The following is a 59,484-nucleotide window of genomic DNA, read 5'->3' on the forward strand; positions in this document are numbered from 1 at the left end:
AGTGGCGCAATCTGGGCTCACTGCAACCTCTGCTTCCTGGGCTCAAGTGATTCTCCTGCCTCAGCCTCCTGAGTAGCTGGGACTACAGGTGCACGCCACCACGCCCAGCTAATTTTTGTATTTTTAGTAGAGATGGGATTTCACCATGTTGGCCAGGATGGTCTCCGTGATCTGCCCGCCTCGCCCTCCCAAAGTGCTGGGACTACAGGTGTGAGCTACCATCCCCGGCCCCAGTCACACAGTTTTTAAAGGGCATATCTAAAACATAACAGCAAGGTTTAACAGAAGGATAAAAAAAAGATATATCCTACAAATCTAGCTAGCTGGCATAATCTATATAAATAAAATATATATTTTATGTATTTTTTATATTTATGTATATATTTATAGTTATTTATTTATAACAAGACTTCAAATATATAAAAATCTCTAAAACTAAAATTGACAGAATTATAGGGAGAAATTGGTAAGTTCACTAGGATAGAAAATTTCAACACATCTCAGAGTCTGAGAGATCAAGTAGAAGACAAAAGAACAGTAAAATGGAAAAAATTTGAACTACAAAATTAACAACTTTGGTCTAATGGACATCCAACAACTAAAAAACAAGCATATTTTTCAAGCAATCACGAAACATTTACAAAAACCGGTTATAATCTAGGTCATAAAGCAAATCTCAATATTAACAGATCAGTCTTACATGTACTTATTTTCTGTCCACAATTCAAATTCAATTAAAACAGGAATCAGTAAACACAGAATTTAAAAATATACACGCTAGGAAATGGGAAAAAAAGCCTCATACGTATGTTAGTCCAGAAAGAAGTCATAATTAAAAATTAAAAATACATAGAACTTAAAAACAAATCTTTCTATGGTGCTTTAAGATTATAAAACATTATTTCATTTATCATTACAATAATCCTACGAGCTACATAGAACCCATAGTATCTCTGCTCAACAGCATAAACACAGCAGAAATGTTACAAACTGGCTAGGCACAGTGGCTCATGCCTGTAATCCCAGCACTTTGGGAGGCTGAGGTGGGCAGATCTCTTGAGGTCAAGAGTTTGAGACCAGACTGGCCAACATGGTGAAACCGCTTCTCTACTAAAAATACAAAAATTAGCTGGGCATGGTGGTACATGCCTGTAATATCAGCTACTCAGGAGGCTGAGGAACAAGAATTGCTTGAACCCAAGAGGCAAATTTTGCAGTGAGCCGAGATCACGCCACTGCACTCCAGCCTGGGTGACATAGTGAGATACTGTCTCAAAAAAAAAAAAAAAAAAAAAAGGACAGAAATGTTACAAATTATGTAGTTATTAAAATTTTTTTACATATAAATAAAATACATATCAAAAGTGATTTGGCAACTGGGAAACAGAAGCAAAAGTGTTCACCACTAAAAATATCAAAAGGAAGGTAAATAAACCAACTCTTATAGAAGCTATGTTGAATAGTTAAACATGTTACAAGGAAACAATTGAGTATCTTAACGTCTAAAGCTCAAAAAGCCCATCAATTCATTTTGGTTTAGGAAGTCCCTTAGGCATTTATGGAATAATATACAAACTTATAAGGTAAAGTATTTATTATTCACATGAGATGAACACAAACTATCAGAAATCTCTGCTACACAAGTTGGGTAGCCACAGTTAAGAATATATTCCCTTCACACACACAATCTTAATTTCTTGGTTACAGCATCTGTTCAATGATGTGTTGGCAATTAATTGCATTCCAAAAAGTGTCTACAGTACAAAGGGAATTTTCATTTAAGGCTCCCCTCCCTTTTCATGTGTGGGATATTTTTGGAAGTATTTTTTTTTCCATCCACTGAATTAAGAAAATTCCAACATGCCTTGGTGTCAGCAAGTACGCTTTTTAGTCCAGGTACCAGCAAATGATTGATGAGCCTGTCAAGCCTACAGTAGCGGATAGAGAAAGTTGGCAGAAGTTCAGTGTTATTGAAAAAAATCTCAAATACTTATTTCATCTCCTCTATTAACTTTAATCACATTTTCAACATGCAGCCAAGAATGAAGCTTTGACAGTAAGCCATACATTTACACAGGCAGGCATTGTCAATTTTCTGCAGTCGCCACACTGAGATAACACAAGAGAGCTGGGTATTTTCTTTCTTGTGCCTTTCTTTACTAAAGAGCAATAAAAAATATGTGAAAGATTTATCCATACTTCAAATTCGTTTACCATAAATCTCTTGAAATTATTGCATTTACTTTTGCTTGGTTTATGGCAAATAAAAAATCAACTTAGTTCTTCAGTTAGATTTTTTTTTTTTTTTGAGATGGAGTCTCACTCTGTCACCCAAGCTGGAGTGCAGTGGTGCCATCTCAGCTCACCACAACCTCCGCCTCCTGAGTTCAGGTGATTCTCGTGCCTCAGACTCCTGAGTAGCTGGGATTACAAGCGTGCACCACCATGCCGGGCTAATTTTTGTATTTTTAGTAGCGACGGGGTTTCACTATGTTGGCCACGCTAGGCTTGAACTCCTGATCTCAAATGATCCGCCTGCCTCGGCCTCCCAAAATGTTGAGATTACAGGTGTAAGCCTGTACCTGCACCCAGCCTCAAATTAGACTGTTAAATGCAGGTTTTTAAAGATCACAGTGATGACAGAACTTGTACATGTTTCATCATAATATACCTGCTTATGAGAACAGACATTAACACTAAAAAGGATTTACATTTAACATGGACCATTTGCTATGTGGGCAAACACTTCTGGTTCATTCAAAGCCAGGAACTTTATATGGTTCCAGAGGGACTCCCTGGCAGATTTTGTTGATTACTCATTAAACAGTCGAAACATGTATAGACATTATTTATCTTATAAAGCTTACCCACAGCAAAACAGACACAAAAATGAGGTAAATACTATGGGCAAGATTATAGTTCTTGGAAAAACTAAATGTCAAAATATATTTTTGGTAAGCTTTTCCTTCTAAGCACACTTTAAAAGCTGAAAACAGTAAGTGCTGGAAGGCCACAAAACTTAACACGTGTCTTCCCATCCACGGAAGCCCATGGCATTATGCTGCATGGTAAAATGTGCAACCCTTCCCAAGAGGCAGCTCAAACACCACCGTGGCCATCTTTGCCGCAGCAGAGACAATGTGTTCACTCTCACCTCTCTGAAATGTGATCTCTGCTCCAAGGACAGCTGGCTTTTTTTTTGTTGTTGTTGTTTACATTACTCATGCAGTAACACTTTATACATCCTTCCAACAGCCAAGGAGGCTATGACAGGTAGCTTCTATACCTGCCCATTAAGCCACAATAATAAACTATTGTTAACCCTGTATAGAAATGAATGAAATTATCTTTCTAAGAAGTCTATACCTACAGCTCTCTGAGCTAATCAATGGAAAAGATGATCAATTCTGACTAACAAAGAGTATATTTATCCATTTTCCTTCCTACTCCTCTTCATTCAAATAATCATATATAGGCACTTAAAGCTGGAAAGATGTGGCACCCTTCTTTAAACATCCAATCAGAATGCCAGTAGAAACTTCTTTCTTCTGATATAAGAGTGCCACTGAATATATTGCTAAGCTTGAAGCAGAGGCTAAACGGTCTGGTGGGAATATTTTTCAGGAGAGAGGTGAACATCTTCTCATTAGTTTGTGATTGTTGTGGTTCAAGTTCTTAAAAGGTTGAAAATTTCGTGAGGTCCTTCTCCATCTCAGCATATTGTTCTTTAAGCCTCTCCATGGCTTTTCTGTGCTCTTCATCCACTTCAGCCCTTTTATTGGGTTGCTCCTTCATGAAGTTGTCCCACTGGAGCATATGCTGTTTCTCACTAGCTACTAAGTGGTCACTATGAATCTGAGAAAAGAAAATTAGAAAGTCACATGACATTTTCCAGACAATTATTTCATAACGTTATCTCTTGATATTTGGTTACCGTAACAATCAGCTGGTAAGTCACAAGGAAAAAGTTGTGTTATAATATCCAAAAAAAGATGACACATTAGAAACATCTAAGGCTTCTCTCATTACAATTAAACATGGATATTCTCATTTCTTAAATTTTAAAAGTGGGCTGGGCACGGTGGCTCATGCCTGTAATCCCAGCATTCTGGAAGGCCGAGGCGGGTGGATCACCTGAAGTAAGGAGTTTGAGACCAGCCTGGCCAACATGGCAAAACTCCATCTCTACTAAAAATACAAAAATCAGCCGGGCGTGGTGGCACATGGCTGTAGTCTCAGCTACTTGGGAGGCTGAGGTGGAAGAATCACCTGAACCCGGAAGGCAGAGGTTGCAGTGGGCTGAGATGGCACCACTGCACTCTAGCCTGGGTGACAGTGAGACTCTGTCTCAAAAAAAAAAAAAAAAATTTTTTTTTAAAGCATCTAGTATCTTTACATGATAAAATCAAACACAGTCCAAGTATTTTTTCATATTTCTATTTCTCCTCAAATACCATTTCACTGCAGATATTTTAAAACCAATTTAAAAAAAAATATGCTAAAAGAATCATTGCTATAAGAAATCAAAATGTCTGTCTTACATAAAATATTTTTAAGTGCATTAAAAAGAACCATAAATTATTAGTCACTAGAAAAGAACTCGAGAAATCTCTTCTGGGATGGGCACAGTGGCTCGCGCCTGTAATCCCAGCATTTTGGGAAGCTGAGGCGGGCAGATCACCAGAGGTCAGGAGTTCAAGACCAGTCTGGCCAACATGGCAGAACCTCATCTCTACTAAAAATATAAAAATTAGCCGGTGTGGTGGCGTGCACCTGTGATCCCAGGGCCTGTGATCCCAGCTACTCGGGAAACTGGGGCGGGAGAACTGCTTGAATCCAAGAGACAGAGGTTGCAGTGAGATGAGATCACACCATTGCATTCCAGCCTAGGTGACAGTGATACTCCACCTCAAAAAAAAAAAAAAAAAAAAAGAAATCTCCTCTGGGTCAGTTCTAGTCCTTAAAGCAAATCAACATCTCAAATATCTGTGTCAAATGTCTCAGTTCTTGTGATGTTCCTTAATACTGCTATATAAGGATGAAAGGTTTCTTCGTTTTCTTTCTAGCACCACAGTAATACAGATAAAATGCTGTATAAATAAAAAAGGTATGAATTTAGTTTTCTCCCTCCTTCCAAAGTATAATTTCAATGATTAACTTCGAATATGTACAACAAAAATCTAAACAGAGTATGAAAAAATAACTTTATATCCCTATTTCAACTCTTCTACATGTATGTCGTTAGCAGTTACATCTTGATACAGATTAGGTTCTATTAAACAAACAAAAACTGGGATATGCAAACTATAAAAACCTAGAAGGTTGAATTGCTTGAACCTGGGAGGCGGAGGTTGCAGTGAGCCAAGACCGCACCATTGCACTCCAGCCTGAGTAACAAAGCGAGACTCCGTCTCAACACACACACACACACACACACACCCCTACAAAGCACCCGAAGTCATTGTTAATTCTGGCATGTTAATTCCAGCACTTGAATGAAAAAGGGACACGCAGTGTACTCAGATGCTGGTTAACTCAGATGTCAGCCACCAGAAAAACAGCTCCCAGGAAAAAGAAACCATCTTCAGGCTGTTCATCACGTTCTTGCTGTTCTATTTTCTCTCTCATTTGGGTCAGGATGACAAACAGGATGAAGGGCTGAATAAACCAATGTGCTCTAAGTACCCACGAAATACAAACTTCTGCTAGTTGTTTTGCATAGCTATTTCTAAAAGCCTCTCCTTTAAGATGATATTATTCTCCTTTTACAGACAAAGAAATTAAGGTTTAAGGACACTTTTATCCTCCATGGTCACTCACCTAATAGCTTGGTTGTAGATTCAAATTTCTGACACCCAAACCTACGCCTTTTCTATCACAGAGTGCAAATCAGATCTTTCCAGAGGAAGTTTTATGTAGGTAGCTAAAAATCCCTTCCACAAGACAAACGCTTTTGTGAGAGCCTTTTTGCTAGGCTGATCTGAAGCTCCCCAGCACCAAGACTGTTCAACTTTAGACTCAACGTCAACTTCTTTCCAATTGAAAATTCTTGGTCAAACATTCTTCTAAAATGTTTGACTGTTCCTCTACAGTCAAACTTAGCTCTAAAATATGTCCCACAGACACCTGGGATCTGAACAGATATTACAGTGGTAGGGAGAGAGGATTAGGGAGGGGTTTACTTATCCAATAAATTTGTTAAACAGGTTAAACAAAATCCAATGCATTACTGTTTAACTTTTCAGCCTTATAGATTATAACTCTCCAAAAGATGCACGAAGAGCTTATTAAACTCTTCTGATGGAACTTTTGCAAAAACTGTTTCAGTCTAAGAGAAAAACCACACTCAGGCTAGAAAAAGAAAAAATGCAGATAAACTTCATCAAAATGATATTTAGCTTTAGTTGTGTTTTAATAAATACAGAGAATATTAAACATGCATACTCAGATGTTAATTTGTTCATTTCTTTGTAAATGAAAAGTCATCATTTGCTCAGCTGACCTTGTGATGTGGACCACAAGGCAACAGCCCGTGCTCCCCTTCCCAACCAGAATGCATTTTATCCAGTACAGCCCAATAAAGAAAAATGTAGCTTTGGCAGGCATACAAACCTCGCTTCAAATTCTGGTCTACCTGTCGCTAGTTGCATGATGCTGAGCAACTTAAAGTTTCTTTAACTTTAAAATGAGGAAAATAAATACTCCACATCCATAAATAATATTTATAAAGACTAGAGGTAGAACATGTCAAGATCCTAGCTCAGTGCCTGAGGAACTTAATAAAAGGTAAATATTATATAAATCACAAGCGAAGCATCTAGAAGGCAGACCACTCCACTTTTATCCCCCTGCCATTTCAGTTTTTGTTCTTTAATTTTAATAATTTAATTTACAATAGATTATTGTAATAATTCAAACAATATAGACAACTCAAGAGCAAGAGACTTTCCCCTCCATTCCTATATTCAACTTAATCCTTGATGTAACTATTATTAACCATCTGGCTACAAGAACAGTCTTTAAGATACTGCAATATATTCGTGAATAAGATACTGCCAAAGATCAGTATTTCTCTTGTGTAGTTTCAGAATATTATGAATAAAGATAAACATATTCAAGTAGCCTTTTCACATCAGGCATATCGCTTATTGGCCTTGTAGACCGAGTGAAAATAAGCTAAAAGATGACAACTTCCAAATCCAAATACAAATCTAGTTTTGCTTCCTCATCAAGAAGTTCTTACAGTCACTCCATGCTATCGTTTCCTAGTTTCCCACTTGTAATAGTAACTGCTAGGATTCTTATATTCTTTTTTTTTTTTTTTTTTTTTTTTGAGATGGAGTTTCCTTCCTGTTGCCCAGGCTGGAGTGCAATGGCACAATCTTAGCTCACTGCAACCTCTGCCTCCCGGGTTCAAGCGATTCTCCTGCCTCAGCCCCCAAGTAGCTAGGATTACAGGCAACCATCACCACACCCGGATAATTTTTGTATTTTTAGTAGAGACAAGGTTTCACCACATTGGCCCGGTTGGTCTTGAACTCCTGACCTCAGGTGATCCGCTCACCTCCACCTTCCAAAGTGCTGGGATTATAGGCGTGAGCCACCGTGCCTGGCCCATTCTTACATTCTTTACAACAATTAGTAAAGAAAAAAAGAGGGGGGGGAATCGCCTATACATTCATGTATTGACAATACTGCAGTCTTTACATACAAATAAAACCCAGCTACCTGGAAATAACATTTATCTGAAACTTAGTTGAGAATGTGGTAAGACCTTTAAGTCATCCAAACAAAAAAGATACTACAAAGTCCATTTACAAATATTGCAGGGCTCATGAAAAGCTCTTCTGATTCCGAGCCTATTTGACCTACATTACATACGATTCTAACCAGCTTAGTTAACTGGTTTCTAAGACTACACCCTATGAAAAAATCACAAGTTAAAAAATGAAAAGGCTGATAAATAAGGAAAGAATAACAGGCATCAGCCTTATAGCAAAAGAGGAGGCAGATACAAAAACTTAAAACACACAGTATCTGAGGGCAGTTGGCACAGAAACATAGCACAGTCTCTCTTTCTCATTCCCTAATGACATCACCATATTCACCATAATATAAAATCTGATATTCTCAATAATGCCTGATTCCTACAAAATTATTCTGTAACATTTAATAAATTTTTAAAAATGATAAAAGTATAGAATATCTTTTTAAAGATTTCCATCCAAAGTAATCAAAGTTCATGGTGACAGAAGACAAGAAGACCCTTCGAGACATGGAGACCTACAACATCCCCATTAAGGAGATGCCCCTCAATATTGCTGACCTCGTCTGAGAGGCTGTCCTGCTATCTGGCTCCAGCTAGGGGCAGAGCCGCAGCAGGCGTGGGGGGATGACATGGACATCTTGTCACTTTTTTCTCTGAACAAATACCACTTTCTGAGGCAAAAGAAGTTAACTGCGAACATATCAGACACCCTTTTCTTTGGGGTAGGTTCTTGCCCTAGGGGTCATTTTTCCTCCCCCAAAACACTAATTCATTTCCCTAAGCTAGCTACCTCCAGATTCCAGAGGCTCTCCCCACCCCAGCTGAGTTTCTCTGGAAATCATTCAAGGGACTATGTCACTCAACTTCATTTGCTGGAACAAATCTGGAGGGAGAGCCCCTAAAACTCCTGAGTGAGGCTGCCCAGGGGATTGTCCCCATGTAGGGGAAGCAGAGGAGAGAAAATGGTAGCCATTTTTACATTGACATTGTTTTGTATGGTATTTATTGATTCAAGAAACATAAAATTCTGAATAAAATGACTTGGAAACTGCCCCTTAAAAATAAAGAAATTAGAAAAACAACAAAAAAAGTGGCTAAAGTTATAAGAGCATTGTGCTTAAGGAAGATAAAAACCTTGGCTTTTACATAGAATTATCATACAAAGCAGCAATTCCACTTGGGCATATATCAAAAAAAATTAAAGGAAGTACTTGAACAGCTATTTGTACATCCATGTTTACAGCAATGTTATGCATGATAGCCAAAGGTGGGAGAACCTAAACATCCACAGACAGATGAACAGATAAACAGAATGCAGTCTACACATACAATGGAATATTATTCAGCCTTAAAAAAGAAGAAAATTCTGACACATGCTACAGCATGGACGAATCTCGACGACATTACACTAAAGAAACAGGCCAGTCACAAAAGAGACAAACGTTGTATGAGTCTACTTACACAATGAACCTAGAGCAGTGAAATTCATAGAGCTAGAAAGTAGAATGGTGGTTTCCAGGGGTGGAGAGAAAGGGGAATGAGGAGTTACTGTTTACCGGGTACAGAGTTTCAGTTTTGCAACATGAACGAGTTCTGTGGGCCGGGTGTGGTGGTGCACGCCTGTAATTCCAGCACTTTGGGAAGCTGAGGTGGATCGCCTGAGGTCAGGAGTTTGAGGCCAGCCTGGCCAACGTGGCGAAACCCCGTCTTTACTGAAAATACAAAAATTAGCTGGGCATGATGGCGGGCGCCTGTTGTCCCAGCTACTCGGTAGGCTGAGGTGGGAGAATCCCTTGAACCTGGGAGGCAGAGGTTGCAGGGAGCCGAGATCGCGCCACTGCACTCCACCCTGGGCGACAAAAGCAAAACTCCATCTCAAAAAAATAGTAATAAATAAATTTAGAAAAAAAAAGTTCTGTGGATGGATGGTGGTGATGGTTGAACAACAATGTGAATATAGATAATGCCACTGAAATGTACATTTTAAAATGGTTATGAAGGTAAATGTTATGTTATATGAATTTTGCCACAATAAAAAAAATTTAAATCAAGTTTCAGTGGGCTCTTCTTAAATGAAATCAATTGCACTCTTCAAGATAAACTTAGAAAATGCCAACTTTAAAAGAAAATGAAGAGAATTTATTAATAACCTATAACTACATACCAAAAGTAATTAACTAAAATGGCGTTATCTCTTTCTACTTAGTAAAATGTATACATTAAGTTACAACAGAGAAAGAAATAATAATAAACCGGCATGCATGCAGGCTCACACTCACCGCCCTCCACCAATTAAAGATAATTTGAAATAGAAACCAATCCTGAAGATAGGTGTCTAGAACTAGGTCTATAAAAGAAGTCTGGATTACAAAATAAAACCACACTTCTGCAGAGATTCGTCTAAGTCAGTGATTTTCAATGGGGGGCGGGGAGGGCATTTTATGCCCCTCTCTCCCAGGAGATTGTTGGTTATTATAACACAGGTTGTGGGGAGGTGCTACAGGCAACTAGTAGGTAGAGGTCAAGGATGCTGCTAAACATCCTGCAATGCACAGGACAGCACCCACAATAAGGAATTGTCAGGTCCAAAGTGTCAATAGTGCTGAGGTTGAGAAACCCTGGTCTACAGGAAAACTCTGAATAATCCAACTAAGGTCTAAAAGGTCTTTTAGAGCATCTGCCAGTAATATGCATGCCATTAATTTTATATATGCCTTACAGAGACATAGGAAAAACTATTTCCTTTGATAAGGAGTGTCAGTATAACAACTGCCAAAAATGATTTTGTATAGAACAATATGTACCGATGTTACTCTATTTTCAAACTCTCTTAAAAACAACGTACAAGCCATGTGAACTTGTTGCTCTCATGTAAGTAATCATAAAGACGGATAACTGGATCTAATAAATATTTGTGGACAAGGTGAATCAAAAGCATTCATATTTACTTCATAGTTACTTCCAGTCTGGTTGAATAGGGCTTCAAAAGTTGATACCTGTGCATGAACCTAAATTTAAATTATTGACAGATATTATTAACCATTTCATCTCCACTGGTGGCATATTTTTAAGAGCCAGTGAATTTTATAAGCCAATAATATTTTCATTTCACTATTCTTATTGCTAATACCCAAAATGCAACTTTGTACTAGTGGTAGTTTTTAAGACATGTCAAATAACTAGGGAATGTGCATTTATTGTTCTTCTGAATGTACTTTTAGATATCAATTGTGGGAAATATGATTTGTATGAATGACGTTTATCAGTTTACTTCCTACAGAAATCCACAAATTGTCTTGACATAAAAGAATTAATGAATTCAAGACCAGCCTGACCAACGTGGTGAAACCCCGTCTCTACTAAAAATACAAAAATTAGCCGTGTGTGGTGGCATGCGCCTGTAATCCCAGCTACTTGGGAGGCTGAGGCAGGAGAATCGCTTGAACCCGGGAGGCAGAGATTGCAGTGAGCTGAGATTGTGCCACTGCACTCCAGCCTGGGTGACAGAGTGAGACTCCATCTCAAAAAAAAAAAAAAGAATTAATGAGTAATGGCAGTAGTCTATTTTATCTCATTACTACTCCCATCTTTGTTCTGAGAACCTTTCAAATACACAACCAAGGGCAACAATTAACATTAGGTTGTAAAATGCAGCTAGAGGTCAGGTCTTTTGCTTTGTTTACATTGGCTAGATGGGAAATTAAACTTTACCTTCATGACATACATGTATGTGCGTGCACATGTGTATGTGTGGGGTTTGAAACCTCTGCCATGTCATGGTTTCAGAAGAAGCTACATATGGCAGTAAAACAAAAAGTAAAAGAAAAAGAAAAAAGAAATAAAGACAGGACTGAAAGTTTATTGCTCCAATAAGAATGTAAAGAATTTTTACTTTGAGCAGAGAAGTATTATCTGTTTATGACTTTAAGTTGGTTAATTTATTAAATTATCTTCAGAAAAGAAAATTAGGGTAACAAATCTAAGTCTGCTTACAAACTAAGTCTCACAGACTTACCAACTTCTGGTGAAACAATGTTTTAGTATATTTTAAAATACTAATTTTTAATATATATTCTATAAAAATTAGTTTAAAAATATCCCCAGACATGATATCTATAAGAAGTGTCCTTCAGGCCAGGCACAGTGGCTCACGCGTGTAATCCCAGCACTTTGGGAGGCCAAGGCGGGTGGATCATCTGAGGTCAGGAGTTCGAGACCAGCCTGGCCAACATGGCAAATCCCTCTCTCTACTAAAAATACAAAAATTAGGTAGGATTACAGGTGTAATCCCAGCTACTTGGGAAGCTAAGGCAGGAGAACAGTTTGAACCTGGGAGGCGAACAGTTTGAACAGTTTGAAACTGGGAGGCGGCCACTGCAGTGAGCCATTGCACCACAGCCCTCCAGCCTGGGTGATGGAGTAAGACTCCATCTCAAAAAAAAAAAAAAGAAAAAGAAAAAGAAATGTACTTCATATTAAATATTAAAATATTCTTATTTCTTGGGGCCACTACTTTTTAAACCTTGGGACAGACAGCACTTTTTAACTTGCAAAATCATCAATGGGAAGGGGCTTCTCAAGTGCTTCACAGACTCTAACAGACTACGGCAGGGCTCTTACCCACACAGTGACTGCTTGCATCGTAAACAAATGGTGAGCCGGCAGGAAAAAAATGCTGCCCTACATTTTGATAGTGAGATACAATTTTCAAAGTCACTTCAAATAATTTTTATAATGCAATTTATCCATCGATCTATCAGATAAGTAGAATAGATCATTACTCTGCAGACGAGGAGCTGGAAGCTAAAGGATTTGTCCAAAGGCTTATAGCTAGCTAGTACAGGGAACCAACACCAGAAATAAAAGAAGCCAGGTATTTCTTACCCAATCTGGTCATCTTCCTACTATACACAGGGCTAATACACCACATGTAGAAATAGTTCAAACTGACAAGAGAAACTGTTCAAATTATAATTTAATTTTAAGTTCCTTCTGCTCAAGGTCAGGCTTGAATGCCATTATCTTCCTAATAAATTACACTTTTGCCAAGATCCCAAAAAGTTCTTAGTAATGATCACAGTTCTTACTTTATCCTCTATTATTACCGTGTTAGTGCTTTGGGACTCCAAGACTTTTAGCTCCTTAAGTGTAGGAACTGCCCTAAAATTAACACAATCGATCATCCCCCGTGGCACCTAGCAAAGTAGAGGAATTAAAAATATATCTGCTGTCCAGCCTGGCGTGGTCCACTTACGTCCCCAGCCCTGCCTGCCTTTCCAGCACTCTCTTCACGCTGTGCAAGCATCCCATCCTGACACAAACTTCCCTGACCACAGCTCTGCCTTGCCACTTCATCCAGGAGCTCAGCTGTGGCCCTGCTTCCCGACTGGCCTGCGGGGTCATCCTTGGGCAGCATTCCCATCTGTCTTAAATGTCAAGTCCTTTCAATTATCAGATTGTTGAATTTTCAAACTTTATATCAACATTTAGATTTGAGCAGAGGGTACAGAAACTGAAACTCTGAGAAGGTTCATTCCATTCTATTTTTATACAGTGACAGATCTGAACTATTATTGTGGATTAACCACAACACATTCCAGATAAATGGAGACAGTAACATTTGTTGATACACACACACACAAGCAAAAAGGCATTATTTTCAGAGTGACTTAGTCTTTTCAATGTTTCTTAGTAAGTTTAAGATGTATCTTCGTTAGTTTAGAGCAATGAATAAGTTACAAAAACACTTTATGATAATTGCAAGTGAAAAGCACCAAATTATCACAGGAACTTAAATTCTTGTGCTATTTTTCCACATCTGAATTTAGTTAACATATAATTCAAATAAGCAAAGCACTGCCCACCAAATGATTCAAATACTCCTATGGCTATTCATTAAATAACCTACACAGGCATGAATGCTTCCCTTTCTAGAAGAAATATACAGAATATACTCAATACTTCAGGCTCAAACGAAAGATTTATATCTCCAATCCGGTGGTTATTTGTTGTTCCATGTAAAAGTCCTATTTTCTCTCTCCTCCAGGAGACAAATACCACTTTCAGGGAAAAGATGGAAATGTTGAAAAGGAAAAAAGAGAGTTCTGCAATTTCAATTATAAAAATATTGATGGTATGACCACGTGACCACACCTCCTCAACACATCTTCAATGAATCAGCCATTTTAAAATATGTAAAACTCACTGCATTCAGAGAATTTTCTGATCAAAAGCAATTGCTAATAATCTGATAATAAAGATGCAAGACTTATATGCCCCATTATCTAAATGATCTTTTACCTTTTTTTGTTCCTGTTCCCTCTGTTGGAGTCTACAGACTGAGTCATTAGCTGCTTGCACTGAAATAAAAAAGATATGGGTTTTCAGTCACCAGACCATGTTCAAGGAAACACATACCTGGGGGAGGAGTGTGTGTGGAGAGTACATGGATTGTTTTAGATCTCAAAAAACTATGCAGAAAACTGATACTATTTTGGTGGTGGTGGGATGGTCAGAAGGGGAAAATAAGTTTTGCCAATATATTCAGGATGTCATAATTAGAACAACCATAATTCTTGAGCTTTGAGCTACAAGCCGAAGGGCATTTAAATGCTAACTCCAATGACAGATTGTCTACAGCTCTCTCACTGCAGTACCCGGTAACTACATTACTTCAACAACTTTCTACTATTCTTGCCTGTGCTCTCTTGACTTCTAATTTATCCCGGCTGCCAGTGCAAGATTCAACCTCCTCTGGACCATCTCCATTAAGTCATTTCTCTTTCTTAAGAACTAACTGCTAGTAATAATTATTGTAATTATTTATTATTTACTAAGTGCCAAGATCTATGTATTATCCCTCTTAATCCCACTTTTCTATCAGGAAATGATCACTATTCCATTTTACAGATGACAAAACTGAGGTACAGAGAGGTGACGCTGTCCATCACGGAGGTTATAAAACTAATAAGTACAGGAAACAGGATTTGAAATCAGATCTTTCTGGCTGTAAAGACTTGGCTCTTACTATCAACACTCTACTGCCTCTTTAATTATTTCATCAATGAAACCAGTTGTAATTCTTCAGTTATTTAAACCTTTTCATCTGCCAGATGCATTTTTTTCTGTTCATAAACGTTCTCACTTACTTCATCCAAATAAAGACATGTAGTGTGCAGGCTAAGAGTGAGCCTTAGTCAGTCAAATTTGGCACTCAGCTGTGTGAATGATCTTGGGCATGTCTGCTCGCTCAATTATTCATTTGTCAAATGTTTACTGAGCATTTGCTTTGTGCCAGGCACTGTTCTTGTTGGTCCTCCTATCTCTCAGCACCTTAGCTCCTCATGTGTAAAATGAACATAACAACTAATAACAGGGCTTCAGAAGTGACATAAAATTTAAATGAGAACACAGTACATACTATGCTTAAAAGTAAATCATTTCAATATTAATAATGATAACCACTTAGAGTAGTTCTTCATAAAAAATAAGCAGTCAGGCCGGGCACGGTGGCTCACGCCTGTAATCCCAGCACTTTGGGAAGCCGTGGCAGGCAGATCACCTGAAGTCAGGAGTTCGAGACTAGCCTGACCAACATGGTGAAACTCTGTCTCTACTAAAAATACAAAAATTAGCTGGGAATAGTGGCACATGCCTGTGGTCCCAGCTACTCGGAAGGCTGAGCCAAGAGGATCGCTCGAACCTGGTGCAGTGAGCCGAGATCGTGCCACTGCAGTCCAGCCTGGGCAACGGAGCGAGACTCCATCTCAAAAAAAAAAAAAAAAAAAAAAAAAATAATAAGCAATCAAGAACTGTTCATTGTTACCAACATTCTATTTATTGTACTATCCCTAAAGAAAATCCTTTCCTTATTTCTTTCCACTAATTAAACTGTTTTGTTTCAAAAGCCCAGTTCAAGGTTTACTGTCTTCATAAAGCCCTCCTGATTAGTCCCTTCCCTCTGAGGATTTTCCCTATTTGAAATTCCTTAATCAGGTGTGTGTGTATCCTACCATTTATTAATATCTTGCCTTTGCTGAAATTGGAGGTCTGTCTAATTGTTTTACAATTATGTCTTCCTACCCCACCCCAATCCGGCCCCAACTAGGTCACAAGTTCCACAATAGGGCAGGGACTGTGATTTCTCTTTCAGAGAAATGTTAGGCCTCTCCCTCTGGGAATATGGTAAAAGAGAAGAATTTTGTTTTCAAAAAGTTGTGTTTTTATCAGTAACCACTAATTTTAGCTATATCAAAGACAATATTTAAGTATTGAAAATTAGGTTCCCAATCATTGTTTTTTTATAAAAGAAAACATTAAAAAAAAAAACAAAACAGGAGTTGATTAGCTCTGCCTTCTTTCTGTGGCATGTTAATATTACATCATCTTTCCCAAGCAGTGCTTCTATCATTTCCTGCGTTGTTTTTTCCCCCACTGGCTCTGCAAACATAACTTAAAATCCATTTGGCAGTTGTTAGGAGCTTCATCACTTTCAGAAGATTCTGAGCCTAACCTAAAAAAAGAGTTACAGGCTTCTGCCACTTACTTTGTCATTTGTTATGTCCTTTACAATTTTAATCAGAACACATCTGACAAAGGTGCACTTTTGTTCCTCATCAGGATTGTTATGTTTAGACAGAATAACCACTTTCAGAAATTACAGTCCCTTTGAAGCAATTCACCTTTTAACTCTTTAGGCACACAACGGAAAAGGTTTACTTTCTGAATTTATGAAACTTGCTTTTCTAAAGTCAAAGACAATCACCAGACTGCACCAAACATTCCCTTTTTGAACAATTAGTGACACCAAGAAGGCCCATTTCTCTGAACCTTCCTATCACATCTGCATCACTTACTGGTTGTAACTCAGTATGAAGCCATTTCCCCTGTTGTCTCAGTGTTTTAGGAGACTATATCGACAAAAAAAGTCAAGAATTTATCAAGTGCTTTTTCTCTTAACCAAAAGATTATTCAAGTAGATTTGTGCCACGTACCATAGTTAACAATGTTCTATTTTCCTCACATAAAAAAGAAACAAATTCATTCTATCATGGTGTTTATAAGTAAACCTCAAATACGCACATAAGAAAATAATTTCACGACTTGCAGTTCCAAAATGCAGATATAGAAGCGGGCTAGCTTCACTCTCCACAACGGAAAACCAAAATCAGGTATACAGCGCCAGCAATACCCCAGAACTCAAACATGAGGATGAGACAGTTCTCAGGGCCACAGAGAAATGAAAACACTCTGAGGCGACAGGAACAGAATTGGACTTCCATCTCTGTAACATTCCTTCCCCAACCTGCCTTGGCACCAAGCACATGGGAAATTTCTCTGACTCATGGTTTCTATGCTAAAAGAGGGATCATGGTGGATGATCAGCTTCCCCATCATCTTGGGCTCCCTGGCAGGAGAACTGTCCCTGCCTTAACCCATGGAAAGCACTGGTGATACCCGAGGGCAGACATATCCTCAAGGACAGCCAGAGAAAAAGGAGAGAGGTGCCACTTCTACCCCCAGCCTTTTAGAAACTCTGCTCTGTAACTCAGCCAAAGGAGACACCAAATCAAAGTGGCTACTCAGCAGCACCACACTGCAGGAGGTTCGTTCCCCAGGTCCCCTGGGCACAGAGGCTGCCTAGCCAGCCTTCCCACACTAACAAGATATCCCTTTGGGGACCTCCCCCATTCAAGATGAGTGGCATTCTGATTGTTTACTAGAACTAAGGCAGACTTGGGTTTAAGGTGCAGTCTAGTGCTGAAAGGAAGCAGTGACCTAGTGAAAGAAAAAAAGAAATCTGCAGGTAAAATACAAAGAATCTCTAAGCAAATGTATCCAATAAAAACAGAAACAAGACAGAGGAGATGGGAATAAATAACTAATGCTTCAATGCCAAGACGCAGATGTACGTCCACAAGAAACAACAGCAAACCAGGAACGAAGATCTCCCTAAACAGACAAAGAACCAGTCAGTGAATGACCTCAGTGAGATGGCAATATATGAACTCTCTGACCAACAATGCAAAATAGCAGTTCTAAGGAAACTCAGTGATCTCCAGGATAACATAGAAAAAAAATTCAGAAATTTAATAAAGAGATTAAAATAATTTTTTTCTTTTGAGATGGGGTCTCATTCTGTTACCCAAGCTGCAGTGCAGTAGCACAATCTTGGCATACCACAACCTCTGCCTCCTGGGTTCAAGCGATTCTCCTGCCTCAGCCTCCTGAGTAGATGGGAATACAGGCGTGCGCCACCACGCCCAGCTCATTTTTGTATTCTTAATAGAGACAGAGTTTTACCATGTTGGTCAGGCTGGTCTCGAACTCCTGACCTCGTGATCCACCCACCTCGGCCTCCCAAAGTGCTGGGATTACAGGCGTGAGCCACCGCACCTGGCCAGATTAAAATAATTTTTAAAAATCAAACAGAAATCTTGGAACGGGGAAACACATTTGCTGAACTGAAAAATTCATTAGAGACTCTCAACAGTAGAATGAATCAAGCAGAGGAGAGTCAGTGAGCTCAAGAAAGGCCAGGCACAGTGGCTCACTCCTGTAATCCCAACACTTTGGGATGCCAAGGCGGGTGGATCACTTGAGGTCAGGAGTTCGAGACCAGCCTGACCAACATGGTGAAACCCCCTTTCTACTAAAAATAGAAAAATTAGCTGGGTATTGTGGCAGGCGCCTGTAATCCCAGCTACTCGGGAGGCTGAGGCAGGAGAATTGCTTGAACCCAGAAGACAGAGGTTGCAGTGAGCCAATAGCATGCCACTGCACTCCAGCCTGAGCGACAGAGCAACAGTCAAAAAAAAAAAAAAAAAAAAAATCACACGATCATCTCAATAGACTCAGAAAAGGCAACTGACAAAATCCAGCATCACTTTATGATTAAAATCCTCAGCAAAACCGGTATAGAAGGGATATACCCCAAGGTAATAAAAGCCATCTATGACAAACCCACAGCCAACATTATACTGAATGGGAAAACTTGAAAGTACTCTCCCTGAGAACCGGAACAAGACAAGAATGCCTACTTTCACCATTTCTATTCAACATAGTACTGGAAGTTCTAGCCAGAGCAGTCAGACAAGAGAAAGAAATAAAGGGCATCCAAATCGGTAAAGAGGAAGTAAAATTGTCACTAGTCGCTGATGATATTAACGTATACCTAAAAAACCCTTAAGACTCATCCAAAAAACTCCTATAACTGATAAATGAATTCAGAAAGTTTCAAGACACAAAATCAATATACACAAATCAGGAACACTGCTATACACCAATAGCAACCAAGCTGAGAATCAAATTAAAGAGCTCAACCCCTTTTAGAATAGCTGCAAAAAAAGCAAAATACTTAGGAATATACCTAACCAAGGAGGTGAAAGACCTCTACAAGGAAAAATGCAAAACACTGCTGAAAGAAATCACAGACGACACATATGGAAACACATCCCATGCTCATGGATGGGTAGAATAAATATTGTGAAATGTCCATAATGACAAAAGCAATCTACAAATTCAATGCAATTCCCATCAAAATACCATTATCAATATTCACAGCACTAGAAAAAAAAAATCCTAAAATTCAGATGGTATCCAAAAAGAGCCCACATAGCCAAAGCAAAATTAAGCAAAAATAACTAACCTGAGGTCATCACACTACCTGACTTCAAACTACACTACAAGGCTATAGTCACCAAAACAGCATGGAACTGGCATAAAAATAGGCACATAGATCAATGGAACAGAATAGAGAACCCAAAAAGAAAGCCAAATACTTACAGCCAACTGATATTTGACAAAGCCAACAAAAACATAAACTAGAGAAAGGACACCCTATTCAACAAATGTTGCTGGAATAAGTGGCATGCCACATGTAGAAGAATGAAACTGGATCCTCATCTCTCACCTTATGCAAAAATCAACTCAAGATGCATCAAAGACTTAAATCTAAGACCTAAAACCACAAAAATTCTAGAAGATGACACTGGAAAAACCCTTCTAGACACTGGCTTGAGCAGAGACTTCATGACCAAGAACCCAAAAGCAAATGCAACAAAAACAAAGACAAACAGATAAGATTCAATTAAACTAAAAAGCTTCCGCACAGCAAAATAAATAATCAGCAAACAGACAACCCACAGGGTGGGAGAAAATCTTTGCAAACTATGCATCCCACAAAAGGCTAATATGCAGAATCTACAAAGAACTCAAACAAATCAGCAAGAGAAAAACAATGCCATCAAAAATGGGCTAAGGACGTGAATAGACAATTCTCAAAAGAAGATATACAAATGGCCAAAAAACATACGAAAAATGCTCAATATCAATAATTTTAGGGATATGCAAAGCAAAACCCGAATTTGATACCACCTTAATCCTGCAAGAATGGCCATAATTTAAAAAATTTTTAAAAATTGATGGAATGTATCTCAAAATAATAATAGCTATTTATGACAAACCCACAGCCAATATCATACTGAATGGGCAAAAACTGGAAGCATTCCCTTTGAAAACCGGCACAAGACAAGGATGCCCTCTCTCACCACTCCTATTCAACATAGTGTTGAAAGTTCTGGTCAGGGCAATCAGGCATGAGAAAGAAATAAAGGTATTCAATTAGGAAAAGAGGAAGTCAAATAGTCCCTGTTTGCAGATAACATGATTGTATATTTAGAAAACCCCATTGTCTCAGCCCAAAATCTCCTTAAGCTGATAAGCAACTTCAGCAAAGTCTCAGGATACAAAATCAATGTGCAAAAGTCACAAGCATTCCTATACATCATTAACAGACAAACAGCCAAATCATGAGTGAACTCCCATTCACAACTGCTACAAAGAAAATAAAATACCTAGGAATCCAACTTACAAGGGATGTGAAGGACCTCTTCAAGGAGAACTACAAACCACTGCTCAACAAAATAAAAGAGGACACAAACAAATGGAAGAATACTCCATGCTCATGGATAGGAAGAATCAATATCGTGAAAATGGCCATACTGCCCGAGGTAATTTATAGATTCAATGCTATCACCATCAAGCTACCAATGACTTTCTTCACAGAACTGGAAGAAACTACTTTAAACTTCATATGGAACCAAAAAAGAGCTCGCATTGCCAAGACAATCCTAAGCAAAAAGAACAAAGCTGGAGGTATCAAGCTACCTGACTTCAAACTATACTACAAGGCTACAGTAACCAAAACAGCACGGTACTGGTACCAAAACAGATATACAGACCAATGGAACAGGACAGATGCCTCAGAAATAATGCCACACATCTACAACCATCTGATCTTTGACAAACCTGACAAAAACAAGCAATATGGAAAGGATTCCCTATTTAATAAATGGTGCTGGGAAAACTGGCTAGCCATATGTAGAAAGCTACTGGATCCCTTCCTTATACCTTATACAAAAATTAATTCAAGATGGATTAAAGACTTAAATATTAGACCTAAAACCACAAAAACCCTAGAAGAAAACCTAGGCAATGCCATTCAGGACATAGGCATGGGCAAGGACTTCATGGCTAAAACACCAAAAGCAATAGCAACAAAAGCCAAAATAGACAAATGGGATCTAATTAAACTAAAGAGCTTCTGCACAGGAAAAGAAACTACCATCACAGTGAACAGGCAACCTACAGAATGGGAGAAAATTTTTGCAATCTACCCATCTGACAAAAGGCTAATATCCAGAATCTACAAAGAACTCAAACAAATTTACAAGAGAAAAACAAATAACACCGTCAAAAAGTGGGCAAAGGATATGAACAAACACTTCTCAAAAGAAGACATCTGTGCAGCCAACAGACACATGAAAAAATGCTCATCGTCACTGGTCATCAAAGAAATGCAAATCAAAACCACAATGAGATACCATTTCACACCAGTCAGAATGGCAATCATTAAAAAGTCAGGAAATAATAGATGCTGGAAAGGATGTGGAGAAACAGGAATGCTTTTACACTGTTGGTGGGAGTGTAAATTGGTTCAACCATTGTGGAAGACAGTGTGGCGATTCCTCAAGGATCTAGAACTAGAATTATCATTTGACCCAGCAATCCCATTACTAGGTATATACCCAAAGGATTATAAATCATGCTACTATAAAGACACATGCACACGTATGTTTATTGCAGCACTATTCACAATAGCAAAGACTTGGAACAAACCCAAATGTCCATCAATGATAGACTGGATTAAGAAAATGTGGCACATATACACTATGGAATACTATGCAGCCATAAAAAAGGATGAGTTTATGTCTTTGCAGGGACATGGATGAAGCTGGAAACCATCATTCTCAGCAAACTATCACAACGACAGAAAACCAAACACTGCATGTGCTCACTCATAGGTGGGAACTGACAATGAGATCACTTGGACACAGGGCAGGGAACTTCATACGCTGGGGCCTGTTGGCGGGTGGAGGGCTGGGGGAGGGATAGCATTAGGAGAAATACCTAATGTAAATGAGTTGATGGGTACAGCAAACCAACATGGCACATGTATACCTATGTATCAAACCTGCACGTTGTGCACATGTACCCTAGAACTTAAAGTATAATAATAATCATGAAAAAAGAATTGATCTTGGCGTGGATGTGGTGAAAGGGGAACACTTTTACACTGCTGGTGGGAATGTAAACTAGTACAACCACTATGGAAGACAGTCTGGAGATTAACCTTAAAGAACTAACAGTAGATCTACCATTTGATCCAGCAATCCCACTACTGGGTATCTACCCAGAGGAAAAGAAGTCATTATATGAAAAAGACACTTGCACACGCACGTTTACAGCAGCACAATTCGCAATTGCAAAAACATGGAACCAGCCCAAATGCCCATCAATCAACAAGTGGATAAAGAAAATGTGATATATACATATATATACACATATCCATATCCATATATACATACATATACACATATACATATATATACACACACACACACACACATATACACACACACCATGGAATACTATTCAGCCATAAAAAGGAATGAAATAATGACATTCACAGCAACCTGGATGGAATTAGAGACCATCATTCTAAGTAAAGTAACTCAGGAATAGAAAACCAAACGTTGTTATGTTCTCACTTATAAGTGGGAGCTAAGCTATGAGGACACAAAGGAATAAGAATAATACAGTGAACCTGGGGACTCAGGGGGAAGGATAGGAGGGAGGTAAGGGATAAAAGACTACACATTGGGTACAGTGTACACTGCTCAAGTGATGGGTGTACCAAAATCTCAGAAATCACCACTTAAGAACTTATCCATATACCCAGACATCACTGTCCCCCAAAAGCCTATTAAAATTTTCAAAAAGGAATAAAAATCCTTTTTTTTAAAAAAAAAAAAAGGCATAGAGTGGCTGAATAAATAAGACCCCCATCTCTATGTTGCCTACGAGAAAGGCACTTCACCTATAAAGACATGCAAGTTCTATGTGCTAATGAAAAGAACGTGTATTCTGCAGCAGTTGGGTGAAATGTTCAGTAAATGTTAGTTGGGTCTTACATTTCCACGCAACCAGAAAAAGATATTCCATGTAACTGGAGACCAAAAAGAGCAGGAGTAACTATAGTTATATCAAATAAAACAGACTACAAATCAAAGACTGTAAAAAGAGACAAAGAAGGTCACTATATAATCATACAGGGGTCAATTCAGCAAGAGGGTGTAACAATTATAAATATCTCTGTACTCAACACTGGAACTCCCAAGTACATACAGCAAACATTAATAGATCTAAAGGGAGACACAGAATGCAATAGCCGCAGGAGACTTTAACATCCCATTCTTAGTAATGGACAGATCACCCAGACAGAAAATCAACAGAGAAACATTGGAGAGTTCAACTACAAACTCGACCAGGCCTTAATGACACTTACAGAACCTTCATCCAACTGCAGCAGGTTACACGTTCTTTTCATCAGCACACAGAACATTCTCTGGAACAGATCATATCTTAGGCCACAAAACAAGTCTTAACAAATTCAGAAAAGATAGAGATCATTATCAGGTATATTTTCTGACCATAATAGAATAAAATTAAAAATCAGTAACAAGAGGAAACTTGGAAAATACACACACACAACATGCTCCTGAACAACCAATGGGTCAGGGAAGAAATTAAGAAGGAAATTTAAAAAATTCTTGAAAGAAACAAAATGAAAATACAACATACCCAAATCTATGGGATACAGCAAAAAGAGTACTAACAAGGAAATTTATAGCAGAAAAACCTGTATCAAAAAAATAGAGACTTCAAATAGCCTAACAATGAACCTCAAGGAACCCAAAATTAGTAGAAGGAAATAAATAATAGAGACCAGAGCAGAAATAAATAAAATTGAGGCTAAAAACATCAAAGGGTCATTAAACTATTATCAACAACTATATGCCAACAAATTGGAAAACCTAGAAGAAATAGATAAATTCCTAAACACATACCAGCTACCAAGTGTAAACCATGAGGAAACAGAAAGCCTCAACAAACTAATAATGAATAACAAGGCTGAAGCCATGATAAAGTCTCCTACCGAAGGAAAGCCCAGGACTTGATGGCTGCATTGCTGAATTCCAGCAAACATTTAAAGAAGAATTAACACCAATTCTACTCAAGTTCTTCAAAAAACTTGAAGAGAGAATATTCCCAAACTCATTCTACAAGGCCAGCATTATCTCGTTATCAAAATCAGACAAAGACAAAACAAGAAAAAAAGAGAAAACTACAGGCGATATCACTAATGAATGTAAAGGCAAAAATCCTCAACAAAATAGTAGCAAACCAAATTCAACAACACGTTAAAAAGATCATTCACCATGATCAAGCGAGATTTATCCCAGGAATGGCAGGATGGTTCAACATATGCAAATCTATAACCCATATGGTAATTTCAATAGATGCTAAAAAAGCATTTGATAAAATCCAACTTTCCTTTATGATAAAAACTCTCAACAAACTGGGTATAAAAAGAACATAGCTCAAAATAATAAAGGCCATATATGGCAAACCCACAGCTAACATCATACTGAATGAGGAAAAATTGAGAGCCTTTCCTATAAGATCCAGAACAAGACAAGGATGCTCACATTCACCACTTTTATTCAACATAATACTGAAAGTCCTGCCAGGGCAATTAGGCAAGAAATAAGGGCACACGAATTGGAAAGGTATTAAGTCAAATTAGCTTTGTTTGCAGATCACATGATCTTATATTTAGAAAAACCTATTGACTCACCAAAAAGCTCTTGGAACTAATAAATGCATTCAGTAAAGTTGCAGGATACAAAATCAACATACAAAATCCATAGCATTTATATATGCCAACAGCAAGCAATCTGAAAAAGAAACCAAGAAAGCAATCCTATTTACAATAGCTACAAAGAACATAAAATACCTAGGAATCAACTGAACCAAAGAAGTAAAAGATCTATACAAGGAAAACTATAAAACACTGATGAAAAAAATGAAGAGGGCACACAAAAATGGAAAGATATCCATGCTCTGTAACTGGAAGAATGCCATTAAAGTGACAATAATACCCAAAGCAGTTTACAGACTCAATGCAATCCCTATCAAAATACCAACGACATTTTTCATAGAAATAGGAAAAATACATCCTAAAATTTATACAGAATCATGAAAGACCCTGAATAGTCAAAGCAATTTTGAGCAAAAAGAACAAAGCTGGAGGCATCACACTACCTGATTACAAAGCATATTATTAATATAAAGCTACAGTAACCAAATCAGCATGATACCGGCATAAAAACACACAGGCCATGCATGGCACAGAATCAATAACCCAGATATAAACTCACACATTTATAGCCAGCTCATTTTCAACAAAGGCACCAAGAACATACAATGGGGAAAGGACAGGCTCTTCAATAACCAGTGCTGGGAAAACTGGATATCAATATGACTGGGAAAACTGGATATCCATACGAAGAAGAATGAAACGAAACCTCTCTCACCATACACAAAAATCAAATAAAAATGGATTAAAGACTTAAATCTAAGACCTGAAACTGTGAAATTACTAGAAGAAAGCCTAGGGGGAAACACTCCAGGACATTGGTCTGGGCAAAGACTTTTTTCTGTAAGACCTCAAAAGTAAGGCAACCAAAGCAAAAACAGACAAATGGGGTTACATCAAGCTAAAACGCTTCCGTGAAGCAAACAGAATAATCAGCAAGTTGAAGAGACAACCCACAGGAGGAGAAAGTATTAGCAAACTATTTATCTGACAACAGATTAATAACCAGAATATATAAGGAGCTCAAACAACAATATAGCAAAAATCCCAAAGAATCCAATTTTAAAAATAGGCAAAGATCTATTTCAAAAGAGACGTTTCTCAAAAGACATAAAATGGCCAACAGGAATATGAAAAAAATGCCCAAGATCACTAATTATCAGAGAAATGCAAATCAGACCACAATGAAATAGCATCTCTAGTTAAAATGGCTTTTATTTAATTTTTTGATGGAATCTCACTCTGTTGCCCAGGCTGGAGTGCAGTGGCACTATCTTGGCTCACTGCAAGCTCTGTCTCCTGGGTTCACGCCATTCTCCTGCCTCAGCCTCCCGAGCAGCTGGAACTACAGGTGCCTGCCATCATGCCCGGCTAAGTTTTTGTATTTTTAGTAGAGACGGGGTTTCACTGTGTTAGCCAGGATGGTCTCGATCTCCTGACCTCATGATCCGCCCGCCTCGGCTTCCCAAAGTGCTGGGATTACAGGCGTGGGCCACCGTACCCGGCTAAAATGGCTTTTATTAAAAAGATGAAGAATAATGGATACTGGCGAGGATGTGGAGAAAAGGGAACTCTTGTATACTATTGGTCAGAATATAAATTAGTACAACCATTATGGAGAACAGTTTGGAGGTTCCTCAAAAAACTAAAAATAGAACTACCATATGATCCAGCAATTCCACAATACTGGGTATATATCTCAAAGAAAAGGAGAGAGACATCTGCACTCACATGTTTATTGCAGCACTAGCCAAAATATGGAACCAACCTAAATTCCCATGAATGGGTAAGGAAATGTGGTATATATACACAATGGAATATTATTCAGCCATAAAAATGAATGAAATCCCATCATCTGCAGCAACATGGACAGAACTAGGTGTTATTATGTTAAGTGAAATAAGCCAAGCACAGAAAGACAAATATTGCATGCTCTCACTCATATGTGAGAGCTAAAGAAATGGATCTCATGAATATAGAGAGTAGACTGGTAGCTACCAGAGGCCAGGAAGTATAGTGAGGAGGAGGGCATGAGGAAAGGTTGATTAGTGGATATAAATATATGGTCTGATGGAAGAAATAAGACCTAGTATTTGATAGATCAGTAGGGTGACTATAGCTTACAATAACCTATTATATAATTCAAAATATCTAGAAGAGAATAATTTGAATGTTTTTAACAAAAAGAAAGGACAAATATTTAAGGTGAATATGTGAATTACACTAATTTGGTCTTTACAAATTATATGAAAGCATTAAATTACCATAAGTACCCCCAAAATACGTACATTATACAATAATACAAAAGTAAAGTTATTTTTAAAAAGCTAAGTAAATGTAGTATTGCTTTAAAAACAAAGAAAATAATTTCAGCTTGGCATTAGGAACAGATTTTGGCCGAATGCTCATTCATTCATTTCAATGAACAAATAACTAGTGAGTGGCTATAAAGCAGCAGGCACTGCTCTAGGTGCCTGAGATACCACAGTGAACAACAACAACAAAAGTCCTGAGCTTACAGGACTCATAGTCGGGAAGACAGGGGTATGGGACCAGGCTAAAACCACAAATGTGGAATTTAATTATTGATTGGCATACAGATGATACTGAAAGGCGTGATTCTGTATGAGCTCACCAAGGGAGTTTAAACAAGAAAGCAGTCGCAGAACCAAGCCTGTGAGCACCACGAGGTGAAAAGTCGTGAAGGTAAGTGGGAACTAACGAAGTAGACTGAGAAGGAGGGGCCTGTGTTGTAAGAGGCAATCCGAGAAAAAGTGATAATCCAGGAATAAAGGCAGACTTTTCTTACTACCTTTTCAAAGATATACAGATGTAACATCCTGAAGTGGAACTTGAGCTCTGGAGGCAGAAGAGTTAGGCTTGCATGGTAGTTCCTCCAATTATTATTGGAGAATCTAGAGTGTTCAACCACTATAAATTTCGGTTTTCTCAACTATAAGGTGGGGAAGATGATAAACATTTATCTTACTGGGTTATGATTAAAAAAATGAAAAAATACAGGTGAAAATTCTAACTAGTAAAGTGCTATATAGTTTGTATTTTAAATTACAGTGTGTTCTTAAAGATTTCTAGGTAAAGATGGCAGAGTGAAGCAAAATCACACAAACTTAGTCCTTTAAATGCCTCTCAAAATAAAAAAAAAAGTTTTTTAAAAGGAAAAAAACTTCACCATTTGCTAAACAGTAAAGAATTATAATGGCACACTATAAACTTTGAAAAGTAGTAGCCAAGAATAGGAACACAGATTGCAGTCAAGAACCGAGATTCCTGGCTGGGCACAGTGGCTCACGCCTGTAATCCCAGCACTTGGGAGGCCGAGGCAGGTGGATCACGAGGTCAAGAGATCAAGACCATCTTGGCCAACATGTTGAAACCCCATCTCTACCAAAAATACAAAAATTAGCCAGGCGTGGTGATATGCACCGGTAGTCCCAGCTACTCAGGAGGCTGAGGCACAAGAACCACTTGAATCTGGGAGGCGGAGGTTGTAGTGAGCTGAGATCGCACCACTGCACTCCAGCCTGTTTACACAAACAATGTGATTACAGAGTGAGACTGTGCCTCCAAAAAAAAAAAAAAAATTTGTAAAAATAGGTGAAAAATGTTTTGACTTTCTCACATACTGAACAGATTGTCTCGTGTACCACAGATGCACACATCTTGCTTTGGAGATTAATGCTGTTTGGAGATTAATGGCAACACACATTAATCACTAGAAAACCACTTTCTCTGTAACTGAGCTTCCCTCTCCCTCTCCACCTCCCCCTATAATACCCAAGAAAATACATTTTGGTGCAGCATTCATTTGAAATGAAAAGCAATTTTAAAAAAAATTGCTGACTCACATCTCTGGAGAACCTGGCTGAGGTTGTCCCGCATTGTGTCTCTACATTTGGGAAGAGCATGTTCATTTGTTTCATGGATCATATTCTTCAAATTTTCAAGAACTCGCATTTCTCGAAGACCACGTTTTTCCTATTAAAAGAAAGTAGATGACTAATAAATATGGTGTCTTTTCTTTTTTTTTTTTTTTTTTTTAAATGGAGTCTCGCTCTGTCGCCCAGACTGGAGTGCATTGGTGTGATCTCGGCTCACTGCAACCTCCGCCTCCCGGGTTCAAGTGAGTCTCCTGCCTCAGCCTCCCAAGTAGCTGGGACTACAGGCTCCCGCCACTACGCCCGGCTAATTTTTGTATTTTATTTTTTTTAGTAGAGATGGGGTTTCACCACATTGGCCAGGCTGGTCTCGAACTCCTCACCTTGTGACCCGCCCACCTCGGCCTCCCAAAGTGCTGGGATTACAATCGTGAGCCACCGTGCCTGGCCATATTGTGTCTTAAATCTTAGTAATTACTTTTTTTTTTTTTTTTTTTTTTTTTTTGAGACGGAGTCCCGCCCTGTTGCCCAGGCTGGAGTGCAGTGGCGCTATCTCGGCTCACTGCAAGCTCCGCCCACTGGGTTCACGCCATTCTCCTGCCTCAGCCTGACGAGTAGCTGGGAATATAGGCACCCGCCACCACGCCCGACTAATTTTTTGTATATTTAGTAGAGACGGGGTTTCACCGTGTTAGCCAGGATGGTCTCGATCTCCTGACCTCGTGATCCACTCGCCTTGGACTCCCAAAGCGCTGGGATTACAGGCGTGAGCCACCGCACCCGGCCTAAATCTTAGTAATTACTTTCTAAGATATCCACCCAGGTTTTGGTTGTTAGGTTATGACTTATTATTGAAAATTTATGCAGCTTTCTTCTAATTATTTGGCAATAAATGCCTCATAATCTAGAGGCATTTTTAAAATTATGAAATGCTCCAAAAGTTGCAATGAGTAATATTTTTATAGCCATGTTAAAAAATTGGCAAGAGAAATACTAAAAGAACCAGAAAAATGATCCAGATTGCCACATATTTTATTAGAAGGAAATTAAACACCCCGATCTGATCTTAAATTTCATTTTGTCATTCTAACTATCATACAGCTTCTATTATTATGTGCTATATTTTTTCTCTGATTCCTTTTTGTTTTCTCAAAATAAAAATGGGTAGTAAAAGTAATATGTAGATACTTCCCTATATAGAAAAGAACACTGAAGGCCTGAGGCTATTATCATTAGAAAGACCTCCTCATAAGGTTGGCCCTGGCTGGGGGCTGGAAACTTGACTAGTAAACAGTTCCCTACGTTGGTATAAAACCCTTCCATAAATTATAGAAGTGGTTCACTGTGCCTAAATGGTTTACACCAAGCTTGTCCAACCCGCGGCAGACGGGCTGCAAGCGGCCCAAGACGGCTTTGAATGCAGCCCAACACAAATTATAAAACTTCCTTAAAACATTATGAGATTTGTGATTTTTTTTCTTTTTTAGCTCATCAGCTATTGTTACTGTTAGTGTCTTTTATGTGTGGCCCAAGACAATTCTTCTTCCATTATAGACCAGGGAAGCGAAAAGATTGGACACCCCTGGTTTACACAAACAATGTGATTAATGTTGAATACCTCTTTCCTTCCGGAAGTCTGAAAATGTTGTATGTGCTAGGCAGAGGATGCCTCCTTGACCAGTCCCCAATAAAACCCCTGGACTCCTAGGCTCAGGCAAGCTTCCCTGTAAGATTACACTTTACGTGTGTTGTCACAACTTGTCACAAGGGGAATTTAGTGCATCCTGTGTGACTCCACTGGGGGAGGACTCTTGGAAGCTTCTACCTGGGTTCCTCCAGACTGCTTCCCAAGCACCTTTTCCCTTTGCTGACACTGCTTTGTATTCTTTTGCCATAAAAGAGCTTGCCACAAGTATGACCATATGCTGACTCCTGTGAGTTCTTCTAGTGAATCACTGGAACCTGCAGGTGGTTTTAGGAACCCCGAAAACATCTCCATTCCAGAAAGTAGAGCAAAACCACCCTCCCTGCCCAAAATGAGGGTGGGCTATACTTAGTAATTTGCTTCCAAAGATCAGAACAGGGAAAGGGAAAAATATTAACATTATAATAGAGAAAACTAGCAACACAATACTAGAGAAAACTAGCAAATGCAGTAATACCTCAACCAAGCCAAGAAGGTTCGTATTATCAGTGGTGTCGTGTTGATAGCATGCACCCACTGATGTAATGCAATAAAGGTACTTCATCTCTGTGGTATTCTTTCCCAATACCCATAACCCCAGTCTAGTCATGAGAAAAACAACAGACAAACCCAGACTGGATACCTAGCCAGTACTCAAGACTCATGTAAAGGTCATAAAAAATAAGGAAAGGCTGAGGAACTGTCACAGACCAAACACTAAGGTGGCAGGATCATTCAATGCAATGTGGTACCCCAGATTAGATTCTGGAACACAAAGGGGACTGTAATAGAAAAACTGGTAAAATTCAAATAAAGTCTGGTGTTTCATTAACAGTAACGTGTCAATGTTGGTTTCTTAGCTTTTACAAATGCAGCATGGTAATGTAAGAAATTAAATAACGAAAGAAATTGGGGGAGGTGTTGATATGGTTGGGCTGTGTCCCCACCCAAGTCTCAACTTGAATTGTATCTCCCAGAATTCCCACGTTGTGGGAGGGACCTAGGGGGAGGTAACTGAATCACAGAGGCCGGTCTTTCCCATACTATTCTCGTGATAGTGAATAAGTCTCTGATGGTTTTATCAGGGGTTTCCACTTTTGCTTCTTCCTCATTTTTTCTTGCTACCACCATGTAAGAAGTGCCTTTCAGGCCAGGCGCGATGGCTCACGCCTGTAATCCCAGCACTTTGGGAAGCCAAGGTGGGCGGATCACGAGGTTAGGAGTTTAAGACAAGCCTGGCCAACATGGTGAAACCCCACCTCTACCAAAGATACAAAAAAATTAGCCAGGTGTGGTGGTGCATGCCTGTAGTCCTAGCTACTCAGGAGGCTGAGGCAGGAGAATAGCTTGACCCCGGGAGGTGGGGGTTGCAGTGAGCCAAGATTGTGCCACTGCTCTCCAGCCTGGGCGACAGAGCAAGACTCTGTCTCAAAAAGAAAAAAAAAAAAGAAGTAAGTGTCTTTCACCTCCCGTCATGATTCTGAGGCCTCCCCAGCCATGTGGAACTGTAAGTCCAATTAAACCTCTTTTTCTTTCCAGTCTTGGGTATGTCTTTGTCAGTAAAGTGAAAACAGACTAATACAGTAAATTGGTACGAGTAGAGTGGGGCGTGGCTGAAAAGATAGCAGAAAATGTGGAAGCAACTTTGGAAATGAGTAACAGGCAAAGGTTAGAACAGTTTGGAGGGCTCAGAAGAAGACAGGAAAATGTGAGAAAATTTGGAACTTCCTAGAGACTCGCTGAATGGCTTCAACAAAAATGCTGATGGTGATATGAACAATAAGGTCCAGGCTGAGGTGGTCTCAGATGGACATGAGGAACTTGTTGGGAACTGGAGCAAAGGTGACTCTTGTTATGCTTTAGCAAAGAGACTGGTGGCATTTTTTCCTTGCCCTAGAGATTTGTGGAACTTTGAACTTGAGAAAGATCATTGAGAGTATCTGGTGGAAGAAATTTCTAAGGAGCAAAGCATTCAAGAGGTGACTTGGGTGCTGTGAAAGGCATTCAGTTTTATAAGATAAGCAGAGCATAAAAGTTTGGAAAATCTGCAGCCTGACAATGCAAAAGAAAAGAAAATTTCATTTTCTGAGAAATCCAAGCCAGCTGCAGAAATTTGCATAAGTAACCAGGAGCCGAATGTTAATCCCCAAGACAATGGGGAATATGTCTCCAGAGCATGTCAGAGGTCTTCATGGCTGTCCCTCCCATCACAGGCCCAGAGGCCTAGGGGTAAAAAGTGGTTTGTGGGCCAGGTCCATGGCCCCCATGCTGTGTGCAGCCTAGGGACTTGGTGCCCTGTGTCCCAGCCACCCCAGCAGTGGCTGAAAGGGACCGATTGTACAGCTTGGGCTGTGGCTTCAGAGGGTGGAAGCCCCAGGCTTTGGCAGCTTCCAAGTGATGTTGAGCCTGTGAGTGCACAGAAGTCAAGAATGGAGGTCTGGGAACCTCTGCCTAGATTTCAGAAGACGTAAGGAAATGCCTGGATGTCCAGGCAAAAGTCTGCTGCAGGGGTGGGGCCCTCAAGGAGAACCTCTGCTAGGGCAGTGCAGAAGGGAAATGTGGGGTCGGAGCCCCCACAGAGTCCCTATTGGGGCACTGCCTAGTGGAGTTGTGAGAAGAGGACCACCGTCCTCCAGACCCCAGAATGGTAGATCCACCGACAGCTTGCACCATGCACCTGGAAAAGCCACAGACACTCAATGCCAGCCTATGAAAGAAGCTGGGAGGAAGGCTGTACCCTGCAAAGTCACAGGGCCAGAGCCTCCCAAGACCATAGGAACCCACCTCTCGCATCAGTGTGACCTGAATGTGAGACCTGGAGTCAAAGGGGATCATTTTGGAGTTTTAAAATTTGATTGCCCCACTGGATTTTGGACTTGCATGGGCACTGTAATCCCTTTGTTTTGGCAAATTTCTCCCATTTGGAACAGCTGTATTTACCCAATACCTGTACCCCCATTGTATCTAGGAAGTAACTACCTCGCTTTTGATTTTACAGGCTTATAGGTGAAAGGGACTTGCCTCGTCTCAGAGGAGACTTTGGACTGTGGACTTTTGGGATTAACTGAAATGAGTTAAGATTTTGGGGGACTGCTGGGAAGGCAAGGTTGGTTTTGAAATGTGAGGACGTGAGATTTGGAGGGGCCAAAGGTGGAATGATATGGTTTGGCTCTGTTCCCACCCAAATCTCAACTTGAATTGTATCTCCCAGAACTCCCACGTGTTGTGGGAAGAACCCAGGGGGAGGTAATTGAATCATGGGGGCCGGTCTTTCCCATACTATTCTCATGACAGTGAGTAGGTCTCATGAGACCTGATGGGCTTCTCAGGGATTTCTGCTTTTGCTTCTTTCTCATTTTCACTTGCCGCCACCATGTAAGAAGTGCCTTTCGCCAGCCACCATGATTCTGAGTCCTGCCCAGCCATGTGGAACTGTAAGTCCAATTACACCTCTTTTTCTTCCCAATCTTGGGTATGTCTTTATCAGCAGCATGAAAATGGACTAATACAGGGGTACAAGGGAATTATCTGTACTATCTTTGGAATTTTTCTACAAATCTAAAATTAAAACAAGAAGTTACTAAAAAAAAAGAGTGGTAAACTTGACTATGAAAAAATAATAGGTTAGTTATGTTACTGAGGTTTTTCATTTTTTTTGAGCCATTCTTATAAGGCCAGCTTCTTACTTTTTCTAATTTTCCCATAATAAAATATTAACAACTTATACAAAAGTTGTGAGAGAATAATATAACAAACTCTGATATAGTCCAAGCTTCAACAATTCTCATGACTGATTTTTTCCCCTCCATAATGCTCCACAACTCATTCCCTCCAGATTATTTTGAAGCAAATACCAGAAAGTATATCATTTCAACTGTTAAATATTTCAACCTGTATCTTTTTTTTTTTTGCTTGTTGTTGTAGAGACAGGGTCTTGTTCTGTCGCTGAGATCACACTACTGCCGGAGTGCAGTGGTGTGATCATGGCTCACTGCAGCCTTGAACTCCTGGGCTCAAGCAATCCTCCTGTCTCAGCCTCCCAGTAGCTGGGATGACAGGTGCACACCACCACACCTGGCTCATTTTTCTTTTTTTTTTTTAATTTTTTGTAGAGACAGGGTCTCACTTTGTTGTCCAGGCTGGCCTCAAACTCCTGGGCTCAAGCAATCCTCCCACCCTGGACTCCTGAAGTCCTGGAATTACACGCATGAGCCACCATGCTTGATCTCAACATATATTAATATCTTTAAGACAAGAGACTTGCCTTAAACAAACAATACGGCCACCTCTCTCTCTCTCTCTCTCTCTCTCACACACACACACACACACACACACACACACACACAGTCAACAGTAATTTTTTTTTTTTTTTGAGACAAGGTCTGGCTCTGTTTTCTAGGCTGGAGTGCAGTGGCACAATCTTGGCTCACTGCAACCTCTGCCTTCCTGGCTCAAGCAATCCTCCTACCTCAGCCTTCCAAGTAGCTGGGGCTACAGGCGCACATTATGACACTTGGCTTATTTTTGTGTTTTTTATAGAGACAGGGTTGTCCTATCTCTCTATAAAAGACATCTGTTGACCACGCCTGGCCAACAATTTTTTAATATCAAAGTAGTGTTCACATTCCCTCAAATGTCCTATAAATGTTTTTATCCCCCAGTTTGTTTGAACCACAACCTAAACGAGTTTTATATACTGCAATTGATGAATATGTTTCTTAAGTCCTTTTTAACCAATAGATTTCCCCTTTCACTTTTTTCCCTTGCAATTTGTTGGAAAAAAAAGTGAGTCATTTGTTCTGCACAGTTTCCCACAGTCTGTTGTTTGCTGAATGAATCCCCATGGTGTAATTTAACATACTCCTTTGTCTGTTCTCTTTCCTGTAAATTAGTCGTTAGAATTAAAGCCCTGATCAAATTCAGGGTTCTGTTTTTTGTTTGCAAGAATTTTTCAGACATGGGTTGTATACTCTCAACAGCATCTTGGTAGCATTCTGTCTTTGTTTACTAGCAGAAATACTCTATGAAGAGAAACTGCCCCCATCAACAACTTGATTACTCTGAGGAATGTTCACATACAAAAGGCAAAACAGAACACTTGATTCTTTCTCCCGTATTTACCAGTTTCAAAAATAATGAGTTGGCTCCCTAGTATCCACTAAAGGTGATTAGAAGGTTTTTTTGTTTGTTTGTACATATCCCTATGACTCATAGATTTAGAGATATTTGAAGTTTTTCAATCCATTGCAGTATTTCTCACAGGACAAACGCAAGGCCTTTTGCACAGATAATTGGTACTCAGATTATCCCAGCTTTGTCCAGTGGGAGCCTATTCAAGCTGGCTCTGGAATGCTTCAGACAAAACTCTAGTATTTTGCAGTAGCTCATTTGCTTTCTGGCATGATCTGATGCTCCAGGTTCATCCTTCCATCTCCTGCTCTGGACTTGGAATGAGCAGGTGTCTAACTCCCACTGGGATGTAGAAGTGGAATTCGGAGACTGAGCACTAAGGCTGCTCACTTTTATTGGGTTGGCCACTGTTTCTAACTTTTCAGTGGACAAGGCTAGGAAATATGTATTTTTTAAAGAAATAGATATATCTTGAGTTCATACTGATAGTCAAACTCAAATTCAAGACCATAGAATTTCTAATTACTCTCTTCTGTCTTATCTGTTTCTTTCCAGTTATCAAAACACCAACATAATTATTTGTTTTATCACTGATACAGTCAAGTCATAATACCAATACTAGGATCAACAAAATGATTACTAAAAAAGGAATTTAATATATATTTTTTAACTTTTTGTTTTGAAGGTATATTTCACTAGGATGTAAAGTCAAATCATTGTGCCTTGAAATTACATGGAAGAGTTGGCTGGGCACGGTGGCTCATGCCTGCAATCCCAGCACTTTGGGAGGCCAAGGTGGGCGGATCACCTGAGGTCAGGAGTTCAAGACCAACCTGGCCAACATGGTGAAACCCCATCTCTACTAAAAATACAAAAATTAGCCGGGCGTGGTGGCAGGCACCAGTAACCCCAGCTACTCAGGAGGCTGAGGCAGGAGAATCGCTTGAACCTGGGAGGTGGAGGCTGCAGTGAGCCGAGATCACGCCATTGCACTCCAGCCTGGGGGACAAGTGCAAGACTTCGTCTCAAAAAAAAAAAGAAAGAAAGGAAAGAAAGAACGTGGAACAATTTCTCTCTGAGTAGCAATGTCACCATCCAAAAACACAGGCTTGTTTCTGTAAATTTTACTTGATTTTTAGGAATTGCTCTTTAAATTTAAAATTTAAATTATGTGAAACATTTATATGGCTCCAAAACTACACCTGTGAAACAAAATACATTCAAAGAAGTCTAGCTTCTACTTCTATCCTTTGCACCCTATCTCCTCCATAGCTTTCCCTTTAGGTAATTATTAACAACTTATCCAACCACTGTTTTAAGTACATACATGCATATATAAATGCATACATGTCAATGTGAATATAATTATGTATATACTTTTTTTTTTTTGAGATAGGGTCTCACTCTGTTGCCCAGGCTGGAGTAGAGTGGCGTGATCCTGGCTCACTGCAACCTCCGCTACCTGGGCTCAAGAGATCCTCCCGCTTCAGCCCCCAAGTAGCTGAGAGAACAGGCACAAGCCACTATGCCCGGCCAATTTTTGTATTCTTTGTGGAGATGGGGTTTCATCATGTTGCCCAGGGCTAGTCTCAAACTCCTGAGCTCAAGCAATCCACCCACCTCAGCCTCCCAAAGTGCTGGGATTACAAGTGTGAGCCACTGTGTCCGGCGGATGTATATACTTCTAAGTGTACGCAAGCATACCTCACTTTACTATGCTTTGCAGATACTATGTTTTTTACAAATTGAAGGTTTGTGGCAACACTGTTCCAAGCAAGTCTATTGGTGCCATATTTCCATCAGCATGAGCTCACTTTGTGTCCCTTTGTCACATTTGGGTAATTCTCATAAAATTTCACAAGTTTTCATTATTATTACACCTGTTAGGTGATCTGTGATCAGTGATCTTTGATGTTACTGTTGTCGTAGTTTTGGGGCACCACAAACCACAATCATACAAGACCATGAACTTAATCTATGAATGTTGGGTCTGTTCTCATTGCTCCACTGACTGGCCATTCCCCCATCTCTTTCCCCCTCCTTGGGCCTCCGTATTCCCCGTGACACACTGAAATTAGGCCAATTAATAACCTCACAATGGCCTCTAAGTGTTCAAGTAAATAAAGAGTCATACATCTCTGACTCTAACCCAAAGCTAGAAATGATTACACTTAGTGAAGAACACATGTCGAAAGCCAAGGCAGGATGAACGCGAGGCCTTTTGCACCAGATATTTAGCCAAGATGAGAACGGAAAAGAAACTTCTTTCCACGATGGAGTGCAGTGGCGTGATCTCGGCTCACTGCAACCTCTGCCGCCCAGTTTCAAGCAATTCTCATGCCTCGGCCTTCCAAGTAGCTGGGACTACAGCCGAGCGCCACCATGCCTGGCTAATTTTTTTGTATTTTTAGTAGAGACGGGGTTTTGCCATGTTGGCCAGGCTGGTCTTGAACTCCTGACTTCAGGTGATCCACCCGCCTTGGCCTCCCAAAGTGCTAGGATTACAGGCATGAGCAACTGTGCCCAGTGGAAAAGGAAGATTCTTGAAGGAAATTAAAAATGTTATTCCATTGGGAGGCCGAGGTGGGCAGATCACGATGTCAAGAGATCGAGACCATCTTCGCCAACATGGTGAAACCCTGTCTCTACTAAAAATACAAACATCAGCTGAGCAGGGTGGTGCACGCCTGTAGTCCCAGCTACTCAGGAGACTGAGGCAAGAGAATCGCTTGAACCCGGGAGATGGAGGCTGCAGTGAGCCGAGACTGCGCCACTGAACTCCAGCCTGGTGATAGAGTGAGACTCCATCTCAAAAAAAACAAAAGTTATTCCAGTGAACACACGAATAAGAAAGTGAAACAGCCTTATTGCTGATAGGGAGAAAGTTTGAGGGGTCTGGATAGAAGATGAAACCAGCCACAACATTCTCTTAAGCCAAAGCCTAATCGAGAGGAAGGCCCTAACTCTCTTCAATTCTATGAAGGTTGAGAGAGGTGAGGAAGCTGCAGAAGGAAGGTTTGAAGCCAAGCCAGCACAGGATGGTTCATGAGATTTAAGGAAAGACACCATCTCCATAACATACAAGTGCAAGGTAAAGCAGCAAGTGCTAACATAGACTGTAAGATCTAGCTACGATCATTGCTGAAGTAGCTACACTAAACAACAGACTTTCAATGTATATGAAACAGCTTGCTATTAGCAGAAAACGCCATCTAGGACTTTCATAGCTAGAGAGAAGTCAATGCCTGGCTTTAGAGCTTCAAAGGACAAGCTAACTCTCTTGTTAGGGGTTAATGCAGCTGGTGACTTGAAGTTGGAAGCCAGTGCTCACATACCATTCCAAAATCTAGGTCATAAAAATGCTAGGGGGGGGTCACGTAAAGCATTGGAGCTAGGGGGAAGAGGAAGAGAAGGAAAGTCTAAAAAAAAAAAAAAAAATAGCTGGGGGGGGGGGATAGAGAGGGGGGAGGAGAAGCAGAACGGGGGGAGTGCAGGAGGAGATGCACCATCCAGTGGCAAAAGAATCTAAAAAAAAAAAAAAAAAAAAAAAAAGAATTATGCTAAATCTACTCTGCCTGTGCTTTATAAAAGGAACAACAGAGCCTGGATGACAGCATATCTGTTTACAGTATGGTTTACTGAAGCCCACTGTTGAGACCTACTGCTCAGAAAAAGACTCCTCTCAAAATATCACTGCTCAATGACAATACACCTGGTTACCCTAGAGGTCTGATGGAGATAGACAAGAAGATGCGTGTTGTTATCATGTCTGCTGATACAACATCCACTTTTTTTTTTTTTGAGATGGAGTCTCGACACCCAGGCTGGAGTGCAGTGGCGCGATCTCGGCTCACTGCAAGCTCCACCTCCCAGGTTCACGCCATTCTCCTGCCTCAGCCTCCCAAGTAGCTGGGATTACAGGCGCCTGCCACCACGCCCGGCTAATTGTTTTGTATTTTCAGTAGGGACCGGGTTTCACTGTGTTAGCCAGGATGGTCTCGATCTCCTGACCTTGTGATCCATCCGCCTCGGCCTCCCAAAGTGCTGGGATTACAGGCGTGAGCCATCACGCCTGGCCTACAACATCCATTCTACAGCCCATGGATTAAGAAATCATTTCAACTTTCAAGACTTATTATTTAAGAAATAAATTTCTTAATAGCTGCCACAGACAGCGATTTCACTGATGGATCTGGGCAAGTAAATTGAAGACCTTCTGGAAAGGATTCACCATTCTAGATGCCATTAAGAACATTAATGATTCATGGGAAGAGGTCAAAGTATCAACACTAACAGGAGTTTGGAAGAAGTTGATTCCAACCCTCATGGGTGACTTTGAGCAGTTCTAGACTTCAGCTGAGGAAGCCGTTATAGATGGAGTGGAAAAAGCAAAACAACTAGAATTAGAAGTGGAGCCTGAAGGCCGGGCGCGGTGGCTCACGCCTGTAATCCCAGCACTTTGGGAGGCTGAGGCTGGCAGATTACAAGGTCAGGAGATCGAGATCATCCTGGCTAACACGGTGAAACCCCGTCTCTACTAAAAAAATACAAAAAAATTAGCCGGGCATAGTGGCGGGTGCCTGTAGTCCCAGCTACTCGGGAGGCTGAGGGAGGAGAATGGCATGAGCCCAGGAGTCGGAGCTTGCAGTGAGCCAAATTGCGCCACTGCACCACTCCAGCCCAGGGAACAGAGCGAGACTCCGTCTCAAAAAAAAAAAAAAAAAAAAAAAAAAAAGTGGAGCCTAAAGATGTGACTGAATTGCTGCATCTCATAATAATACTTGAACAGATGAGGAGCTGCTTCTTATGGATGAGCAAAGAATGCAGTTTCTTGAGATGGAATCTACTCCTGGTGAAATTAGGCCAATTAACAACCCTACAACGGCCTCTACGTGTTCAAGTAAAGGAAGAGTCGCACAACTCCCACTTTAATCAAAAGCTAGAAATGATTATACTTAGAAAGACATGTTGAAAATGCTGTGAACACGATTGAGATGACAATAAAAGGTTTAGAATATTATACAGACTTAGTTAATAAAGCAGCAGCAGGGTTTGAGAAGACTGAAATTTCGAAAAAACTTCGACTGTGGGTAACACGCTACCAAGCAGCATTTTATGCTACAGAGAAATCTTTGTAGACGGAAGAGTCAATTGATGTGGGAAACTTCATTGTTGTCTTATTTTAAGAAATTGCCACAGCCACCCCAACCTTCAGCAACCACCACCCTGATCAGTCAGCAGCCATCAACATCGAAACAAGATTCTCCATTAGCAAAAAGATTATGACTTGCTGAAGGCTCAGATTATTAGCAGCCTTAGCAAGAAAGTATTTTTAAATTAAGGTATGTACATTGCTTTTTAGACATAATGCTACTGCAAACTTAATAGACTACAGGATAGTGTAAACATACTTTTCTATTAATTGGGTACCCAAGAAATTTGTTTAACTTGCTTTATTGCAATATTCACGTCATTGCAGAGGCCTGTAACCAAACCCACAATATTTCTGAAATATACTAATATATTGTACATACTTTTAAATTCCCTTTCGTAAACAGAAACGTGATATAGACTTTTCTTATTTCATGAGTCAAATTCATACACACATACATAATATATATATAAAATCTTTCTGTGTGTGGTCTTTGTTCTCTCTTTTTGGTGTATCTTTCAGTTATTTAGAAAAGTTGGTGTTCTTGTTCTCACAGTTATGTTTATACTAATACAGATCAAGGATCCTTAACTCGAAAATCCAAAATCTGAAGTGCTCCAAAATCTGAAACTTTTTGAATGCTAACATGATGCTCAAAGAAAATGCTTATTGGAACATTTTGGATTTTGGAATTTTTGATTAGGGACACCCAACCTATACTTTGTATGATAACTTTGTATATAACACCTTCACTTCTTTGGTGACTGTTTATTGGTTTCCTGCTTATTAGCAATATTAATATTAGGGGATAATCTTCTCTCTTCCTAGCTTTTCCCTCCTTTTCGGGAGCCAATTTGAAACAGCATCCTTTTACTTCCAGTTAATATTTACAAGGCAATCAGTAAGGAAATCCTACTTTTCATATACGCTCACCATCTCCTTCTATTTTCTGATAGAAGAAACACTGTATCTTCACTGTCAGAACACACAGCCACTGGATATTACACTGTCTGCCTTTAACTGTGGTTTAGTCTTCATTCTGTAAGTAAATATATATTGAATGCTTACCCACTATTGTTAGGTAGAAGTCTCTCTAATCATTTTGGTTGGCTGAAAATCATTCTGCTGTATAATAGATTCCTTAGGAAAGGCTCATTGGAACAATCATCCCAGAGTCCTTGCATGACCTAATAGTGTGTGGTTCCTGTACCTGGTGGTCAATTTGGCTGGATATAAAACCCCTGGCTGTTATTCCATTGCCTTCTGGCATGAGACAGATACATCTGTTAACAACTGCATTTTCTTGCCCTTATAAAGGACTTAGCCATTTTGTCTGGATGCCCAAAGGACTTTTTTCTATGAAGTCTAATAGATTTATTGGTAACTATCTTAGTGTTGTCTGTTCTGGGTTAATTTTCCCTGAATGTAGTGTGTCCTTCAATATAATTTTAGTATTTTACTTCGAGAAAGTTTTTTTGACTTCTAGTTTTTGTATTTATATTTTATATTTGCTCTATCACATTGCTTTGGTCTTCTTTTCTAGTGGCTCATTATCACACATATTTCAATTTTTCATTTCAATTTTCAACTTCACTTAAGGACTCTTCAGTTGTTTATTCACTCATGTTCCTTTTAGTTTAGTTTTCATTTATGAAATGTTTTTAAATTTCTTTTTCCTGAATTCTTCCACCTTACCTTTTATTTTTGCTAATTATTTTACCTGATCATTTCTGAGTTTTTCGTTTTATGAGTTATATCATTCTTTCCTTGCTTCTACAATTTTCTTATGCTCCCAGAGCTCATGTTAAAATACTAGGTTAGGCTGGGCATGGTGGCTCACGCCTGTAATCCCAGCACTTTGGGAAGCCAAGGCGGGTGGATCACCTTAGGTCATGAGTTTTTGAGACCAGCCTGGCCAACATGGTGAAACCCTGTCTCTATTAAAAAATACAAAAATCAGCCAGGTGTGGTGGCGTGTGCCTGTAATTCCAGCTACTTGGGAGGCTGAAACAGGAGAATCACTGGAACCCGGAAGGTGGAGGTTGTAGTGAGCCGAGATTGCACCACTGCATTCCAGCCTGGGAGAAGAGTAAGACTCTGTCTCAAAAAATATATACAATAAAATACTAGGTTATAATTTTTTGTGTGGTCAAATCTTTCTTATTTCCTTGAAGAATATTATTCTGTTCTTTATCCTCTAATAAATTGTGTGGGATTTGACTCTTGCTCAACTTTAAGTCAAATTAGTTTTCCACTATTTTTAGAAGGGAGGGGTGGTGAGAACAGCCTTTTTAACTTTAGAGTTGTAGAACTCCCTTTTTTGTTTCACAAAGTATTCAGTTTCCTACACTTTTTCTACAGTGTAAAACATTATCGTGAAAGGGTGTTTTGGTTTGGGAGTTCCAAAGTCCCTGACTGCTTCAGCACCATTAGGCTTTCCTACGGCCCCCTAGCACCTACTCCTAAGTTGGAGCCTGTGAAGTCCCCTCCCAGTTTCTGCTGCTGTTCTCCAAATGGCCCACTGCTATAGTTTGAATGTATCCCCCAAAACTGTGTGCTAGAAATATAATGTCCAATGCCACAGTGTTGGGAGGTGGGGTCCGGGCCTAATGAGAGGTGATTAGTTCATGAGGGCTGTGCCCTCGTGAATGGATTAAGGCCATCATCAAAAGAATGGTTTCCTTTATAAGTAGACAAGTTCAGCCCCCTTCTCTTTCTCTCGTAACTTTTCTCACCTTCTGCCTCCCACCATAGGATGACATAGTCAGAAGGCACTCGCCAGATGAAGCCCCTTTGATAAATTCCCAGCCTCCAGAACTGTGAACCAAATACATTTCTCCTCATTATAAATTACTCAGTTTCAGGTATTCTGTTATAGCATCACGCAACAGACTAAAACACCCATCAGGCTTCCCAAATCTATCTGGTGGGAATTTTGAGGCTGTCTAGCACTCAAGGCTCTCACAAGTCCCTCCCTCTGCATTCTTTCCACTCCCTCTGGCAGTTCTGATACCACAGAAGCCTTTCAGCTGTTGGTGACTTGGCCACTGGTATCATGGGTACCCTGTTGCCTGGTTTTATTACAGATGTAGATTGGTTTTGCTGTGCTAATTGCTCTGTTTTTAGACATATTCAAGGAGAGAAAAAAAAAAACATAAAACTATGCCACTGCCACTGCCACCTTCTCCAGATGGCACTGCAATCTGGAAGAATCAAGAGAGTGTAGTGGAAACTATTTCATTGCTTATGGCAGACTCATTTACATGTACAAGAAAATGGTCTCTCAGTTCAAAGATAAACACAACTAAGAACAGAGAGGGGAGCCATGCAGTTCCATTCAGAGGACAGGTTATTATTCTGGGGCCTATAAATGGGCTTTGGGGTTCCAGGGTGCTCCTGAAATTGCAGTCAAATTGAAGACATATGTTCTCTATGCATTTTTCTAGGGAAAAAAATTCTTAAGGGAGTCCGTAACCTACTAAGAGAACTACTTATTTAAAGGGTTATTTATTGTAGCAGGCAAACTGGTAGTTACACACAGTAAGTGAATTAGTAGCCATACCTCTAACAACCCATTAATAATTAATTTAAAAGACAAAAAAAGGCCTGGGGTGGTGGCTCATGCCTGTAATCCCAGCATTTTGGGAGGCCGAGGCAGTTGGATCACCTGAGGTCAGGAGTTCGAGACCAGCCTGGCCAACATGGTGAAATCCTGTTCTCTACTAAAAAAATACAAAATTAGCTGGACGTGGTGGCATATGCCTGTAATCCCAACTACTTGGGAGGCTGAGGCAGAATCGCTTGAATCTGGGAGGTGGAGGTTACAGTGAGTCGAGATGGCACCATTGTACTCCAGCCTGGGCAGCAAGAGGAAACTTCATCTCAAAAAAAAAAAAAAAAAAAAAAGAAAAAAAGACAAGACAAAAAAAAAAACAAAAACCCATGACACTATTATACAAAAAAGACGTTAGAAAGTCTCTTCCCTTAAACTCACCATCTGGTGTGCATTTGTTTTTATGCTGATATATTTTTTTTTTTTTTTTTTTTGAGACGGAGTCTCGCTCTGTCGCCCAGGCTGGAGTGCAGTGGCACAATCTCGGCTCACTGCAAGCTCCGCCTCCCGGGTTCACGCCATTCTCCTGCCTCAGCCTCTCCGAGTAGCTGGGACTACAGGCGCCCGCCACCACGCCCGGCTAATTTTTTGTATTTTTTAGTAGAGACGGGGTTTCACCGTGGTCTCGATCTCCTGACCTCGTGATCCGCCTGCCTCAGCCTCCCAAAGTGCTGGGATTACAGGCGTGAGCCACCGCGCCCGGCCTATGCTGATATTTTTAACTGAGGGGTACTGTTCACACTTACCACACTAGGAAGAATATACTAACATTTGTTTATTTATATATGTATATTGTTTCTGGCGTGAAAATTCTCAGAGCAAAGCTCAGCACTCATAAAGCTTGGTTTCTGAAGTAATCTGATAGCATTAGAGAGAAAATGAGAGACTGGTATCATTTAAATTTTTCTTTCAGTCACAAGATTTAAAACCATACGGTGTATACACACACTTATCACGTGTTATATGGAACAGACACTCTGATAAAATTATGTTTTAACCTGACAGTGTCTCTAGTAATCTAACCAAAAACAAGAAATCAGGAGATCAAGTGAAACTCTTGTGCTGCCTTTGGAGGAATTTTCTCTTGATCAATTTAACCCACATTGGAATTAATTAAAACAATCCCTCTCAACTCTTAAAATTATTGCACTATTACTTTTCTTTTTGCCTCTAATTTTAACCAACATTTGCTTCATTTTTCCTAACACTTATTTTTCTTTCAGTCCAAACATCACCCGTTCTATGAAAATTTCCCTGAGCTCTCTTAGAAGTTGTTTCTCATGTTGTTTCCTCTTCTGAGCTCCCAAGTCTTTTGTGCTTATTTTATTATAATAATTACCCCATGATGACTCTTTGTTTACACACCTTTCTTCTCCCTAGATGGTAAACTTCATGGAGGTAGGAATTGTTTCCTATTTATTTTTACATGTCTGGTATGAGTGGTACCTCTGCCTCCATTCTCTTCTCTCTTGCTATCAACACCTAAATTTTATTTGCAGTGGTAACATGCCTATAACAGAGACTACTAGCTATTTCCTATCTGCCTTCCTTTTTGCTACATGAAATACATGTGTAATGGCTGGAGGTCCAAAAGCCACCTTGTAGGCCGAGCATGGTGGCTCATGCTTATAATCCCAGTACTTTTGGAGACTGGGGTAGGAGGATCAGTTGAGCCCAGGAGTTCGAGTCCAGCATGGGCAACATAGTGAGACCCCATCTCTATGAAAATTAAAAAAAAAAAAAAAAAAAAAAAGCCAGCCATGGCATTGTAACCTGGAAGAATCAAGAGAGAGTAGTGGAAACTATTTCATTCCTTATGGCAAAATAATTTACATGTACAAGAAAATGGTCTTTCAGTTCAAAGACAAACACAACTAAGAACAGAGAGGGGAGCTATGCAGCTCCATTCAGACGACAGATTACTGTGGTGCCAGCTACTTGGGAGGCTGAACTAAGAAGACTGCTTGAACACAGGAGGCTGAGGCTGCAGTAAGCCATGATCGTGCCACTGCACTCCAGGCTGGATTACAGAGAGTGACCCTGTCTCAAAACAAAACAAAACAAAAATGCCACCTTGTAAGCATAAAGACAAAGGCAACATCTCAGGGGGATAGAAGGTAAAACTGGAAGAAAAAGCTGACGTCATAGGGCCACCATTCCAGCCCTAAGCTAACTCTAAACTCTGCATATTGTGACAGAAAATTAATCACTTGTTAAATCCACTATTTTTCAGATATCTGTCACTATTAACACATTCCTTACTGATATACATAGGTATTCAATAACTGTTCCATAAAGCATTGCATGAATAAAGTTTGCTAAAAACTAAATAAGGAACTTATACAGGACTATATACTCTATAAGCATGTCTAAATATTTGTTGACTACCATGAGTCTCTGCTCTGCTCCACATGGGAAAGGCCATAACAGTTCCTCCAAGGCTAGAAAGACAGTGGCACAGAGGACAATGCCTTTACCCGCTGATACTAATACATTAATACTCACTGGAAGGATTCCACCTGAAAGGTGAGAATGAATCTCTGTCCATAATGTTCACTGGAATCAAGGGAAAAAGAGTTTGTACAAAGTCAGGAGAAAGACAGTCAACTGTCCTTAAATACTAATGAAAACAAAAAGAGAGCTTAAAATAGCCTAACAGGACTTCAATAATTTAAGTAATGCTGCCACCATGTGGCACTTACTCCCTTCTTTAACAAAACTGTATAAAGAAAAAGGTAATTGTGGGCCGGGCGCAGTGGCTCACGCTTGTAATCCCAGCACTTTGGGAGGCCGAGGCGGGCAGATCATGAGGTCAGGAGATCGAGACCACGGTGAAACAACATCTCTACTAAAAAAATACAAAAAATTAGCCGGGCGTGGTGGCGGGCGCCTGTAGTCCCAGCTACTTGGAGAGGCTGAGGCAGGAGAATGGCGTGAACCCGGGAGGCTGAGCTTGCAGTGAGCCAAGATTGCGCCACTGCACTCCAGCCTGGGTGACAGAGCGAGACTCCGTCTCAAAAAAAAAAAAAAAAAAAAAGGTAATTGTTGCCATATACCTTAAGTTTTTTAAACATATAAACAACTTTAGTTTTAAGTGCTAGCCAGTTTTTCTTAAAGTAACCTACATTCAAATGATACAGAAAAGATGATACTTCCAGGAGGTACCAGCAGCTCTGCTTCACCACTCTTCTCTATCTAACCAAAGACTACATTTATCAATTATCTGATATCATTGTTTTGGCCAAGACAGAAAAGAAGTACAAATAATGCAGATGTATATTCAAACCTAAAGCCTCTGAAACATGTTTTTTTCCTTCTAATTTGAGAGGAGAGTATAACAGACAGAAAAGGCATTTGAGCCTGAGGTTCGGTGCTACACTAAACCCTCAGGAAGGCCAACTGGGGAGGGAAGACCAATTGGTCTTGTGTTGGTCACTGTGTGAAAAGACTGGATCAAGTACTTTTCAAGAAAAGCAACTCAAACTTAGCTGATAAAATGTTCTTGAGCCCTTCAGAGACCATTCTTCAATAATAAAGACCATTCTTCAAAGCACTGTAAGAATGAAGGGTGGGACTATGTCTGTCTTATTCACTGGCATATCATTACTTCCTGATATTATGCCTCACATAAAATAAGTGCTCAACACATTTTGTTTGACTTTATATAATCAGCTGTTACTATAAGCTGTTTTGACCTGTAAGATTTGTGGTACATTATTACATAGACTTAGAAAATGAATACAGTGCTACATAGAGAAGTAAATTAGGGTGACATGATAGAGTGTACTGGTGACTGCTTTGGATTAAAGGGCTGGAGGTGTTATTTAACCTGCAATCTAAACCAAAAATAATGAGCCATGGGAAAAATGAGAAGTAGCGGCATCTTAGGAAGATGGAATTGCTGATGCTGTAACAATTGTGATGTGTTAAAGAAAAAGAAAGGAAGAATTGTTGCTGAAACACAAGGAGTGAAGAGTTGTGTACAATAAAGTCTGAAAGACAAGTAGAGGTCAGAGATCATCTAGGCTTTTAAGTACAGCCAAAGAGCTGGAGTGCACTGTCCATGTAAAGAAAAGCCAAAGTAGGAGGAGGCTAAGCAAGGGTGTGGTACAACCGGATTTGCAGACCATTTGGCTACTTTGTGAGAAAGGTTATTTCACAGAGATAAGACTGAAATCAAGGAGACCAGGTAAGGGCCTACTGCAGGTGGCCAGGTGAGGGCTGACAGTGAGCTGGGTTGGGATGGGGGTAGTGGCAAGGAGGATAAGTAGAAAGATTTAAGATATGTTTTAGAGGTAGATTTGCTGATAATGTGGTTGCTGAAGTGAAGTAAAAAGAAGAAAATATAACTCCCACATTTAAGAACTGAATCCACACTCTATACATGTAAAACTCAACACAATTTTAAAAACATTTATACAACACACTGTAAAAACCTTATAGCAAGTTTGTATAGAAATTTCCACTTTCTTCTTTTTTTATTTTTTTGAGACAGAGTCTCGCTCCATCGCCAGGGCTGGAATGCAATGGCACGTTCTTGGCTCATTGCAACCTCCACCTCATGGGTTCAAGAGATTCTCCTGCCTCAGCTTCCCGAGTAGCTGGGACTACAGGCACATGCCACCATGCCCGGCTAATTTGTGTATTTTTTTTAGTAGAGATGGAGTTTTGCCATGTTGGCCAGGCTGGTCTCAAACTCCTGACCTCAAGTGATCTGCCCACCTCGGCCTCCTAAAGTGCTAGGATAACCTGAGCCACCTCGCCTGGCCTCCACTTTCTTCTTACTAAGGAATTGGTAATCATCTTTACACAGCACAGTAAAGGAATAGTCTCTGGATAATTTTCTGGGTCTCCCACATTATTCTTATTCTTTTATTAGGAATAATAAATAATGATGACAAATAAATAAAATATCAAAAACATAAAAAAGACTTAAAAATTTGTTTTAAATGATGACGATGTGGTATAATCAGATTGTGGGAACTTACTGCTTAATGAACAATGAACCAATTATACACGTTAATTAACATGTTAACTAAACCAATTATACACGTTAATTAACATGTTAGCTGAACCAATTACACGTTACTTAACATGTATAATTAACTCGGTTATGTACGTAGTTAATTCCTAGGTACCAGATAATATTCTAAAATGCGCATATCCTGTGAACTACTACGCAGTTTTTGAGTCACGGCATCTTTTGCACCCAGAAATGGTTATCTAATGCAACAGCTCTGGCCCTCTATCTTGAGTGCTCTGTACCAACTGGGTTTATTAAAAGGTTCTCTCCTTTTGGCACATTTGCACATCCTGATTGGTCAGTCTCATTTGCAAAAAACTGAAACTTACACAGAATCACAAAATTGTTTGTGCAACACCATTTACCATCCCAACAGTAGTTTGAGAAGTTACTGCTTAAAGCACAATAAAACAATTATACATGTACAAAACTACAGTAATATGAAACAAGATGGCATGTTCATGCATCACTGTGGCTGGAACATAGTATGTAAGGTAGAGTGGCAGGTGGTTAAGCTCGAAAAGCAGGAGCCAGGTCATAGAACAATGCTTGGACTTTATCCTGCTGACAGAAATATTATCAAAGGTTTTAAAAAGTGAAATAATGTTAGATTCCTCTGGCAGCAGGGTGAAAACTGGATTTGACTTGGTTGATAAAGCAGGCAAACCTGTCAGAAAGAATGGACATTTATGAGGTAAACATCTGGGTAACGTCTAAAAGATGTGGTCACTGAATGTGGAATCTGTAAGAAAGGAAATAGCCAAGGATAATTCTCAAGTTTTAATTTGACTGCTTGAGTGATTGGTGATGTCTCAATTGAGGAAAAAAATACAGAAAATGAGTCTGGAAAACTCAGACCAATCAATCTCTAAAATCCCCTTTTTTTTTTCTGCTATAGCTCATTTTATAGATTTAAAAAACCCGAGATTAACAGACATTAAATACCCTAGAGTAGGCACCAGAACTTATGTCTCCTGCTGTTTAGTATGGAACTTATCCCATTAAAAACAACAATTTTTACCTCTTCATCATTTTTACTTCGTATATTTTATGAACACATGAACTAAAATCAGATTTTAAAACTGGGGAATTTCTCTTCTGTATAATAACACACTAACAATTAGGGAAGTACTTTTATAAAATAAGTTTAAATACTCACTTCAAATTCTTTTACAAAATAACGAGTTTCACCTTGAATAACTGGTCTGTGATCCAAAAGCCTTGAATGAATTTCTCCAAGATCTATGAAGATAAAATGAAATTCAGGGTTAATCCATGCTAAATGGCATAATCTCTAGCTTATTTTACTCTCTTCCTTCCCCACCAAGAGATGAAGGTTAAAATCCAGTTTAGACTATGGACTAAGAGGAAATCTCATCCACTGCCAGTGGATGTGTACACTGATACAACTACTTTTGAGAACAATCTTTCAGTATCCAATAAAGTTGCAGACATGTATACCTAGCATTTTCATGCCTAGGTATGTAGCCTAGAAAACTCCTGCACAAATGAATGGGGCCATTTATACTATTTATTACAGCATAGGTGTAATATCAAAAGAAAAAACGCGAAACACCTTAACCATACTCATACAATGGAATTCTATGAATCACCAAGTAAAAATAAATACATCAGTTACACTTAACATAAATATAAAAAATAATACGTATTTTATAATAAATATAATAAAAAAGCAACTTTCAGAAGGATTAAAGCCATTTACATAAACCTTTAAAATATTCAAAATATTTCCTTTTGGGATATAGATAGAAGCAACAAAACTATAAAGAAACGCACAAGAATAATATACACCAAATTCTGGATAGTGGCTACCTTGAGAGGAGGGATGGGAATGAGTGCAATTAGAGCACGACACAGTGGGGCTTTTAGTAATTTATTTATTAAGGTGAGTGGTGAATGGTCATTGTAAGTCTCTTTTTCATAAGTCTGAAAAACTTATTAAGAAAAGGTCTGAATGTAAGTCTTTTGGTGAGTCAGTTTATTATTCTTCTTAGTTACAACTATGTAGTTTAAAATGTAAATCTCAAAATTCCTTCAGAAATTAAATCTAAGTAAGAATATGTATTATTCATGTTCATTCACTGGCAATGTCCCCCAAATTTTTCATTGTTGCAGACAAACGATGGGCAGATTTCAATTCTTTAATTTTATTAGGACATATCATCTTAAGTATGTCAAGTAGAAAAAATACGAATACAAGCACTGTATATAAGCACTTTATATATCTGGTATATATAAAGGACTACAATTCAACTGCCAAAGACTTTCCCGCAGGAAACAGCGTTGTGAGCTTTAGGAGTCAAACCTAATGCAGGTTCTGTGAGAATCTAGGTTGTAACGTTCTCCCAGCTCCAAGCACACAGAACACACGGACATTTCTGAACGTGAATGGTTCTTTACGGTGCTGTAGAGCCCTTTCGTAAGTCTATCTCACTTACTCCTTGCACGACCAGGAACAGATCGGGTAGGAGAATGGGTAAAGCCAATGACCCGAAGTCACTCAACTCCTAAGCGACTGCCTCCGGCCTCCCAGGTCCAATGCCCTTTCCACGACACGTCGGTCGCGAGGCTGCCCAAAGGCTCTGCGCCCAGGGGTCCTGAGCTTGCGGAATGGACGGGGGCGGGCCTGATGGCTCAGGCTGCGGCAGAGGAAAGCGGGGAAACACGAGGAGTTGGGCTGGTTGGTTGTGGTGGGACGCATTTGGCGCGGGGAAAAAGGCGGGGACCGACCACGACTCCCCCACCCGCACAAACGCACGCGCGCCAGCCCGGGAGCCGGGGGTCGGCCCGGGTCAGAGGGCGCCACCTGGGAGATGAGGCTGTGCTGGGATCCACCAGGAACTACAGCCCTGACACTCCGTACCCTTGATAATGAGGTGCGCTGAGCCCGCAGTCCCCAGGGAGTCCCTCTTCTTGCTGCCACCGCCCGGGGCGGCCTCACAACCCACAGGGGTCTCTGTCCCTCCGCCACTCATCCCGACCAATTCCGCCCACCCGCGGCCGCGCTGCGCCTGCGCAAACCCGGCCGCCCGCTTACAAAGCGCGCCCGGGTTTTTTTTGCGTCATTACAGGGCGCCGGAGAAATTTAATCTACTCGGCGGGCGGTTCCGGAAAGGCGCCTGCCGTGTAGTCAGGGTGTGAATTGGCAGAAGCTCTTGCCGCCATGCTGGATCAGGGCGGATGCTGCTAGAATAGGAAGGTGCTTGAACGTTGGAGCTAAACTCAGAGCCCTGGCTATATGGCTCAAGGCTGGTGCATTCCAGTCTAGTTGTCCTCCCATATCTGCTGAGAACACATTCCAAGACCCCCAGTAGATTCCTGAAACTGCATATAGTACTGAACCATGTATATACTATCTTTTTTCCTGTATATACATATGATAAAGTTTAATTTATAAATTAGGCACAGTAAGAGATGAACAATTAGAACAATTTAATAAAAGTTATGTGAATGTAGTCTTTCTGAAAATATCTTACTGTTTTGTCCTGCAGGTAATGAAACCACAGAAAGTGAAATCTCAGATAAAGGGGGACTACTGTATAGCAAAGCCAATCGGCTGGGGGCTGTTTCCCTACTATGCCATGAGTGTGGCAGACTGTTCCTGCCTTTCTTTTTAGACACCTGTTTCCTAGAATGTTTTCTTGCTCCCTCTGCCTGTTCAAGTCAGTAAACTTATGCTGTATAATAAAGAATTTGACTGGACTTTGACTCTGGTTCCTGGGAAGTACCCTCAATCCTTGAAATTTCCCAAGTGATAGAAGTGTCTTTGTTATTCATGGCAGGCCTCTGGGAATACACCTGAGTTTATGCTAATGAGATGACTCATGGAGGGCCCAAAATGATTTCAGAATGGAGGCTGGCCACGCCAGAAGGGCTGGCCAACCATGAGGGCTTAGGTTTTGAGCCACATAAGCAGGCCCACCTCTGGGGAGCAGATTGGGGCTGGAGACTGAGTTCAGCCATGTGGCCAATGATCTAGTCAACTATGCCTACATAATGGAACCCCAGTGAGTACTCTGGACATGGAAGCTCAGGTGAGCTTACTGGTCGATAATCATTCATCAAAGTGTCAGGAGTGGGAAGCGTTCCTGAGGACACGTAAGCTTCTGTTTGGGGAAATCTCCCACATCTCGCCCTATGCATCTCTTCATTTGGCTGGTCCTGATATGTGTCCTTTATAATAAAACTGTAATAGTAAGGATAGCACTTTCTTGAGTTCTGTGAGTCATTCTGTGAAACCCGAGGGAGTAAAGCGAATAGCAATGAAATATCATGTGTAGAGAGAAGCTGTGTGGGTGCACCCTAGCAGACAGTGCTCAGGCCCTAGGCAGATGACAGAGACAGCTGGTCAGAAGTGCAGGTGGCCTGGGAGCCCCAAAGCTTGTGGCAGGTGTCTGAAGGGCAGTCTTGAGGAGGACCATGCTTTGACCTCTGAAGTCTGTGCTAACTTTGGATAGCACTGCAGTTTAACAAACACTTACATGGCACTTGCTACATGCCAGGTAATCCTGTAAGTGGTCTACAAATTTGCATTCGTTTAATCCTCATGGCCAGCCTTTGAAGTAGTTATTATTATTGTCCTCATTTTACAGATGAGGAGGCTGAGGCACAGAGAGATTAAATGACTGCCTGACTTGTAAGTGGCAGAGACAACTGTCTCTGTGTATGTGTTTAAGTATAGGTGGTGGGTGAAAAGAGAGTGGGAAAGGGAGATTTGGAGAGAAGGAAGAGAGAAGCCATATTAACTTTAACAGGCCACATGGGCTTTTCATTTTTTCATTCAAAAACATTTAACAAATAAGTTATTGAGCAGCTGCTCTGTGCCCAGCACAGTGCTAGGAGCTAAGATACAGCGGTGAACAAGACTGATGCAGCCTTTTCCTTTCCTCATGGAGCCTGCAGGGAAGCCAACACTGAATAAGTACACAATTACTTTTCTGCAAGTCTGTTGCTTGTAGCCTGTGAATATGTGTTCTAGCCATTTGATTATACACTATTGAGTTGTATTGCTCTCTGGGATGGTGAGGTCCAGCATATGCCTCTGTTCTCTCTCCGCTTTTATATAAATCTTTACACTGCAGCTCAGACAGCTAGGAGACTGAGAAGCAACATTGGCAGTGCCATTTCGCCTGGCACATTCAGCTGCTATCAGTGTGTCCTTGGTCTTTGACCCATGAAATCTCAAGAGTTTTGAGGCTAAAATGGGACTCTTATCCTCTCCCTGAAGGTCTTGTATTGTCTCTTATTGTCTCTGGATTGACGAGACTTGTCCTGTATTTTTAAATGAAATTTTTATTGAGATATTTGTAGATTCTCATGCAGTTGTAAGAAATAATAGAGTTTCCTTTTACACTTTGCCTAGTTTCCCCCAGTGGTAACATTTTGCAAATGCTAATGTTACAACCAGGATATTGACATTGATACAATCCACCAATGTTATTCAGATTTCACCAGTTTTCCTTGTATTCATTGTGTGTATATGCTTAAGTTTATGCAATTTTATTACGTGTAGATTTATGCATCTATCATCACACTCAACATACTGATCAGTTCCGATGCCATAAGGATCCCGTTAAGGTTCTTGTTTATAACCACATTTACCTTCCTCCCTGTCCCCACCCTGACTTCTGGCAGCCTATCATCTGTCCTCTATTTCTAAAAATCTTTTCACCTCAAAAATATTATAGAAATGAAATCATATATTAAGCACCTTTACATTTTTAAGAATAGCTATACTTACATCATAACCTCTATACAAGATTGGAGAATCTATATCATATACAAATATAACCATGGGATTGTAAAGGGATTTTTCCAATTACTGTACTTTTTGAGAGTCAAGACATCTAAATCATGGAGATATTGTCAACTTAGTAGAAGTAAAGTTCTGACTTTGGGGGAAATTATTTGCTGTAATCCCATATTGAACCTTGTTAAAATTAAAAAATAAATGAGTAATTACATGTATACAAAGAATAAAATTATAATGTATTCCTTAGTATAAGTCCATCAAGGGGAACCATAATCGACACAGGGTGGGAGCTGGAGGGCCTCCTAAGTTTATTTTGCGTTCTATCAAATCCACTCCATGAGATTTCCTCTCTAACATCTTCTATTGACATTATTTCTTATCTTCGTTTGTCTAACCTATTTTAGAAATGAGTTAAAAAATAAAAAAATGCAAAAACTGATTAAGGCAAAGGAGGAGAAAAGAGTAGGTGGTCTTGCTGGGCGCCGTGGCTCACACCTGTAATCCCAGCACTTTGGGAGGCTGAGGCGGGTGGATCACCTGAGATCAGGAGTTCAAGACCAGCCTGACCAACATGGTGAAACCCCATCTCTACTAAAAATACAAAAAAAATTTAGTATTAGCTCTGGGTGTGGTGGCAAACACCTGTAATCCCAGCTATTCGGGAGGCTGAGGCAGGAGAATCGCTTGAACCTGGGAGGCAGAGGTTGCAGTGAGCTAAGATTGCGCCATTCCACTCCAGCCTGAGCAACAGAGCAAGACTCTGTCTCAAAAAAAAAAAAAAAAAAAAAAAAGTTTTGGAAATGTTTAGGGCACACTGGGCATGAAAGCCAGTTTAGTGTGAAGTAGCACGCTTTGTATTAGCATTAGCAGTCTTCTAGGCTGAAGCAAATTTATAATCCAGTACTGAATCTTCTTATACCAAATGCTGCTAGTTCCCCCTAGAGAAGCTTCTGGTGTAGCTCCATCATTTGGAGAACATGCAGGGCTTACTGCAAGAGCTACTAGAAAGTAACTGCTCCAGTGACAAAGCCAACCCATCGGAACACAGAATGCATTCCATCCACCACCCCGGGCACACCTTCATTAAACTGGACTCAGCTGTGCAAAAAGACAAACGCATGAGTTGTTGTGTGCATGCAGCTAGCTCTATGTATGCTTGTCACCGAAGCTTTGGACAGGTGTAGTACAGTGGTTCTCATGGTATAGTCATCACAGCAGCAGTATTAGGCTCCTCCTGAATCAGAAACTCAATTGGATCCCAGAAATCTGTGGTTTGAGAAGCCCCAGGTGATTCCCATGCATGCTAAGTCTGAGAACCAGTGCTTTATTGCAATGTCTATTACCTGTTTCCTCAGCATCTGATAATGAGAGTCAATGATAGAGTTATTTTATCCAAGTGACAGGCCTCAAGCCAAATGGTGAAAATGGTCAGGAACTGGAAACCTCATGAGGTGAGTCTGAGAGTTTAAAACTTCTAAGGGTTTTTAAGACAAGGTATGTGTGTTGCAGAAGGTCAGGAAAAATGGGGATGGGGGGAAGGAGAACTTACATTACATGAACAGACTAGTTCATCGACTGCACCAAAGAAGCTTTGGAATTCGTAATCAGGTGGCTGGAAGTTTCTCATCTTGCTCAAAGCAAGCCTGCGGCCTTATTGTTTGAGCTATGCCTTGTCAAGTTGGTCGTAGGGCTACTGTATTTCAAGCTTAACTTGGACAGACAGGCCTGCCAGGCACACATTTCTCAAGCAGATGATGTTGGGGAGAACAAAAATTATCCACTGCAAGACTTCGAGGACAGATGACACCCAGCAGGAATGGCAAGCCAAATCTGCAGGAGCAGTAATACAATTGGCTAGCCCTAGGGACCTGGCCTCTTTGAAGTGGAAGAGACAGCACAAGTGAGCCATTAAATTAACTCACTGGGCTGGAAAAGATGCAATGTTTTCATTACCCCCAAAGAAACAAAAGTTTAAAAGATTAAAATATTCCTAAAGGAATCATGATAATGGAAGCAGAAATCCTTGAGATAACAGCAAAAATGGCCAGCATCTCAAATTCTCCTGCTTTCCTGCCGACCTTCTTTTGGCCTCCCTTCCTTAAGTGAAAGATGAGCTTTGCTAGATTAGGTAGCAGTTGGAATTAGTTTTATTTGCTAGCAGTATTGGGAATAAAGGCAAAGCCTGCAGGAATGTGGGTGCCAGCAACAAGTAATCATTATTGCAAAATCAAATTCCCCATCTCATCTCTGATATGCCTGTATGTAACCCTAGAGCTGGGCTTCACAGTGTTATAAATCCAGCATACAAGACACAGAGCAGTGGGATGTGGAACCCCTTGTGTATCTAAAAGCTCTGCCCAGCAAGAGAGATATATGACGGTAACTTTCTCCCCATTGCTTTTGCAATAAAATTCACCCAGTGCTCCAGGAAGAGTTAGGAATGTAATTCTGCTTCAATAAATCAAGACTAAAATTAAGATGGCCAGATATGTAGCAGCCTGCTCAGGTGTACGGAGAATTTGAAATTTAGTGCCCTGGTAATGGGCAATAGCAGATTATCTAATTATAGAGAGAAAGAAGAAATATTGCTCTCTGGGGTAAAAAGCTAAATGCTCTAATCCATTAAACTACCACAGCCCTGCCAAAGCTAGATTAATATTAAAGTTCATGTAACATCTGACTTTTTAAAAAGGAATTAAGTCCAATGTTAGAAAAAAATATAAATGAAAAAGCTATAGTTCACAATAATTCTAATTTGACCACTTGTCAAATAGTGTATTTTATCTTTGGGTGTGATGTACATGTACCTGATTATAATAGAGTTCTATTCCGTCGTAACAATATATCTGCTTAAATTTTTATCAACATATCTTGAAGCTATTCTGGGCAGACTTGCTATTCTGGATGGACTTTCAGCAGGGCTGTCATGAATTACATTTTTTTTTTTTTTTTTTTTTTGAGACGGGGTTTTGCTCTTGTTCCCCAGGCTGGAGTGCAATGGTGCGATCTCGGCTCACTGCAACCTCTGCCTCCTGGGTTCAAGCGATTCTCCTGCCTCAGCCTCCCGAATAGCTGGGATTACACACATGTACCACCACACCTGGCTAATTTTGTATTTTTACTAGAGACAAGGTTTCTTCATGTTGATCAGCCTGGTTGTGAACTCCTGACCTCAGGTGCTCTGCCCACTTTGGCCTCCTGAAATGCTGGGATTACAGGCGTGAGCCACCGCGCCTGGCCATGAATTACATTTTTAAAGGGGCACTGACAGTATGATGCACTGGCAGTGGGTGATCGTTCACATTCATTCCACTCCTCCCTTCCTGCCTTCTTCATCCCTGTGGGAGATCTAATGTGCCTATTACTGACAGTGGTTAACCATGGGCTCAGGTATAATTGGGTGGGGTAACTGGGAGTTTACCAATACTGCTAGCAAATAAACTGCTATATATCTGGCCATCTTAATTTTAGGTGTAACTGGGAGTAAACATGAGAATTCCTATAGATCTGCTAAAAGCCTTAGTGAATAATCTTATTGCTGAACTGGGGGTGGGAGATGGGGTGTTTAACTGGGAAGTCAGGTCATGGATGGATGATTATGTCATTCTTGGAGGTATGTCACCTTTTCTACCATATTGTGATAGTCATCGCTTGGGAAGAGACTCACAACTGCAGAACTACACAAAATAATTTATGATCTCTTGGGTGCTTGGGTATAACCATGGCTGTGGTTGTTTGACATTGTTCCCATTCTATAATTTCTATCTGTTTTAAAACTCATTTTTATTCTAATTAATGAAAAAGTTCACAGATGTTTGACTGAAGAATGATACTTCCCTACTTGGAATTTTTGGTCTGTTCCTAAAAGCTTCACATGGAATAGGTACATGTGTCTAATTAGGCCAGTTGAATCAAATCCAGTGAACATGGCAACAGATGGTCTTCCAACCCTGAAATCATACAGTTCCCATTTCAGCCATGGTCTAACCAAGGTGGTGGTTAGCATGTGGGTTAGTCTCTGCCTCCTCTCTAGCTCCTAAATTAACATGATATCATATTAATGTTGTAAAATTCCCATACAGAGCTCAGAACATATTAAATACTCAGTAAATGATATCTAATTATTTACTTTCAAACAATGCTGAGTGGCTGGCAGCCTCCCAA

General features: G+C 40.1%; 1 protein-coding gene across 1 annotated transcript; it reads right to left on the reverse strand.

The window, feature by feature from the left end:
- Positions 1-1,582: 1,582 nt before the first annotated feature.
- BLOC1S5 (biogenesis of lysosomal organelles complex 1 subunit 5) lies at positions 1,583-52,575 on the reverse strand. The gene is made up of 5 exons (XM_003272249.3): positions 52,432-52,575; positions 50,707-50,789; positions 28,916-29,045; positions 14,069-14,127; positions 1,583-3,855 (listed from the first exon to the last, which is right to left on the reverse strand). Exons 1-5 carry the CDS (start codon positions 52,541-52,543, stop codon positions 3,676-3,678), a joined length of 564 nt encoding a protein of 187 aa, XP_003272297.2. The 5' UTR covers positions 52,544-52,575; the 3' UTR covers positions 1,583-3,675.
- Positions 52,576-59,484: the final 6,909 nt, after the last annotated feature.

Source organism: Nomascus leucogenys, chromosome 8, assembly GCF_006542625.1.
Source record: "Nomascus leucogenys isolate Asia chromosome 8, Asia_NLE_v1, whole genome shotgun sequence".
Classification (NCBI taxonomy): domain Eukaryota; kingdom Metazoa; phylum Chordata; class Mammalia; order Primates; family Hylobatidae; genus Nomascus; species Nomascus leucogenys.

Bases quoted from the DNA above. Each gene is read 5' to 3' on its own strand.
- BLOC1S5 (XM_003272249.3), bottom strand. From the start codon at position 52,543: ATGAGTGGCGGAGGGACAGAGACCCCTGTGGGTTGTGAGGCCGCCCCG. The intron at 50,790-52,431 runs GTACGGAGTGTC...TTATCTTCATAG, and splicing joins AGCGCACCTCATTATCAAGG to ATCTTGGAGAAATTCATTCA. The intron at 29,046-50,706 runs GTGAGTATTTAA...TTCTTTTAATAG, and splicing joins ATTTTGTAAAAGAATTTGAA to GAAAAACGTGGTCTTCGAGA.